At 40.2% G+C, this 72089-nt stretch overlaps 2 protein-coding genes across 11 annotated transcripts; both read right to left on the bottom strand.

Moving 5' to 3' along the window:
• Window positions 1-42679: 42679 nt before the first annotated feature.
• Window positions 42680-51146, bottom strand: LOC114305378 (uncharacterized). Its single transcript, XM_082914503.1, is given in 12 exon segments — window positions 42680-43189; window positions 43848-43904; window positions 44032-44099; window positions 44461-44697; window positions 45036-45120; window positions 45307-45418; window positions 45525-45640; window positions 45772-45942; window positions 46624-46748; window positions 46925-46975; window positions 50789-50854; window positions 50939-51146. Coding segments are annotated over 9 exon segments (1143 nt in total). The 3' UTR covers window positions 42680-43189; window positions 43848-43904; window positions 44032-44099; window positions 44461-44488.
• LOC145789210 (uncharacterized) lies at window positions 50925-70077 on the bottom strand. 10 transcript variants are annotated; one of them, XM_082885234.1, is made up of 8 exons: window positions 69685-70077; window positions 66138-66182; window positions 64094-64300; window positions 54552-54748; window positions 54134-54360; window positions 52596-52799; window positions 52411-52500; window positions 50925-52335 (listed from the first exon to the last, which is right to left on the bottom strand). In XM_082885234.1, the coding sequence occupies exons 4-8, from the start codon at window positions 54745-54747 to the stop codon at window positions 51949-51951; spliced, it is 1104 nt and encodes a 367-aa protein (XP_082741360.1). In that variant the 5' UTR covers window position 54748; window positions 64094-64300; window positions 66138-66182; window positions 69685-70077; the 3' UTR covers window positions 50925-51948. The 10 variants fall into 10 exon arrangements, 8 of the variants coding, with proteins under 8 accessions (XP_082741360.1, XP_082741364.1, XP_082741366.1 ...); XM_082885238.1 differs by lacking the exon at window positions 66138-66182; XM_082885240.1 differs by lacking the exon at window positions 69685-70077 and having other exon boundaries at window positions 66138-69670.
• Between the last annotated feature and the right edge of the window lie 2012 nt (window positions 70078-72089).

Below are 72089 nucleotides of genomic sequence, written 5' to 3'. Positions count from 1 at the left end.
GGGACTTGAACTTTTGTTTGAAAATTAAGCACTCGCATCGTAATAATTAGGTAGTGAACCGAGTAACGACAAAAACAACTCGATAATCAAAACAAAGAACTAGATAAGCTAACCAAGTGTAAATACAACTCGATAAGCAAAACAAAGACTTAAAGAATGTGAAATACAACTCAATAAGAAAATGTACAACAACTTGTCAAACAAATTGCAGTAATAGGCGCGACTTCGCAAAATCATCACCGAAAGGCATTGGAAATGGAATCAGTTACAAGTTCTCAGCATGTTCTATACATAATCAGCTCGGGGAACAAGAAGAAAGCCCATCGGCCAAAGGGAAAGCCCACCGGCCATAAGAAATGGCCATTGGCCACAATTTTTAGCCGATCGGCCAAAAGGGATAGTCGGTCGGCACTAATTTTGGCCGATCGGCCAAAAATGGCAAGCACCTCCAGAATGTTGACACCTGTCTTCCACTCACCACCTTATCCTCTACAAAAGCCTCAGCTTCGTAGTTTTCCCCATTTCAACACTGTTTTACATCAAAGTGGAGGCATTTCTCATCCAAAATCTCATAACTTGGATTGCCAACTTGGATGGCTCGGAAAAGTTAAATTTTTGGGGCTTCGGCATAAATGCACTAGTCACGTTGAGTCGCACTCCGCTACGTTTTTCGTTCCTCCGTGTCGCGGCAAGGTTTTGGAATCTGGTGACACACGTCTTTAGCTTTAACGGCCAGGAGATGTGTCCCATTTTAGAGGATTTCCAAGCTTTAATGGAATTCGAGCACGATGAAGAAATCTTGCTCCAGCTTTGCTTCGGCCATGCCCAAGCCTTAGGACGAATGTGTGGGCTCATTATGCACGACTCTCGGTCATTGATTTGTGACGGAATGCTGGACATTCCGAGTTTGATTTGTCGATTTTTCGATGCCGGTGACAGTGGTGACCATCATTGGCAGGGCTTTCGGCGACATGCGCTTTGCTTGTGCATGTTGTCCCATTTCTTACTTGCCCCAGGCTCGGGAGGGTTTAGCACTCGTTTGATCGAAGTTACCCAAGGCTTAAAAGAGGGCAAGAGTTGCATTGACATGACACTGGCCGAGACATTGATGGGCTTGGACGCTTTCCATCACCGGGAGACGACCAGATTCGCAGGGAGTCCACTACTACTGCAGGTAATGTTTCGCACCTTGTCTCACATATATATTGCTCACATCACACGGCTCTCGAGCTCGATTTTTCTCTCAACACCCTTTTCTCACTTTTCTCTCATCGTACATCTCTCTATTCTTTAATCTCTCATTTTTCATACATCCCTAGGTGTGGTTGATGGATAAGTTGCAGGTTGTGGACTCATGCCCAGCGTATTCAGCTCGCGGCTATTTCTTCCGACGACGTCTAGTCGATGCCCTTGATGAAGGATGGTGGTTCTACTGAATGTGTAGTTTGTCCGTAGACCGTACTGCTTGGCGTTGTCCTTGGCTCAATCTACCGGTAATGAGCTACAGCGTGTCCCGGCAGACCGGGATTCAGCTGATTGGCCTAACACACTACGTGTTCTACTTTTGTTTCCGGTTCCAGCGCCAGTTCGGCCATGATTAGATTTTCCCGGCAGAGGGGATAGAGTACCCAACTGCATTTCTGGTCCGAGGTGCACAGCTAGCTCGGTATGCCACGGCATGGAGGACGAGAGAGCTTCTGGCCCCCGCTCTCACTTTCAGTTACACCCTTTTTGATGAGTGCATAGATTAGCTCAATGAAGAGGCACAGATTGGGCCCAGCTTGGCATCAGAGGCTTTGACCAGCTCTGGGAGGGGACGCGGCGACACCTGACTAGGCCCCTGATTTATTTGCTTTAATCAAAACTTTCAAGTTTTATTTACAAGTGTAATAAAAAAAGCAACTTCAATTTGTATGCAAGAGCAGGAGAACTCTGTATTGAAATCAACGTAATTGAAGGTTGTGGGCACTGAAAATTTTCCGTTCGGTCCAAAAATTGTCTAAGTTGTAAAAAAATTAATTTGAACAAAATCCACTTTTATTAAAACTTTTCAAAACCATTTTCGATATGGATCAGAACTGGACACGCTTGAGATCTGTCACAGAGATGCACAACCCCGGATCCCAGCAACTGGAAAGTTGCCCCTAGTCTGAGTAGCATTGCACCGTAGATTACAACCGAGCTTTTGAATGCTGAATAGACGAAGATGACCAAGGCGATCACATGGACAAAGTTGATCGAGGAAGTGTTTATGGCTGGACTTCAGGATGAAGTTGCCTACGTATCCCTAAGATGGGAATCAAGCCTTACATAGTTCGGCTCAGGTTCACTCGTGTATTAACCCTCACCTTTTATGCTCTAACTTTTACTAAGGCCGCCCTTTGCGGGTTTTCAACCTTGCGAGCTCAGTTTTTATAATTTCAAATTTTATGTGCTCTAACTTTTGCCTAGGTCTCCCTTTCGGGTTTTCGGCCTAGCGAGCCACTCAGGGAAAATATTTCTTCAACTTGTCCATGTTGATCAGTTGGGAGAACTCTAGGCCATCTAGGTCCATTAGAACGACAGCTCCACCTAACCAGGTAGACTTAATGATGTAAGGACCAGTCCACTTAGGTCTGAACTTGCCCCTAGGGTCATGGATAGAAGCTCGGTTGTCTTTGAGCACCAAATCTCCTTCCTTCAAATTCCTGGACTTAACTTTCTTGTTGAAAGCCTTGGCAATTCGTCGTTGATAACCTTGAACATGGTACAGTGCTTTCAGCCTTCTCTCATCAAAGAGCATAACTTCCTCGAATCTGCTCTGCTGCCAATCTGCCTTAGCTATCTGACACTCAGCCAGTACTCGTAATGACGGAACTTCAATTTTGATAGGTAGAACGGCCTCCATCCGATAAACCAATGAATATAGAGTCACTCCGGTAGATGTTCTAATTGAAGTCCGATAGCCCCACAGAGCAAATGGCAGCTTATCTGGCCAGTCTCGATAGGTTTCCACCATTTTCTGTAGAATACGCCTGATGTTCTTGTTGGTGGCCTCAACTGCTCCGTTGGTTTGCGGCCGATATGTAGATGACTTGTGAAAAGCGACGTTGTATTTCTCCAACAAGTCAATCACTTCCTTCGTGAAGTGGGAACCATTATCTGAGATAATCTCATTCGGGACCCCATAGCGACAGATGATGTTGTTCCTGATAAACTTTGCAACGTGCGATGCCTTCAACACCACATAAGATTGGGCCTTAACCCACTTTGTAAAGTAATCTATCGCGACTAGAATGAACTCATGCCCATTGGAACCTTTTGGCGTAACAGCCCCGATCACATCAATCCCCCAGATTGAAAATGGCCACGGCGAAGTTATGTTGTACAACTTTGACGGCGGAATGTTCATGCGGTTTGCATGGATCTAACATTTGTGGCATTGCCGAACAAAGCCAATACAATCCTCCTCTATGGTGGACCAGTAGTAACCCTGTCTGAGGATTTTCCGAGCTAGCATCACCCCGTTCATGTGTGCTCCACACTCTCCTCCATGGATGGCCCCCATTAGGCGCTTGGACTCTTTGGCATCAGCATACAACTTATGCATCCCGAGATGACCTCTCTTGTATAGCTTCCCTCCGCAGATGATGAACTGAGCAGCCAATCTTCTGATTGCCCTTTTATCCTTGGCATTTGCCCTTGGTGGTTATGCTTCTTTCTCTTGGAAGTTCCATACATCGTGTAACCAGGGATTCTCATCTTGAACCTCATCCATGGCAGCAATCAGCTCGGAAGCTGGCACAAATTTCTGGTCAATGATGATCAGACGCATCCGGACTCCAAAAGGGATGTCTATCATAGAGGATAGAGTTTCTAGTGAATCTGCGAACCTGTTGTTCTCTCTTAGTAGATGAGCGAAGTTCAGCTTCTTAAACCGAGGAATCAGCAAGTCCAAGGTCTGGTGGTAGATTCTCATATTTTCTTCTTTGAATTTCCAATCTCCTTTTGCTTGAGATACAACAAGGTTCGAGTCCCCGATGACGTCCAACCGTTTTGCCCCTAGTTCTAGAGTTGCTTCTAGTCCAGCAATACACGCTTCATACTCTGCCTCATTGTTCGAGACTTTGAACCGGAGTTTGAATGCTAGAGGAATACGAGAATTATCGGGTGCTATCAGCAACACCACTATCCCATACCCGTATTGGTTTGACGCTCCATCAAAGTACATCGTCCAAAATTCTTCTTCGACATGCAGAATGGCCTCGTCTGGGAATAGGTACTCAACTGCTTCATCCCCTTCCACTAAGTGGTCGACTAGGAACTCCGCTACCGCTCTCCCCTTCACTGACTTGCACATCACATACTTCAGATCGAATTCGGAAAGCAGAAGCAATCAACGAGCTAGCCTACCCGTAAGTTCCGGTTTCTTAAAGAGATATTTGATGGGATCTAATCTTGAAACCAGCATTACAGAGTGAGCTAACAGGTAGTGCTGCAGCTTCCTGGTAGCCCGTACCAAGGCTAAGCAAGCCCTTTCCAGCGAAGTGTAACGAGTCTCGTAATCCAGCATCTTCTTGCTCAGGTAGTAGATAGCTCTCTCCACTTTGTTCTCAGACTCCTATGCAAGCATGCCGCCCATTTTAGTTTCAGTTACTGAAAGGTACAAAATCAATGGTTTCCCCGGCTCAGGCAGTGACAACACGGGTGGGTTCTGTAAGTATTGCTTGATCTGTTCAAAAGGAGCTTGGCATCGGCCGTCCCATTGGAACTTTGTTCCTTTCTTCAAGAGGCCAAAGAGTGGTTCACAAGTCAAGGTTAATTTAGAAATAAACCGTCTTATGAATTGCACTTTACCCAGAAAGCCTTGCAACTCCTTTTCAGTCCTTGGTGGTGGCATTTCTACGATGGCCTTGATTTTGGAAGGGTCGACTTCGATACCTCTCTGTGTAATCAAGAACCCCAGCATTTTCCCTGCTGTAACACCAAAATTACATTTATGAGGATTCAGCCGCAACCGAAATTCCCTGATCCTTTGAAATAACTTTTGCAAGGCGGTGTAGTGGCCCTCTCTTTCTTTGGACTTGACAATCATGTCGTCCACGTACACCTCAACCTCCTTGTGGATCATGTCGTGCAATATTGTGGTCGCAACCCATTGATATGTAGCTCCAGCATTCTTCAGCCCAAACGACATCACTCTATAACAGTAGGTCCCCCACGGGGTGGTAAAAGCAGTCTTCTCCTGGTCTTTGGGTGCCATTACAATCTGGTTGTAGCCTGAAAAGCCATCCATGAATGAGAGCAATGCATGCCCCACTGTGAAGTCCACTAACTCATCGATATGCGGCAGAGGAAAGTTGTCATTCGGACTGTCTTTGTTCAAATCTCTGAAATCTGCACATACCCGAATTTTGCCATCCTTCTTCGGTACTGGAACGATGTTGGCCAACCAAGTTGCGTATTCAGATACTAGCAGGAACCCTGCGTCAATTTGCTTGGTGACCTCTTCTTTGATCTTGATAGCCTAGTCTGGGTGAATCCTTCTGAGCTTTTGCTTAATAGGTCGGGCCTTTGGATCAAGAGGGATTCGGTGCTGTACAATCTCAGGATTGATTCCAGGCATGTCTTCGTAGGACCACGCGAAAACATCTTTGAAATCTTTTAATAAAGCGACAAATCCTCCGAAGACAACGTGGACCCGATCTGGACCAGCCGCGGGTCCTTCTCGGTACCAACATTAATTTGGATGATTTCATCAACCAGCGGTTTTACAAACCTCTCCCGCCCCTGATCTAGCAAATATTTCAAAATCGGAGGAATTTCTTCATTGTCGTCTTCATTGAAGTTTTGAAAGTCTGAATTAATGCAATAAATCAAAGGCACAAAAAAGTACTCAGAAACCACAGTCATTCCATTCTCATTAATCACTTCCAAGTTGCCTGATTCCTCTGTTACAACAGACTCAAAGGAAAAAGAAAAAGACGACCTAGATAAGACTGTGGCATTCGGGTTGTCACCCCCAAGAATACCGGACTCAGACTCAGATGAGCTGGAACCTAATTCCGACCCTACAGACTCGGTAGAATCAGATTCCGGCTCACTACCTGACCCGGTGCTGCTCGATAAAAAGCCTTCCTCGTACTGCCAGACGAGGGAAGGTGCAGTGGATGCATCCAAAATGTTTGAAGGTAGGCTCGCAACCGTTTTATTCCCAATCATGGACACTGAAAGATCATCCCCCAAGCACTTATGTACGATCGGAGGATCTAAAAGTAGACTAGCCAGTGCTACCCCCATTTCAATCTCGGTGCTCTCGGAATCTACTTCCTTACACTGCTCAACCTCAGCTGATGGGCCTGTCTGTCCTTGGCAACATCATCCCCGGACAATTGTAAGTCAAAGAAGATCTTAAATCCCGGCAGGCGCCTTTTCTCGGCATTCAACCACGGCTCTGGGAAGCCACAGAACGGAAAGTCTTCCCCCTCCCGGACAAAGCGTCCGTTTAGAGTACCCTGAATAGGTCGGTGCATCAACTCAAAATGCTTCCCTGCCTGCTTAGCTCTGGCTCTCCCAGCCATCTCCTTGCCTTTCCTCACCCAATCCTCTTTGGTGGGCAGATAACCCAGACCAAAGGTATACGGGTTATGCGGCACTTCGGCTAATACTGCAATGCCTTTCCGGCCGCTTTTTCCTTGTCCCATCCCAGGGATATGCTGAAGCTTATTCATGAGGTACAAAGACTGTGCACTGACATATAACCCCTCATTAAGAGCTAAGATGTTCTGAACGACCCGGGCCTTGGCTTGGGTAAAACTTGATAGGAACACATCCTTCGTGCCATGCTTGATTTCCAAAACCGGTATAGACACTTCTGGCGGCGGATGGATAGATGAATTCCCAAAAACTATAGCCACCCCCTTCCTGTGGGGGTATTTCAACATCTAATGCAGGGTAGAAGAAACCGCATTTGCCTAGTGCAGCCATGGCCGCCCCGAGAGTAGATTGAAGGTTACGGGAACGTCCAAGACATGAAAATCAATCTCGTGTTGTCCCAGACCAACCTTAGTGTGAATCCTCACAGTCCCCATCACCTCTTTGCTTGTATTGTCATATGCCCGTATCACCTAGGTAGTTGGCTCAAAGTTCGCAGGCTTCAAGCCGATTGGATATGCTGTCCTTGACGGGCACACGTTAATGGTGGATCCGGTGTCGACAAGAACTACCGGTACCCACTTGTCTCTACACTCCATAGAGATGTAGAGCAGTTTGTTATGGTTTGGGCCCTTAGGCGGCAGTTCCTTGTCAGAAAAGGTCAACGTAGGGGAAGCTCCTCCCAGAAAAACCAATCTTACCAGCTGCTCAGGCGTGGTGTCTTAGTGCAAAAATGTGAACAAAACACCCTTTTGGTCACAAATACCCACACAAATATATAGCGAAAGAGATATAGAGAGAGAGATATATATGAACTCTAACCCTAAATTCCAGAACCTCTGAGAAGGGAGGAGGGCCTCCCCTCTTATAGAAATCCAATTTCTAAGGCTTCCAAGAGAAGCTAAACAAGAGGCCATTCCCTCCATACACATGTATGGAGGGGGGGAAAGTGGATGCCAGCTATCACAGCTGGCATAAAATATCTGCCAAAAGCAGATGAACAGTGGTCGGCTGGAAAATATAGCCGATTGACCAACAAAAATTGCCGGCCGACCAAAAGAAATGCCAACCGACCATCACCAATGGCCTGTAGCAACAAAACAGGGCCTGTGGCCTCAAGCCATGGCCGGTGAGGTGTGGGGATGACCAACAAGCCATTCCCTGCCCTCAGAAGCAAAACAACAAGTGTTTGGTGCAAAACCAAACACAAAACAAGCAAGTCGAGAGATCCTAAGGCAAGGCGCGTAGCCGAGACCTCCGAGAACTCAAAACGAACACGAATATGGATGATCACCGAGTATTCAAACGGTGACGTCTAAGTCTTGAGGAATGAACACCTCCGGCTTGGGTAGGTGAGAAAGGGTAATATATATACTAGGGTCGTGTAGACGTCCCCGAACGTCCTGGGAGGGAATCCCGTTCTGTTCATTTGGGCTCACTACAGTTCAGGACTCAAATTGTAACGGTTCTTAATCTGATCTCACAATGTGCGATGTGAGATTGATAAATCACCAAAGAGTCCAAATCCGGCAAATCATTTTGAAAAACAGATTTTTTTTTTAAAAGAAGTGCCAAACATAGACTGCTTTGCCAGATACAGAGTCGCCACCTAAATATTTTATTTTGAGAGATTTAGGAAACCCTGACTCGTTGCCTAAGGCCACGTGTCCGTCACCAGTAAAGTTACTTCGGCTCGAGAACTTAGGTACGATTGGGAAAGGTCAGCTATGAGCACCCTCGCTCGCCCGATCAAAGATCGACCACTACTAAACATGATATCTTGTTTTTGAAAACACATGCGTTCATATTCCGTTTAATTAGCTAGAATTACTATGTGATGCGCGCGACAAAACAAGTACAGACTAGATCACCTAATTTGGAACAAAGCATTGCATATCCGTTTGTTTGGGAAAATGCTTTGAAGTTTGCTACTCGTAAGTAGGATAAAACACAGATTTCAATGAATTATCCCAATTCAATCAATCCAACCGTCACCCGCAGGCATTCAGGCAGTTATATCACCTAAGCAATTAGCCTCATGGAAAGCATGCTGTCATGTTAACATTCACATTCATGCGAGATGCTAAAGCATAAACACTTACAGTGTACTCCGAGCCAAAACAAGAAACTAGTTAGTAATCATGCATGATTCTAGTTCATGTTAAGATAGCTAATGCAACGCATGCAAAATGAAGCTAGAATAGGCTCGGCTAATCTATGGATGGCATGTGAAATACAACAGATAACATGTATTCAAGTTAGATTTGAAATACTATGCAGTTAGTATGATGCGTCGAGCCCGATGCATGGAATACAAATGAATGGATGCAAACATGCTATCATAAGTATGCTAACCAAAACATGTCTAAATACTAACCATTAAAAGCATGTAAGTAAAGGGAGAAAGAATTGGGGGTTGGAAGACATGCATCACACACACGTATGCTTATTACACAATTCGCCCTCTTTGGAGGGACCAAAAGAATAATACAAATTTAACTAACTAACAAGCTAATTAAATAGTTACAGACCACTTAACTAGTTAAGCAAATTAACTAAGCTAATAAAACAGTAAAATAGCCTCGGGAAGAGGGTCCAATGCATGTGTGCTCGGCTCCGCTCGAAAATCCACCACCATGCACAAGCTGCCTCTGTTTACACTGCTCTACATCTCTGAAGACTGCACAAGTCCCAAGGATGCTTCGGCATCACTCCCTGATCACTGTGGAAGGTCACCGACCAAGAGGAATGGTCACCGGCTATGGTAAAGTGGTCATCAACCATCTATGATGCTCTCGGCCATCCGTTATTGGTCGATCAGCCCCGAAAATGGCCGGTCGACCATATCTTCCTGCAGAACCCTGTTTTGACAGCAGCAGAGGACAGACAAGACATGGCAATGCATTTCACATCAAATGTTTGCACAACCAACCTCCCTATCATGTCATGGACTCAAGGGAGTTTGGTCCTCGACCCTCGGGCCACCAATCACGCATTTCAATGCATGATGGTCCAAGAGGCCAAAGTGTGCAATTACAATGTCAAATAGAATGCACACAAAACACATAAAGGACCCAACCTCTATCATGCTTGATCAAGAGGCAAGGCATGCATGACATGCACAATGTTGTGCATCCTAAGCACGGAAGCTAAGTATGCAACATGAACATGAAAACAAGCAATGTGTACTAGGCACACAACCTAAGCAAACAAGCATGCGAGGCATGCAACAACATGTGAAGGGGACTTAGCATGGAAACATGTAAAGCAACTTAACAAAGACAATGCATGCCAAATGCAAAGTGATTCAAGCATGCAACAACATGCGATAGGCCGAGCATGCAACAACATGCAAAGGATGGACTTACACCAAGATGGACAGCTCTCTACTAGGTCCAAAACAGTGGCCAATATGCCAAGGAAATGGAGGCAAATGTACATAGAAACATGCAAGCATACATGGTCCAATACTTAAGCATAAGGAGGCAACTTTTAAGCACACTTAAAAGGAACAAACATGGACAAATGGCATACATTGTAAGCTCTGAAATCATGTTAGGAAAGGTGCCAAACCAACTAAATAAATCAAGGAAAGCATGCAACAAGGTCCAAGGGTCAAGGCTAGCCAAAGGGCTCAAGTTGTAACCATGCCAACCAGGCCTCAAAGGGCCAAAGGGACTCAAAACAGTCCCAAGGCAGACCAAAACAAGGCCAAAGACACACTTTGATGGCATCCCAAATGCCTACACATGATGGCATACACAATGGCACAAACATGGAGCATGAAACACAAACTCTTTAAGACATTAAAGAAGCATCAATTGTGAGTAAACAAGCATGCCATATGGACTGAAATGACATGGTAAGTGACTCCAAGTCACTGAAATAATGCAAGTAAAGCATGCTAGAGGATCCAATACTCAAAGCCTACAAGCTAGGTTGCATGGTAGCTATACAAAGCAAGTCATGGATGACCCAAACAACCAAAATCAGACCTTAAGCATACCAAAACATGCATAAAAGCTTCACAAAGCTAAGCCAAAATCATGCTAGAAAGTCATGGTACATCATGATGCATGTTAAGGCAATTTTATGGCATTACAAGACGAGTATGCAAAGCATGCGTGGTATGTCTAAACCAACGTAAAATAGTGCAATATCATGGCAAAACAGAGCCTAATATGCATTGAAATGGAGCTGAAGGAAGCTAGGCATACAAGCCACAACACAAGCCATTGGTGTGAGCATCAAAGACAACATGGAGAGGGGATGACCCTCTCCCATTTAGAACACCAAAACTACCTCTCCACCATTGAAAATCTTCTGAATTTTAGTGGTAGAGAGGTCTTGCAAAGACTAAAGCAAGGGCCAAAATAGATGGTTTAAAACAAGGCCTAACAAGGCCTTAGAGGGGGGAAACAACCCCAAACCTCAAAGAGGCCTCAAACAAAGATCAAAAGCAGGTAAAAATAGAACTTTTATTAGTAATACACTAAGTTTAAAAACAGATGCATGATAGGTCAAAAGCTTGTGCAAAAATGGGGAATAAGGGGTAAGGTTCTTACCCTTGAAGACCTTCTTCAAGAACACCCCTCCAGCAGCTTCCTTAGGTCAAAACCAGCCCAAGAACTTCAAAAACAACCTCTTGAAACCTCTGTACCTCAAGGATGGTGTACCACTAGGTGTCTTAGTGCAAAAATGTGAACAAAACACCCTTTTGGTCACAAATACCCACACAAATATATAGCGAAAGAGATATAGAGAGAGAGATATATATGAACTCTAACCCTAAATTCCAGAACCTCTGAGAAGGGAGGAGGGCCTCCCCTCTTATAGAAATCCAATTTCTAAGGCTTCCAAGAGAAGCTAAACAAGAGGCCATTCCCTCCATACACATGTATGGAGGGGGGGAAAGTGGATGCCAGCTATCACAGCTGGCATAAAATATCTGCCAAAAGCAGATGAACAGTGGTCGGCTGGAAAATATAGCCGATTGACCAACAAAAATTGCCGGCCGACCAAAAGAAATGCCAACCGACCATCACCAATGGCCTGTAGCAACAAAACAGGGCCTGTGGCCTCAAGCCATGGCCGGTGAGGTGTGGGGATGACCAACAAGCCATTCCCTGCCCTCAGAAGCAAAACAACAAGTGTTTGGTGCAAAACCAAACACAAAACAAGCAAGTCGAGAGATCCTAAGGCAAGGCGCGTAGCCGAGACCTCCGAGAACTCAAAACGAACACGAACATGGATGATCACCGAGTATTCAAACGGTGACGTCCAAGTCTTGAGGAATGAACACCTCCGGCTTGGGTAGGTGAGAAGGGGTAATATATATACTAGGTTCGTGTAGACGTCCCCGAACGTCCTGGGAGGGAATCCCGTTCTGTTCATTTGGGCTCACTACAGTTCAGGACTCAAATTGTAACGGTTCTTAATCTGATCTCACAATGTGCGATGTGAGATTGATAAATCACCAAAGAGTCCAAATCCGGCAAATCATTTTAAAAAACAGATTTTTTTTTTTTAAAAGAAGTGCCAAACATAGACTGCTTTGCCAGATACAGAGTCGCCACCTAAATATTTTATTTTGAGAGATTTAGGAAACCCTGACTCGTTGCCTAAGGCCACGTGTCCGTCACCACTAAAGTTACTTCGGCTCGAGAACTTAGGTACGATTGGGAAAGGTCAGCTATGAGCACCCTCGCTCGCCCGATCAAAGATCGACCACTACTAAACATGATATCTTGTTTTTGAAAACACATGCGTTCATATTCCGTTTAATTAGCTAGAATTACTATGTGATGCGCGCGACAAAACAAGTACAGACTAGATCACCTAATTTGGAACAAAGCATTGCATATCCGTTTGTTTGGGAAAATGCTTTGAAGTTTGCTACTCGTAAGTAGGATAAAACACAGATTTCAATGAATTATCCCAATTCAATCAATCCAACCTTCACCCGCAGGCATTCAGGCAGTTATATCACCTAAGCAATTAGCCTCATGGAAAGCATGCTGTCATGTTAACATTCACATTCATGCGAGATGCTAAAGCATAAACACTTACAGTGTACTCCGAGCCAAAACAAGAAACTAGTTAGTAATCATGCATGATTCTAGTTCATGTTAAGATAGCTAATGCAACGCATGCAAAATGCAGCTAGAATAGGCTCGGCTAATCTATGGATGGCATGTGAAATACAACAGATAACATGTATTCAAGTTAGATTTGAAATACTATGCAGTTAGTATGATGCGTCGAGCCCGATGCATGGAATACAAATGAATGGATGCAAACATGCTATCATAAGTATGCTAACCAAAACATGTCTAAATACTAACCATTAAAAGCAGGTAAGTAAAGGGAGAAAGAAGTGGGGGTTGGAAGACATGCATCACACACACGTACGCTTATTACACAATTCGCCCTCTTTGGAGGGACCAAAAGAATAATACAAATTTAACTAACTAACAAGTTAATTAAATAGTTACAGACCACTTAACTAGTTAAGCAAATTAACTAAGCTAATAAAACAGTAAAATAGCCTCGGGAAGAGGGTCCAATGCATGTGTGCTCGGCTCCGCTCGAAAATCCACCACCATGCACAAGTTGCCTCTGTTTACACTGCTCTACATCTCTGAAGACTGCACAAGTCCCAAGGATGCTTCGGCATCACTCCCTGATCACTGTGGAAGGTCACCGACCAAGAGGAATGGTCACCGGCTATGGTAAAGTGGTCATCAACCATCTATGATGCTCTCGGCCATCCGTTATTGGTCGATCAGCCCCGAAAATGGCCGGTCGACCATATCTTCCTGCAGAACCCTGTTTTGACAGCAGCAGAGGACAGACAAGACATGGCAATGCATTTCACATCAAATGTTTGCACAACCAACCTCCCTATCATGTCATGGACTCAAGGGAGTTTGGTCCTCGACCCTCGGGCCACCAATCACGCATTTCAATGCATGATGGTCCAAGAGGCCAAAGTGTGCAATTACAATGTCAAATAGAATGCACACAAAACACATAAAGGACCCAACCTCTATCATGCTTGATCAAGAGGCAAGGCATGCATGACATGCACAATGTTGTGCATCCTAAGCACGGAAGCTAAGTATGCAACATGAACATGAAAACAAGCAATGTGTACTAGGCACACAACCTAAGCAAACAAGCATGCGAGGCATGCAACAACATGTGAAGGGGACTTAGCATGGAAACATGTAAAGCAACTTAACAAAGACAATGCATGCCAAATGCAAAGTGATTCAAGCATGCAACAACATGCGATAGGCCGAGCATGCAACAACATGCAAAGGATGGACTTACACCAAGATGGACAGCTCTCTACTAGGTCCAAAACAGTGGCCAATATGCCAAGGAAATGGAGGCAAATGTACATAGAAACATGCAAGCATACATGGTCCAATACTTAAGCATAAGGAGGCAACTTTTAAGCACACTTAAAAGGAACAAACATGGACAAATGGCATACATTGTAAGCTCTGAAATCATGTTAGGAAAGGTGCCAAACCAACTAAATAAATCAAGGAAAGCATGCAACAAGGTCCAAGGGTCAAGGCTAGCCAAAGGGCTCAAGTTGTAACCATGCCAACCAGGCCTCAAAGGGCCAAAGGGACTCAAAACAGTCCCAAGGCAGACCAAAACAAGGCCAAAGACACACTTTGATGGCATCCCAAATGCCTACACATGATGGCATACACAATGGCACAAACATGGAGCATGAAACACAAACTCTTTAAGACATGAAAGAAGCATCAATTGTGAGTAAACAAGCATGCCATATGGACTGAAATGACATGGTAAGTGACTCCAAGTCACTGAAATAATGCAAGTAAAGCATGCTAGAGGATCCAATACTCAAAGCCTACAAGCTAGGTTGCATGGTAGCTATACAAAGCAAGTCATGGATGACCCAAACAACCAAAATCAGACCTTAAGCATACCAAAACATGCATAAAAGCTTCACAAAGCTAAGCCAAAATCATGCTAGAAAGTCATGGTACATCATGATGCATGTTAAGACAATTTTATGGCATTACAAGACGAGTATGCAGAGCATGCGTGGTATGTCTAAACCAACGTAAAATAGTGCAATATCATGGCAAAACAGAGCCTAATATGCATTGAAATGGAGCTAAAGGAAGCTAGGCATACAAGCCACAACACAAGCCATTGGTGTGAGCATCAAAGACAACATGGAGAGGGGATGACCCTCTCCCATTTAGAACACCAAAACTACCTCGCCACCACTGAAAATCCTCTGAATTTTAGTGGTAGAGAGGTCTTGCAAAGACTAAAGCAAGGGCCAAAATAGATGGCCTAAACCAAGGCCTAACAAGGCCTTAGAGGGGGGAAACAACCCCAAACCTCAAAGAGGCCTCAAACAAAGATCAAAAGCAGGTAAAAATAGAACTTTTATTAGTAATACACTAAGTTTAAAAACAGATGCATGATAGGTCAAAAGCTTGTGCAAAAATGGGGAATAAAGGGGTAAGGTTCTTACCCTTGAAGACCTTCTTCAAGAACACCCCTCCAGCAGCTTCCTTAGGTCAAAACCAGCCCAAGAACTTCAAAAACAACCTCTTGAAACCTCTGTACCTCAAGGATGGTGTACCACTAGGTGTCTTAGTGCAAAAATGTGAACAAAACACCCTTTTGGTCACAAATACCCACACAAATATATAGCGAAAGAGATATAGAGAGAGAGATATATATGAACTCTAACCCTAAATTCCAGAACCTCTGAGAAGGGAGGAGGGCCTCCCCTCTTATAGAAATCCAATTTCTAAGGCTTCCAAGAGAAGCTAAACAAGAGGCCATTCCCTCCATACATGTGTATGGAGGGGGGGAAAGTGGATGCCAGCTATCACAGCTGGCATAAAATATCTGCCAAAAGCAGATGAACAGTGGTCGGCTGGAAAATATAGCCGATTGACCAACAAAAATTGCCGGCCGACCAAAAGAAATGCCAACCGACCATCACCAATGGCCTGTAGCAACAAAACAGGGCCTGTGGCCTCAAGCCATGGCCGGTGAGGTGTGGGGATGACCAACAAGCCATTCCCTGCCCTCAGAAGCAAAACAACAAGTGTTTGGTGCAAAACCAAACACAAAACAAGCAAGTCGAGAGATCCTAAGGCAAGGCGCGTAGCCGAGACCTCCGAGAACTCAAAACGAACACGAACATGGATGATCACCGAGTATTCAAACGGTGACGTCCAAGTCTTGAGGATGGTAAAAAATGGGGTGTCTACAGTTGCCCCTCTTTGACAGAACTCGAAGGTCATAACAATGACAGGAGTGAGTGTCAAAGCCCAAAGATGACCCATTTTTGACGAGGCCGAAGACTTAGACAAAGCATACAAGCTACAGACAAAGGTATGCACCTGAAGGCAAGGGCAAAATTCAAGAACAATGCACAAAGCCGAGCATAACTTAGGATCATGCAAAGAGAGCTGTAACGAAGCAAATACATACAATAAATGCAACAGTTTTAAGCAAGCCGAAAACCAAACTACATTACAATGCAGAAAGGATGTAAGAGAATTATGTAATTCTTGCTACGTTTCATGCAGAGAATATAATACCTGTGCGGTTCGTCTGGTCGTGCCAGCCTCAAATGAACCGTACATACAATATCGTGCCTGAAAAAGAAAGAGAACTTAACAGGTACAATATCATTAGAAACATGCATAGCAATGCAAGTGAAAAGTGCGTGACAACGCAAGTGAGAGGGCGCATGACAATGCAGGTGGAAGGGGTGTATAACAACACGACCCAGGTCTGTGCATAACAATGCGATTTGAAACAAGCATAACAATGCTACGAAGGCACAAACACATATAAGTAAAGTACACGTGACAACGTGTACAATGTGTGGAGGTGAGGAAGAGCATATACATGTAAGTATACATATGTAAGTAAAGCATGCGCGACAGCGCATGCAATGTGTATAGGAACTTGAACACATATAAGTAAAGCATAACGCGACAACGCATGCAATGTGTATAGGAACTTGAACACATATAAGTAAAGTATAACGCGACAACGAATGCAATGTGTATAAGAACTTGAACACATATAAGTAAAGCATGTGTGACAACATGTACAATGTGTGAAAATAAAGGAACTTGAACACATATAAGTAAAGCATAACGCGACAACGCATGCAATGTGTATAGGAACTTGAACACATATAAGTAAAGCATAACGCGACAATGCATGAAATGTGTATAGAAACTTGAACACATATAAGTAAAGCATAACGCGACAATGCATGCAATGTGTGTAGGAACTTGAACACATATAAGTAAAGCATAACGCGACAACACATGCAATGTGGGTGCGGAAAGACGGGAGGATGCAAGACAATGCAACCTAAAAATGTAAAACAACGCGGGTAGATGGGAGGATGCAAGACAATGCAACCTAAGAATGCGAAACAACGTGGGTGGAATGCGCATAACAATGCAAGATAAGAGAAATGCATGACAATGCAAATCAGACATGCATGACAATGCAAGTTAGAGAAATGCATGACAATGCAGAGTGAGACACGCATGACAATGCATGAACGAGAATGCATGACAATGCAAAATGAGACATGCATGACAATGCATGTAATTGAAATGCATGACAACGTGGTAGGAAACATGCTTGACAATGCGTGTAAGTTGAGATGCATGATAATGCAAAATGAGACACACATGACAATGCATGAATTGAAATGCATGACAATGCATGTGCTGAAACGCATGACAATGCGCGATATAGAGATGCACGACAATGCGAAATGAGACACGCATGACAATGCATGAATGAGAATGCATGACAAGGCATGTAATTGAAATGTACGACAAAGATGCACGACAATGCGTGTAATTGAAGTGTATGTCAATGCATGACTTATTGAAATCCATGACAATGCATACTATTGGGATGCACGACAATGCAAATGAATTCAAAATGCGTGACAACGCATAACATATGAGATGCATGACAATGCAAATGAACTTGAATGCGTGACAATGCACGTCTTTTGAGATGCATGACAATGCAAATGAACCTGAATGCATGACAATGCAAATGAACTTGAATGCGCGACAACGCGCGTCTTTTGAAATGCATGATAATGCAAATGAGCAGTGCATATCAATGCAAGTTGTGCGCGTTACAATGTGTGTAGACATGCATAACAATGCAAGGGATGATGTGTGCTACAACGTATGCAAACATGCATAACAATGCAAGAGATGGTGTGCACTACAACGCATGCAAACATGCATAACAATGCAACGTATTTGAAGTAGTTTCAGAACATTTGCAAGATACAAAAAGGATACGAAAAGGATACACCTTGCACGTATTCGAGTGCTATGCACAGAACACACGGCACAGAAACTGGTTAAGCTTCAAAATGCAGCTCCTTGCACTGTCTTGAGCAAAGAAGGTCCCAAACCACATCAATGACCCAAACAAGGGTGTAGGAGATTCACCGGCCACCAGGGGAGGTGACCGGCCATTCACCGGCTGCAAAACAAGGCCATCCGCCAATAATGTGGCCGACCGGCCAAAAATGCCTGTATCGGGGCAGTTTTGTCAATTCACTACGGGTCTTTAAATATAGGGCTTCAAGCCCTTATTTCTCACTTGCCTCTTCGTCGAAAATCCCTCCCCTCCCTCTCTAGGTTATTTTCCAAGCTTCGATCCACCATTTTCCTCAGTTTTTGAGCCCGTTTCATCGTTCGATTTGCGAACACCTTCTCGTTTTGCACATTTTGAACCGAACAAAACTTGTTTTCGGTGTCTCTTTCTCAATTTCCACCGCTCGGGATTTGTTTCCCTCGAGTTTACCTTGATTCTCGTGCCTTTCCGCACTCTGAGCTTTCCGTCCATTTTTCACCCTCTCGGGGTTGACCTTTCAGTTGACTTTTCACATTCTTGCTTGGTTTTCGCACTTTCGGCCATTTTTGTACTCTCTTCGAGATGGAAGACGACATAGCAGTGGGTGAGGCTCCCCCGGAGATGGATGTTGACCTCGAGGTCGAGCTCCTACCTCTCCACATCTGGCTGTTCGACTCGGCGGCTTACAGGCCGGCTATACACGTGTTGCCTCCCGACGGACTTCGCCAGTTCAGGAGTTTTGCCAGGGGCGTGCCACCAGAGCTTCTACTGCATGAGCCAGAGTCACATCTGTCTTATGGTGCTTCCGAGGTATACTCTTCCCCGTTTCATTTTCCGCAATGTAGAACACAGCTGCAATAGTCGATCTTGTTCTTTAATTGCTTAGCCCGGATACACCGATATACCACATGTTATAGTTTACTGCGAGCACACCTATACTTGGTATTTGTTTGATTCTGAACACATGCACACACATTGCACTGATACATCATATGCTGTAGCTTACTGTGAGCACACCGCCACCCGATATCTGTCTGAATTTGAACACATGCACACACGCTGTATTTTCACTGAACCACTCAAACACACTGATACATCACATGTTGTAGTTCACTGCGAGCACACCCGCACCCGATATCTGTTTGAATCGGAACACGTGTACACACGCTGTATTTTCATCAATTCTGAGTGCATTCAACACTGTATTTGTAACACTATTTCGCAAATGTTTGTTTTGACCACAAGGGGATTCCCATGCCTTCCGGGGGTATGGGAATGTTGTCGCCAGAGCCTGGTACATGGAGCTGCCCGATGCGATTCGTCGCATTGTTGACCGAGCTGGCTTTGGGACTTTTTGCATGGGACTCTCGCGTCTCACTATGAGTAGGCCTCTCCTTGCTGCTCTGGTAGAGAGGTGGTGGGACACCACCGACTCTTTTCACCTTTCCGCCACCAGGGAGATGACGATGACTCCCTTCGACTTCTCCATGCTCACAGGCATCGGAGTGGGGGGTGATCCGATTCCCTTCGATACTGACATGGATCAGTGGGACGCCGTTCAGCTGTACCTGCTCGGCGCTCAGCCACCTCTCGCTCGGGCAGGGTTCGTGCGATACTCATGGTTCAAGGACCATTTTCGGATCCAAGCACCTACTACCCAGGAGGAGGAGGAGCGATACGCCCGGGGCTTCATCATATTCTTGCTGGGGACCACTCTGTTTACCGACCAGGCGAACACCGTCGCCCTCTACTTACTAAGTGCACTGGTGGATGTGACACAGATCTGCCACTATGACTGGGGTGGCGCAGGCTTAGCTACTCTCCATGGCTAGATGAGTTCGTCCTCCCACCTCAGCGGATAGTTGCTCGGAGGCTACTGGCGAGCTTGGGAGGTACATATTCCCTTTTCTGCTTTCTCAGTTCTATTTCACATTATCTGTATACTGCACACACTGTACAATACACTGTACATACCGATTTCTGCTTTATCTACATACTGCTTTATCTGTACACTGCTTTATCTGATAAGCATGCTCATACCTGTTCTGTCACACTTGTACAGTTATGGGTGTATGCCTATTTCCCGAGGCTTGCTCCAGTGCCAGACGAGGAGGTGCCCCTTGGCGTTCCATTCTCTCACGACTTCGACGTGAGGTGCGAGCGGAGACCACGGGAGTCCCTCATTTTCTTCCACCGCTACTTCGATACCATCATCGCAGCCGAGGTGTGTCAAACATTACAGTTCATTTAACCTTCGCTTTGCATTGTCCTTTCAATATCAAGAGGTAATAAATTGCGTTTTATTTGTAGATTACCTGGCAGCCTTGGGCTCCATTACTTGATACAGTTCGAGACCGGTATGCCGGTGCCCGAGAGACGACCTGATTCAGAGTTCTATTAGAGGGCCTTGTCTGCCGCCCTTGGTACCTGGGCGAGCGCTTCTTGCGGCAGACCTTAGGCGTGCCAGAGCAGACAATTCCGAAGCTGCCTCCTACGACCATGAGGCAGACAAAAAGGTACACTCTGGAGGAGATGATAGACTACACGATCGGCTGGGACTCTGCGGGATTCAGAGGCGAGGGCGACTATACTGCGTATATCCAGGCCTATCTGATGCCACCTCTGAGTAATGCTCGTCGAGCTGAGAGGGAGAGGCCTGCAGCGCTAGTGGCTGGAGCAGGGGCACCGAGGGCAGCGAGGGTACCTCCGGCTCGAGGTAGGAGTGGATCTCGGAGAGGGCAGGGAGCCGAGTGGCCTAAGCTGCCTACTGTGATGACATGCCGAGGGTAGGGTGGGGAGACTTACCAGATCCCCATCGCTCCCCCTCCACCTGATCACGAGCTAGTCGGATTCTATGGCTTGCCTCAGGTATGTACTACTGCATTTTGTATCTTGTACAATCATTTCATTTCATTTTTCTTGATATTCCATAGAATACTGATGTCTCTAATACCCTTGCAGACTTCTGCCGAGTACACTTGTCAGTCTTTGGAGTTGACTGCTTCCGTGATAGGGATGCTACAGCGGAGCCTCGACCTGCTGGCTATCTACAGTATCCCGGTAAGCTTCTTCAACCACAATCTCAAACTGTGCATAATCTGTTTTACACATAATCTGATGCATCGCACTGTCAACATTGCACTTGATACACAGCCCTCACGGCATTTGATTCACTGTAACCCACAGACTACTCATAGCATTGCTTACGGCATTCATACACTGCACTCAGTCACTGTAATCTGTACTGACACACTGTTCATAGCATTCATATACGTCATTCTGCACTAATATACTGCTCATAGCATTCATACATGACATTCTGCACTGATATACTGCTCATAGCATTCATACACTATACTCATACGTTGCATTCTGTATTCATACTCTACTTTGCGTAGCATAACTGATATATTTACCATTTGTCCTTTTCAGCCCCCATTCCAGATACCGGCTGCAGGGGGTGCTCCAGCCGAACCATTTGTATCTACCTGAGAAGGAGGGAGAGCAGGGCGAGGGACCGCAGTACACCCCCGCACCAAAGCGGGGCGCACTCATGTTGGGAGCAGCTCATGAGCACCGATTCTAGACGACGATGAGTCCGAGACAGAGGCAGAGGTAGAGTCATCGGAGGATAAGACTGGAGATGATTCGGGCTCGAGCTCAGATGGTGGGGACGGCGACGACGCTCCTGGACCTTCGTCCAGGAACAGGACGATGACAGACTCTCGTGCCTGAGACCAGTTGACATTGATCCAGACTTTTGCGGCTTTTCTTTCTTTTTGCTTTATTTTCCTTTTAGCTAGTAGTTTGAGCACTTTGTACTGCCGCAGGCAGGTTTTGTTTTCTTCAAAACTATGTACTTGAAAAGATGATGGAATGAAACAAACTTTTTCCTAAAAAAGTGTTGCATCGCATATTTCATACATCGCACCGCATCATATTACAAAACAATGCAGTTGAATTGGAAATTGAATAAGCATGTATCACCAGGTTAGGTAGACCAACATAGCAACTTAACTCAATAAAACCTTGACAAGTTTACAACTCGATAAACAAAGAGCAACAACTCGATAAATAAAATTGTGACAACTTGGTAATCAAGTGAGCAACAACTCGATAAGCAAATGAGTAACAACTTGATAAGCAAATGAGCGACAACTCGATAAGCAAAATGGGTAACAACTCGATAAGCGAATGAACGACAACTCGATAAGCTAAATGAGTAACAACTCGATAAGCAAATGAGCAACAACTCGAAAAGCAAATTGGAGTAATACAGGTGTGACTTTGCAAAACCAACATCGGAAGGCACTGGAAATGGAACTAATCACAAGTTCTCAATATGTTCAACATATAGAGTGTTCGTGTTGAACACACTGCTCGCATCACAGTACTCTGTTCATTTTGATCATACGGCTCATGCAGGACACTGCCGAGTTTGAATACACAGCCCATTCTAAACATTGCTCATTCTGAACTTACAGCCCATAACACAGTATTTAGTTTATTCGGTGTACAGCTAATTCTGAACAAACAATTCGATCCGAACAGATGGGTTGCAAAGATGGGGTTAGCAGAAGTTGAAACATACTCAGATGCTCCAAATGTGGAAGAACAAACGTGAAGAATGGCACAGCACTCTGAGCACAAAGCGATTTATTTTGAAAATCGAGAAATGAGTTCTCAATCGGGTATTGAGCCTACGACAGAACACATTGAAAAGCGACTCAACAATAGAAGACAAAAGGGATACAACCTAAAGAAAACACAAACACTTAAAACGACTCAAGACAGGAATCGAGACAAACAAAACAAAAGACACGACACTCGAACGTGTTACAAAAGCGAGAAGCCAGTTTCTCCGGGTATTATTTCCTACCCTTTCTCATTTCTGATTCTCACATCACTCTGGCACTCAATCTCTGTTTTTTTCTGAAAAAGCCCTTTTCTTCACTTTTTCTCTCAGCGCACATCTCTCTATTCTTCAATCTCTAATTTTTTTATCCCTTCCCGAGGTGGTTTGATGGATAAACAAAAGGTTGTGAGGTTCATACCCAGCACTATTAGCTCGCGACTATCCCCCCCCCCGGTGTCATTTAGTCAAGGCCCCGGAAGAGGGAATGGAGTAACTTGATCCACTCAAGTTCGTGCTTCGCACTTGGCATGATATCTCATTGCTCAGAGGATACTGAGAGCTTTCGGCCCTTTGTTGTTAGCTTCAACTGTGCGCTTTTCTGGCAGGTAGAGTGCCCTTTTTGGCAAACGCATGGATAACGGGGAAAAGACAGGAAGCCTGACTCAACTGTGCCCCTAGTTCATCATTTTGACCCTTTTTTGTTTTTGTTTTCTACTAAAACAATTTTGATCAATATAAAAGTTTGATTAACATGCTCGTTCAACCTTCTGATTTAAAATCATGCAAGTCAGGCTATGAGCACTGAAAATTTTCCTTTTTGGGTCCAAGAAAATGGTCCAGTTTTCGAAAAATGGAATAATTTTCGAGAAAACTAGTAAACCTTAGTAAAAATTCTCAAAAATTATTTTTGCAAATGGTCACTGCTCAACGAGCATGGAACCTACTCTCAAAATGCGCAACCTCGGATCCATAACAATGGAAAAATTGCCCCTTCTCCGAACGACACTGCATGGCAACGGAAAGTTGCCCCTTGTTTGAATGGCGTCGCGACGTATTGGCAACAAAAAGTTGCCCCTTGTTTGGACGGGCACCACAGTGCGTTGTAATCAGTCCTCATAGCGTTGGTCACAACTGAACTCTCGGATACAGGAATGACGAAGATGATCGAAACCATTACATGGACACAGTCAATTTGGAAGTGTTTGTGGCTGGACTTTAGGACGAAGTTGCCTACATATCTCAAACATGGGAATCAAGCCTTACGTAGTTCCGGTAAGGTACACACGGGTATTTAACCTCTCATTTTGCGCTCTAACTTTTGCCAAGGCCGCCCTTCCTGGCTTTTAACCTTGCGAGCTATGTTTTTCTTTTCTTTTTTTCATTTCTTTTTATTTCATTTCTTCTTCTTTTTTTTTCTTTTTCTTTTTCTTCTTCTTTTTTGCATTTTTCTTCTTTTTTTCTTGTTCTCTTTTTTTCTTGCTCTAACTTTTGCCTGGGTCGCCCTTCCGGGTTTTCGGCCCAGTGAGCCTCTCAAGGGTAAAAGTGTAGCTTTGTCCATGTCAAATGGTTTTTGAGATCTCGAAGTCATCTGAATCCATTTTCTTCCGTTCCGGGATTTGGCATTCTTGCCACTCTTTGTTGATTTGCAAAATGATCCATCTTCGGCCCTTCAAGCACTTTTGACATTTTTGCCCCTAGTTCGAGGGGCGCTTTTGATCTGGCTTTGCAAGCTTCATTTGACGACATCTGATCTTCTTGATCTAACTTTGGTGCCTCTTGTTCGAGGGCTGTTTCGAATCTGGCCACATAGGCCTCCTTTGACGGTCGACCATTGAGCATTCTGAATTTAAGTCCAAGGTTTGAAAATGAGGGGACGAGTCTCGAAGCTAAAAGCGGTCCTAGGCTGCACAATCTCAAGAGCGATTCCACACAGGTCTTCGCAAGACCACGCAAAATATTTTTTTTGAAAACTTTAAAGAAAGCGACGAATCGCTCGCGCTGAAGACAGTGTAGAACCAATCTAGATCAGGCTAGGACCCTTCTCAGTACTCACATTAACAAGCATGATCTCATTCATTAAGGGCTTAGCATGCCTCTCTTTCTCTCAATTGATCAAATTTTTGCAAATCTCGAGGAATTCCTTCCTCTTTGTTTTCATCACAATGTTTGAAAAGGTTTTGAAAAACTTCGGTCAATACAATGAGTTCAAAGCACAAAAAAGTAAGTGAAAAGCACTGCCACTTCGTTCTGAACATTGTTAGCACAACAGGCTCAAAGTAGCAACAAGCACAAAAGCAAGATAGCCACAGCTGTTTCAATCAGATTTTTTGGTTGCAACTGGCTCCACAGCAGAGACAGACTCAAAAGAAAGGAAAAGACAAGCACAAAAACGACAATGGTGTCCGAGGTAACAACTTCGAGATCAGCCGACTCCTATACAACAGGACTGACTCGATACAACGAGACAGACCTTTAAACAAAAAGATTGACTCGAAACAAAGAGACAGACTCAAAACAAAACCACAGAACTGACTCAATACCCAAGTCAAAGTGTACAAAAGTTATCATTCACAAAATGCTCAAAACAATGCGTGCCAAAAGCCATATCTGAAATAAGCCGAGCGCCGCCCGTAGGTGGTCCAACCCCTGATTACATACTTGTACTACCTTCGAAGTCTATAAACTTAGTGGTGACAAACTTTGCTGAGCTGGGTGGGAGGATGACCTCATTATCGATCAATTCTAGCACTTCGTGGTGAAGACGAAAGCAATTGTCGATGGTGTGACCAGTCTGTTGGTGGTACGCACAGTACTGGGTAGCATCATGACCCGATGGAAGATGAGCAGGGATAGGCTGAGGCTCAAGGGGTTTAAGATGTCCCTTTTCAGCAAGGATTTGAAGCGCCTTAGACAAAGACATGTAAAGGGCATGAAAGACCCTACGCCCTCGGGGCAGGTACTTCGAAGTCTGTGGATTTTTGCTGGGCGCACTAGCAAAAGGATTAGCGGGTGCTGCCTTGGCTCTTTGATCTTTTCCAGGTGTAGGGTTAGGATTGGCAGGAATAGTTCTAGTGCAACAGTTCTTATCCCAATTTTTCCTCTAGCTTGAACTACTCCCGGTTTGAGTGGGGAAGATGTCATCCACAGTCTTAGCCAAAACTGCGAGTACTTGTTACTTATTCAACCCCCCAGCTTTCAGTGCCTCAACAGCTTGTTGGAGTTACGCATAAGGATCTACATCTGCCTTCATCTTGTTCTTTCCACTAGCCTCAGCTTGGTGGGAGGTTTGGGTTGTTGCTTCAGTGCGAAGCCCCGTTGTCATTGATACGTCATTGTCGGAGTTCGAGATAGCTTCAGGCTGGTTGAGCTCAATTACAATTCGCCCCAGTAGCGGGTGCTCCTGCGGCATGAAGTTCCCGGCGTATGATGTGGCTGGTGGTGGAGCCGATATCCCATAGGCTAGATCAGCCACAGATCTTTGGAGGTCGCCGATCATTCCCATTAACTCAAACGTGGTAGGTTCACGAGCTTGAAACATCTGGGGTTCCCAGATCGGGCGCACAATGGGCGACCTGGGCGGGTGTGACATCTCAACATTGGTCTCACCCTGTAAGATGATCCCTTGATTTAGTGCGGCTGCCATAACCACAACTTCCTCTGAATTCTGTGACATCATAAATCCGTTAAACTGAACGGAGGTGATGTGACTGGTGACTTGACTGATCAGATATCTGCCTTGCTGCAGCGAAGGAGAACACTGGCTATTCTGAACTCAGATCTCTGAAACCCCCCCTCCTCCTGAAAGAGAAAACAGGCAGCGTCTCAGCCCAATTTTACCCAAACAATCGTAAGCACAACTGAACAACTGTATTTGATCACTGATCACTGTTCCCCAAAACTACTGCCCCAAAACTGAATATGATACCCGCAGATACTACTGATTCTCAAAACACTGACACTGATGCCCGCAGGCCTAATGCCTAGACTTGCAAACGGATATGTGCGTTCCCTGTAGAGGTCAGCTCTAAAAGCATATATAACAAGCAAATGAAATCCAATACACCCCTATATTGGGCTAGGGTTTCCCTGTCCTAGTTTCATCAAGAACTAGGGTTTCACTACACATACAGCGGTTTCAAACAACCTACAATCGGGTAAGCAACCTGTCCTAGTTTGGGATGGTCACTATGGATTCTGATATGCAATAGGTCGAATGGTCAAAAGGGGTGCCCCGGTAAAAATCCTGGTTTGTGTTCCCATCGTGGCAGAGCCCGTAACCGGTCAGCCTTATGGCACGCTTCTCAGAGCGAGCCTCTGGCAAACCGTTCAGGAGTAGCAGACGACAAACATTGTGACTTAGGCGCACCAATGCAAATGCAATGCAAAGAAACACATAAGTGTTGTCGAAACAAGATATCATGAGTTCGAGTCAAGTTCTCTAACTCCCCAGTAGAGTCGCCAGAAACTGTAGACATCCCCGAACGTCCCGGGAGGGAATCCCGTTCTGTTCATTTGGGCTCACAACAGTTCAGGACTCAAATTATCATAGTTCTTAATCTGATCTCACAATGTGCGGTGTGAGATTGATAAATCACCAAAGAGTCCAAATCTGGCAAATCGTTTTGAAAAATAGATTTTTTTTGAATGAAGTGTCAAACATTGACTGCTTTGCCAGATACAAAATCGCCACCTAAATATTTTATTTAGGGAGATTTAGGAAACCCTGACTCGTTGCCTAAGGCCACGTGTCTGTCATCACCAAAGTTGCCTTGTCTCGAGAACTTGGGTACGATTAGGTAAGGTCAGCTATGAGCACCCCCGCTCGCCCAATCAAAGATCGGCCACTACTAAACATGATATCTCGTTTTTGAAACAAATGCATTCTTATTCCGATTAATTAGCTAGAATTACTATGTGATGCGCATGGCAAAACAAGTACAGACTAGATCGCCTAATTTGGAACAAAGCATAACATATCTGTTTGTTTGGGAAAATACTTTGAAGTTTGCTACTCGGAAGTAGGATAAAACACGGATTTCAATGAATCATCCCAATTCAAGCAATCCAACCTTCACCCACAGGCATTCAGGCAATTATATCACCTAAGCAATTAGCCTCATGGAAAGCATGCTGTCATGTTAACATTCACACTCATGCGAGATGCTAAAGCATAAACACTTGAAGTGTACTCCGAGCCAAAACAAGAGACTAGTTAGTAATCATGCATGATCCTAGTTCATGTTAAGAGGGCTAATGCAACGCATGCAAAATGCAGCTAGAATAGGCTCGGCTAATCTATGGATGGCATGTGAAATGCAACAGATAACATGTATTCAAGTTAGATTTGAAATACTATGCAATTAGTATGATGCGCCAAGCCCAGTGCATACAATACAAATGAATGGATGTAAACATGTTATGGGGAGAATGCCAATCAAAACATGTCTTAATACTAACCATCAAAAGCAGGTAAGTAAAGGGAGAAAGAAGTGGGGGTTGGAAGACATGCATCACACACACGCACGCTTATTACACAATTCGCCCTCTCTCGGAAGGACCAAAAGAATAATACAAATTTAACTAACTAACAAGCTAATTAAATAGTTACAGACCACTTAACTAGTTAAGCAAATTAACTAAGCTAATAAAGCAGTAAAACAGCCTCGGGAAGAGAGTCCAATGCATGCGTGCTCGGCGCCGCTCGGAAATCCACCACCATGCATAAGCTGCCTCTGTTTACACTGCTCTACATCTCTGAAGACTGCACAACTCCCAAGGATGCTTCAGCATCACTCCCTGATCACTGTGGAAGGTCACCGACCAAGAGGAATGGTCACCGGCCATGGTAAAGTGGTCATCGACCATCTATGATGCTCTCGGCCATCCATTATTGGTCGATCGGCACCGAAAATGGTCGGTCGACCATATTTTCCTGCAGAACCCTATTTTGACAGCAGCAGAGGACAGACAAGGCATGGCAATGCATTTCACATCAAATGTTTGCACAACCAACCTCCCTATCATGTCATGGACTCAAGGGAGTTTGGTCCTCGACCCTCGGGCCACCAATCACGTATTTCAATGCATGATAGTCCAAGAGGCCAAAGTGTGCAATTTCAATGTCAAATGGAATGCACACAAAACACATAAAGGACCCAACCTTTATCATGCTTGATCAAGAGGCAAGGCATGCATGACATGCACAATGTTATGTATCCTAAGCATGCAAGCTAAGTATACAACATGAACATGCAAACAAGCAATGTGTACTAGGCACACAACCTAAGCAAGCAAGCATGCGAGGCATGTAACAACAATGCTAATGACAAACACGCAACAACATGTGAAGGGGACTTAGCATGGAAACATGTAAAGCAACTTAACAAAGAAAATGCATGCCAAATGCAAAGTGATTCAAGCATGCAACAACTGCGATAGGCCGAGCATTCAATAACATGTAAGGCAAGCATGCAACAACATGCAAAGGATGGACTTACACCAAGATGGACAACTCTCTACTAGGTCCAAAACAGTGGCCAATATGCCAAGGAAATGGAGGCAAATGTACATACAAACATGCATGCATACATGGTCCAATACTTGAGCATAAAGAGGCAACTTTTAAGCACACTTAAAAGGAACAAACATGGACAAATGGCATACATTGTAAGCTCTGAAATCATGTTTGAAAAGGTACCAAACCAACTAAACAAATCAAGCAAAGCATACAACAAGGTCCAAGGCTCAAGGCTAGCCAAAGGGCTCAAGCCATGACCATGCCAACCAAGCCTCAAAGGGCCAAAGGGACTCAAAACAGTCCCAAGGTAGACCAAAACAAGGCCAAAGACACACTTAGATGGCATCCCAAATGCCTACACATGATGACATACACAATGGCACAAACATGGAGCATAAAACACAAACTCTTTAAGACATGAAAGAAGCATCAATTGTGAGTAAACAAGCATGCCATATGGACTGAAATGACATGGTAAGTGACTCCAAGTCACTGAAATAATGCAAGTAAAGCATGCTAGAGGATCCAATACTCAAAGCCTACAAGCAAGGTTGCATGGTAGCTCTACAAAGCAAGTCATGGATGACCCAAACAACCAAAATCAGACCTTAAGCATACCAAAACATGAATAAAAGCTTCACAAAGCTAAGCCAAAATCATGCTAGAAAGTCATGGTACATCATGATGCATGTTAAGGCAATTTCATGGCATTACAAGACAAGTATGCAAAGCATGCGTGGTATGTCTAAACCAACTTAAAACAGTGCTATATTATGGCAAAACAAAGCCTAATATGCATTGAAATGGAGCTAAAGCAAGCTAGGCATACAAGCTACAACACAAGCCATTTGTGTGAGCATCAAAGACAACATGGAGAGGGGATGACCCTCTCTCATTTAGGACACCAAAACTACCTCTCCACCACTGAAAATCCTCTGGATTTCAGTGGTAGAGAGGTCTTGCAAAGACTAAAGCAAGCGCCAAAATAGATGGCCTAAAACAAGACCTAACAAGGCCTTAGAGGGGGGAAACAACCCCAAACGTCAAAGAGGCCTTAAACAAAGATCAAAAGCAGGTAAAAGCAAAAAATTTATTAGTTATATTCTAAGCTCAAAAACAGATGCAAGATAGGTCAAAAGCTTGTGTAAAAATGGGGAATAAAGGGGTAAGGTTCTTACCCTTGAAGACCTTCTTCAAGAACACCCCTCCAGCAGCTTCCTTATGTCAAAACCAGCCCAAGAACTTCAAAACCAACCTCTTGAGACCTCTGTACCTCAAGGATGGTGTACCATTAGGTTTTTTAGTGCAAAAATGTGAACAAAACACCTTTTTGGTCACAAATACACACACAAATATATAGAGGAAGAGATATACGGAGAGAGAGAGATATGAACTCTAACCCTAAATTCCAAAACCTCTAAGAAGGGAGGAGGGCCTCCCCTCTTATAGAAATCCAATTTCTAAGGCTTCCAAGAGAAGCTAAACAAGACGCCAATCCCTCCATACACGTATGTGGAGGGGGGGAAAGTGGATGCCAGCTATCGCAGCTGGCATAAAATATCTGCCAAAAGTAGATGAACAGTGGTCGGCTGGAAAATATGACTGATTGACCAACAAAAATGGCCGGCCAACCGAAAGAAATACCGACCGACCATCACCAATGGTCAGTAGCAACAAAACAGGGTCGGTCGCCTCAAGCCATAGCCGGTGAGGTGTGGGAATGACCAACAAGCCATTCCCTGCCCTCAGAAGCAAAACAACAAGTGTTTGGTGCAAAACTAAGCACAAAACAAGCAAGTCGAGAGATCCTAAGGCAAGACGCGTTGCCGAGACCTCCGAGAACTCAAAATGAACACGAACCTGGATGATCACCGAGTGTTCAAACGGTGACGTCCAAGGCTTAAGGAAGGTCAAAAATGGGGTGTCTACAGGTCGTATGGCACGACCCCAGTTTGGATCGTATTGATGCATTTGGGAGGTGGAGCTTGGTTATGTGGTGGGAGAGGGTTGGTTGTGACATTTGGTTTCTCCGGAGGCACAATCACCCTGTTGTCGACGAGATCCTGAATCTCGTGACGCAATCTATAGCACTGGTCGGTGTCATGAACATGCTATTGGTGAAACGCACAGTACTTCATCGGGTTATGGAAGGGAGGAAGTTCTTTTGGCAATGGCCGCGGCTCTAGGGGCTTCAAGTGCCCTTTTCTTATTAAAACCCCCAGAGCTTTGGATAGGGTATATATAGTGGAGTGAAGGTTCTTTGGCCTTTAGGTGCGTATCCGGCTGTTTGCGAGCTACTACCGGACGTACCGGTAAATGGCGTAGTAGCAAGGGCTCTTGGGGTATTAGTGGTGGTAACCATACTCACATCTGAAGATGTGGCAGCTGCAACACTGCTCGTGCATGCATTCATACTGCGGTTGCATGTTCTCTTGGGCTATTCTCTCTCATTATCAATGAGGCCCTGCTTCATAGCCTCTTTGATCTGCACCCCTATCTCATGTAAATCTGCAAAGGTGGGGAGGGGGAGAACGATCATCTTCTGCATAAGCTTGGGCTGGAGGTTGCGCACAACCATCCGAATCTGATCTTTGTCAACAGGCCTGATGGTCATCATCGAGGCCTTGGCCCTCCACCAGGTCACAAAATCGGAGAAGCTCTCCTTCGATTCTTACCTGGTGGTCTCGAGATCACGAGTTGTGATCTCGATCTGTGTATTGTAGGAGTATTAAGCTATGAAGGCCTCGGCCATCTCCTCCCAGTTTCTCTTGACGGAATCTTCCAGTTTTGCATACCAGATGGCCACTACACCTGACAAGGTCTGGCCAAACAAAGAAAGCTTCTGCAATCTGGAGAGGCCCATTGGCCTCAGTATATCTGAAAACAACCATAAATGCACCATAGGATCTCCAGACCCGTCAAAACAGTCGATGTGTGGCATTTTAAACCGATCTGCTAGCGTCACGGCCGAGTCGGTATACCCATCCTCTATATCTGGAACGGATTTCACACCCTGGGATTTCTTGAACAGCTTTTCAAGCTTGCTTACTTTTAACGCTGTAGGGTCCACCTCAAACTCAAAGGGAGAATCTAGTAGGTTGGTAGGTGTTTTGGACAGCTGGGGTAAGATTGGGGGCGGAGCCGCCGCCGTTGGAATGTCTGTATCTCCCTGGACATTTGGTGCCTCCCCGGGTATTGGAACTCCTGGTGGGGGAGGAACTTGGTGTGAAGCAGATGATCCGGTTTGCTACTGTAACCTGGTGATCAACTCTGCCTGTTGGGCCATGACCTTGGCCTGTTGTTTGGCAAATTCTACTTGGCGGGTAGCGTCCTGCTGCATAGTTTTCATGCTTTCCTGGAGCTGACGCATCATCTCCTTCATTCCTGCCATGTTATGCTGATCTAGCTAAATAACTGGTATATCTATCCCTGCAGTAGAAACTAAGACCTTAGCCTGACTGTCCACTGATGGGGTAAACCACTGATCTGGCAATCGCTACACCGATACACTGCGTCCTCTTGACCACCGTCTGGTAACCGGGGGTAAGGAAAGGAACACTACTTGTCCGTCTATCAGATCCCTAGATCAATTAAGTCTACGACCTCGGACCTAGAGTTCTCGGGGGATATCTACCTGGTCGGAATTAATAATGCTAAACTACCTTGCAAAAAGATAAATAAAGCATAATAAGGAAATAATGAACAGAAAACGGGCATCATAACAGCTTAAATAAAGACAACACACAGTTGGCAAATATAAACTAAATGGACTATTCTGAACCACTGATCACTGTTCCCAAATCACTGCCCCCAAATCTGAATCTGATACCTGTAGATATAACCGATTCTCAAAGTACTGATACTGATGCCCGCAGGCCTGATACCCAAACTTGCAGACTGATACGTGCATTCCTGTAGAGGCCAACTCTAAAAGCACATAGCAAGTGTGAGCCAAAACACCCCTATGTTGGGGTAGGGTTTCCCTGTCCTATTTTGTCAGGAACTAAGGTTTCACTACGCATACAGCAGTGTCAAACAACCTGTAATCGGGTAAGCAACCTGTCCTAGATTGGAATAATCACTATGGATTCCGAATATGCACTAGGTCAAATGGTCAAAGAGGGTGCCCCGGTTAAAACCGAGGTTTGTGTTCCCATCGTGGTAGAGCCCGTAACCGGTCAGCCTTGTGGCATGCTTCTCAAAGCGAGCCTCCGGCAAGCCATTCAGGAATAGCAGATGGCAAACACGGTGTCCTAGGCCCACCAATGCAAATGCAATGCCAAGAAACACATAAGTGTAGTGAAAACAAGATATCATAAGTTTGAGTCAAGTTTTCTAACTCCCCAGCAGAGTCGCTAGAAACTATAGACGCTCCCCGAGGGCCTTGCTTCTACAGTTCGGACTCAAATGTCACGGTTCTGAATCTAATCCCGCAAAGTGCAATATGAGACCGATAAATCACCGAAGAGTCTAAATCCGGCAAATCATTTTGGAAAACTGATTTTTAAGAAAGAAGTGCCAAACATGGACTGCTTTGTCAGATACAGAGTCGCCACCTAAATATTTTATTTTAGGGGAATTTAGGAAACCCTGACTCGTTGCTTAAGGCCACGTGTCTGTCATCACCAAAGTTGCCTCGGCTCGGGAACTTGGGTACAATTGGAGCAGGTCATTTATGAGCACCCCCACTCGCCCGATCAAAGATTGGCCACTACTAAACATGATATCTTGTTTTTGAAAACACATGCGTCCTTATTCCGGTTATTCGCCTATAATTACTATGTGATACGCACAACACACAAGTATAGACTAGATCGCCTAAGTCAGAACAAAACATCTCATGTTTGTTTGTGAAACTGGTTTGAAGGTGCTACTCGCAAGTAGGCTAAGACGTGGATTTGCCACCCTCGAGTGGACTTGGAAAAATATGATTTTGCCACTCTCAAGTGGGCTTAAAACACACATTTTGATGAATTGTCCCAATTCAAGTAATCTAACTTTCACCCACAGGCAGTTATATCACGTAAGCAGTTGGCCTCATGGTAAGCATGCTACCATGGTAACACTCACACTCATGCAAGATGCTAAAGCATAAGCACTTACCTAGTACTCCGAGCCAAAACAAGAAACTAGTTAGAAATCATGCATGATCCTAGTTCATGTTAAGATGGCTAATGCAACACATGCAAAATGCAACTAGAATAGGCTCGGCTAATCTAAGAATGGCATGTGAGATGCGATAACTCGATACACATATTCAAGTTGGAATTGAAATACTATGCAATTAGTATGATGCACCGAGCCTGGTGCGTGCAATACGAATGAATGTATGCAAACATGCTAACATAAGTATGCTAATTGAAACATGACCTAAAACTAAGCATCAAAAGCAGATAAGTAAAAGGGAGAAAGACGTGGGGTTGGAAGACATTCACACACGCACGCACACTTATTACAAATTCACCCTCTCGACGGAGGGTCCGAATAAATAATACAAACCAAATGATTAATCAACTATCTTAGCTAATTAATTATTACAAACCCTCAATTAGTTAACAAATCAATTACAAACGGAGGCCGCCGCAGCTTCACCTCGAAATGATTGAATGATGCATGCTCGATCACCTCGCTCGGAAACCCATTGCCATGCCACATGTTGCCTATGTTTGCACTGTTTTGCTCCTCTGAAAAGTGCACAAGTCCCAAGGATGTTTCTGAACCACTCCCCAAGCACTGTGGGATGTCATCGGCCAAGAGATAGGACCACCGGCCATTGGAAAATGGTTATCGACCATTTGTAAGGCTCTCGGCCAGATTTTGGTAGCCGGCCGACCTTGAAGATGGCCGACCGGCCATATATTCCTGCAGAATTCTGTTTTTGCTACAGCAGAGGACAGACAGTGCATGGCAAGGCATTTACAAGATGATGTGTACACAACCACCCTCCCTATCATGCTATAAACTCGAGGGAGTATGGCTCTCGACCCTTGGACCACCAATCACGCATTTCAATGTGTGATGGCCAAAGGAGCCAAGTGTGAGAATTAATGTGGAATGAATGTAACAAAACACATGAATGCCTAGAACTCTATCATGTTGGATCAAGAGCGTCGGCGACCGAGGATTGAGGCACGTTTCGTCACTTCGAGTACGAAATGTCCCTTGATCCTCGTGCTTGGTTTGACACCCCAAACCAAACACAATGCTATGCAAGTGTACCAAATACAATGCAAAGCATGCAACCAATGTAATGTGACGTGTGCAATGCAATCCAATGTAATCAACCTAAGCATGGAAGCTAAGTCAATGTAACATGAGCACGACAAATGCAATGCAATGTTTCCTAACATGCATCCAAACATGCAAGAATATGTGACAACATATCAAGCACATGACAAAATGCAAGCTAACAAGCATGCAAAATGCGACTTAAGCATGGAAATATGCAAGGCATGTAACAACATCCAAGCATATAACAACATGTGAGGCAAACATGTAACAACATGTTAAGCAACTTAAAAAAAGAGAATGCATGCCAAATGCATTACAACTTAAGCATGCAACAACATGTCATGGACCAAGTACACAACAGGGCACAATTGAACTAGCATGCTACAACATGCAATTTACCAAATATGCAAGCATGTGACAACATACAAGGCAAGCATGCAACAACATGTGGGGATGGTCTTAAACCGAAATGGACAGCTCTCAAATAGGTCCAAATCAGTGGCCAAGATGCAATGGAAATGAGGATAAATGCACGTACAAACATGCATGCCAATTGGCCTAAAGACTAAGGCATAAAAGGAAACTTTCAAGAACACTTAAAAGAAGACAAACACAGGCATCAGATCAACATGTTAAGCTCTGAAAACATATAAGGGATGATGCCAAAACAAATAAACCATGCAAGTAAGGCATGCAATAAAGCCCAAAACTTGAGACTAGCCAAGGGGTTCAAACCATGGCCACATGAGGCAAGCCTCAAAGGGCCAAGGGGACCTAAAACAGTCCCAAGGCAAGTCTAAACAAGTCCAAAAGCAAGCTCGAAGCTAGCCAACACAAACTAGAACACAATGCCAAAAACAAGAGGCATGCAAGGCTACAAAGGGAGCATTACATTGCGCCTATCATAACCAAACATGGCATGAATTATGCAATGAAAAACATAGTTATAATATGTCAAAATAAGCTCCAAAACCAATGAGATGGCATCCCAAAGATCTAATCATGAAAACATACACAATGACCCAATCTTAAGGCACAAAACAATAACTCTTCAAAGCATTGAAAAGATGGCAAACATAAGTGTGTAGCTACACTACATGGACTGAAATGTGATTTCAAATGATGCCAAATCAAGAGAATAGTCAAAACAATGCATGCTAGCAACTCGGTGCACAAAGCTTAACAAGCTAGGATGAACTAAGGCTATACGAAACAATGCATATATGATCGAATCGACACCAAACAGAGCTTGAACATGGTGAAACATGACTAAACATTCCTTGGAGTTGAGCCAAAATATGCAAGCATGATGGTCCAAATGCAAGATACATGTTAAGGCAATAGAAGGGATAACAAGGCAAGTACATGGTGCATGCAAGAGACAAACAAACCAGCTTAAAACAGAGGTATATCATGCCAAGATAACACCAAATACTTGCTAAAATGGGGCCAAAACATGCTAAGCAAACATGCTACTATGGTGAGCCAACAATGCAAGCAAATGAGACATAAAGGGAGCGGGGTGTCCCTCCCCTATTCAAGACCTCAAAACCACTTCTCCACCACTGACAAAAAGGTTTCAAAGCTCAAAAAGAAGGTCACAAAATAAGGCCAAACAAGGCCTAAGAGGGGGTAGACAACCCCAACCCAAAAGTAACCTTAAACAAACATATTTAGCATATAAAAATAGAACTTTTTTCAGTTGGACACTAAGCTTAAAACAGTATGCAAGTATTACTAAAAGCTTAAGCAAAAATGAGGAATAAAAGAGTAGTTTCTCACCCTTGAAAAACACTTCAAGAACACCAACTCCAGCACCTCCTTCTGATCAAAACCAACTCAAAAACTCTGAAATCAACTCCTTAGCACCTCAGTAACTAAGAGATAGTGTACTACTAGGTGCTTTAGTACAAAAATATGAACAAGAACACCTTTTAGAACATTATTACACACACAACTATAGAAAGAGAGGAGATATAGAGAGAGAGTGAGATATATCTTCTATATCAGTTGGCTGAACCCCTGGAAAGGGAGGGAAGGCTCTCCTTTTATAGGAAGTCCAATTCAAAGCTTCCAAGAGAAGCGAAGTGTTGGTTCAAATCCCTCCATACACGTGTATGGAGGGCAGAGTCTATGCTCACCAGTTGGCACAGCTGGCATGCACAATGCCTAAAAAAGGCAAAGAAAAGGCCTCGGCCAGAAAAGTGGCCGATCGACCAAAACAATGGCCGGCCGACCAACTAAAGTACCGATCAGCCAACACTCTTAGCCAATAGCAAGTAAACAAGGCCGGTGGGTTAAGGGGATGGCCAACAAGCCACTTCCTACCCTCAGGTGCAAAAACCACAAGTCCTTGGTCCACAACCAAGCACAAAACAGTCAAGTTGAGAGATCCTATGGCAAGGCGCGCAGCCGAGACCTTCGGGAGCTCAAAATGAACACGAGCATGGATGATCATCGAGTGTTCAAACGATGACATCCAAGTCTTAAGGACGGTCAGAAATGGGGTGTCTACACCATCGAATTTATGATACAAGCTGGATTTTTTTTTATACAAAAACAAAGAATATTATATATGATTATAAACAGTACATGTACTTTGTGTATCAAGACAATGTAATTAACCCTTCCTTTTAAAAAAAAAAACACAGGACAAGATAGACCAATTTCATGAGGAAGCTTCACAACCTTGAGCAAACCCGATGACATAGGAGCAAGATTCTGTTCAAGTCCTTGGGAAGAGGTCAGGGTAATTAAAAGGTTTCGGGGTTGGTCCAAAGCCATCTTCCACTTTCATGTCTACAGCTAGGTCACAAGCATATGATGAAGAGGTTAAGGGCCTTAAACAAGAGGTAGCATCGCTAAAAGGGATAATTCAATCATATAAAGGACGCTTTGAGTTGTTCGAACACTTTATGAGACAAATGCAGGGCGATCATACTGGATACGACTCTTTTGATGAGTAAGTACTTTAAATGTTATTACATATGTTAGTGCTTTTAAAATAGTAATATTTTATAACTAACCAATTTCATTTGTTCCCTTTATGCATGTTGTTCAAGTGACTGTTAATATTTGTTCCACTAAAGATATCTTTAATTTTCTAATCAGGATCCAAATCTTTAAATTTGGAATGAGTTTGTATCATGGGCAGGAAACTTAATATATGTTAAGTGAAATCGAATATGTTAAAATCATCATCCTAATACAATATGTTAAGATGTGATCACGACATTCAAAAGGTTCTGTGTGATTGCTAATAAGGCTCTGTGTGATTGCTAGTTTGATAGTGGAATTAGATCCACAAAATTTTACTAAATGAGATAGAAGTATAAACAAAAATATTATTATTAACAACGTTTTCTTCATTTTTCCCCCCTTGCAGGTAGCTAGAGGTATAGTGATGCGTGTTTATGGACACGATCAGTTTGCTGGTGCATGAATTTTAAGTTATGCTTAAACGTGGACTTTTTGATATATTTCACATCAAACAAATATGACATGCACTTGGATATATGAATGGTTTTTGAAATCTTTGATAATTTTCTCATATGTGTCTTTGATTTGGTGCATATTCATTGTAAAGTAAATGGATGGAAGGATGGTAATTTTGTAAAGTAATTGGATGGAAGGATGGTTATTTTGTCAAATATTAATGTGTTCATGTTGACAGGTGGTAGTACTTAGATGGATTAATTATTATTTTGAAATTCTTTTGATGGTTTTTTGTTTGTAGATTGGATTGTTGATGGATTGGTATGTTGAAATTAATTGGATGGACATGAATTATGCATTAATAGTAAATGTATTACAGGTATTACAAACAAAAGTAGCATTACATAGACAAAAATGCTGTTTAAAATTGAAAGTTTTTTTTGCGACCAATAAAATTTTAGTCACAATAGGTCCTTGACAAACTTGTTCCTGTGCTACACTTTTCGCGACTACGATAGTTTTGGTAAAAATCGCATTTTAGCGATTAAAATTGGTGGTCACAATTGTTACCTTTCAGCGACTAGATTTTTTGTCACAAAATGAACTACTTTCAAGAAATTGAATTACATTCCGCGACCAATATATAAGGTCGCAAATAACTACTTTCCGCGACCAACTTTAATTTTGATCGCCAAAAACCACCTTTCAGTGACTAACATCGGTGGTCACAATTGTTACCTTTCAGCGACTAAATTTTGCGTCGCAAAATGAGCTACTTTCTGTGACCAAGAATGTGGTCGCCAAAAATCTATTTTCCGTGACCAACTTTAGGTTTGGTCGCTAAAAATAGTTAGCGACTAGATGTGAGCTTTCTGTGACTAGTTTTTTGGTCGCTAAAAGTGTTATTTCTTATAGTGTGAGCTTATTGCTTTAGTTACAGCTAATGAAGAAGCAAATTGGTTGAAAGATTTGTTAAATGAAATCTCTTGTTGAGAAAAATCGATTCCACCTATACCGATTCATTGTGATAGCACCGCAGCAATTGGTCGAGTAAATAACCGTTATTATAATGGTGAATCCAGACCTATCAGAAGAAAACACAGTACTATGAGATCATATGTGGATAATGGCATCATAATTGTGGATTATATTAAATATGGTGATAATCTTGCAGATCCATTAACTAAGACCTTAGCAAGAGATAAAGTCTGGAATACATCGAGAGGGATGGGATTGAAGCCCATTGAATATAGCAGGAGCCATGTATAAGGATACTCAACCCAAGGACTAGAGATCCAGTAACTGGGTTCAATGAGAAGAACGATCATATGATAGCCGTGAGAAATGCACTAAATTAATTTTTACCCATCCCTATGATGTAAGTGCATTTATCTTCTAACGTTGTAGAGGTTGAGTTATTAAAAAAAAAAAAAGCTCTTAATGAATTTCTGTAGCTCTTATTGAGTGGGGTGTCATAGTTACAAGAGCACCCTTGACAGAATTCACCTATGTGAGTGTGGTAATGGGGCCACTACCTATGAGATTTGAGCTAATTCTCAAACACACTAATGAATCCTGGGATCGCACAAGGCCGTAATGTACTGGCTATTAAAACCTATGTGAACACCTGGAATATTATGTGTGTGCAATAATTATTTATTTACCTTAAGTACTCATAGTTCAACGCTAAGTATACTATTGACTCTGGAGTAGATATTATTGTTTCACTAACGGAGGTTCAATGCAGAATACACTTACCATGATGCATAATATCCTTATTTGCCTAATAATCTCATATTTTGTTACCTATAATATTAAAATAGGTAGGGGAATGTTAGCATATATTTTAAAATTATAATGTGTTATAGATTATATTGTTTGCTTGGGCTCCAAGCAACTTGTTCTCCAAGCTACGTTTCTTTGCCTCTAAGTAAAGTTTATTTCCCTCCAAGATCTCTTTTCTTTTCCTCCAAGTAACTTTTATTTTATTTTGTATCCTTTTCTTTTGGCCCAAGTTTCATTTCCTATAAATTGAGCTAACCTCTTATCTTGAAGGAAAAAAAAAAAGTGTTTGTTATTTTATTATTTTTGTGTGAGATTATCAGACAAAGAAATAAATGGTGTATGTGATGAAGTTTTAGGTTTAACCAATTGTGCAGTATTGGTAAACCATACAACTTAATCAGGCTATTATATCCTAGGGGGGACAAGTCATGGTTTTTTCTACTGCATCGGTGTGAGGCATTGCCTAACCGTAAAGGGTTTGAATCACCTTAAAGAGAGCGAATTTCCTACGCTCCATCCCTTTCAATAGTTATTGTAATTTTTATTATTTGTATTTTCTGATATTTTATTTGGAATTATCACCAACACTTACTAATTAAAATACTTGTTCTGATTAAATTTAGGTTCACCTTTCCAAAAAAGAGAACAAGGCGAAGAAGAAGAAGAATTTACAAGGTAAAAGTACTAACATCACAAGCTTTTAATTTCTCAACTTTCTAAAATTATTAAGACTTTTTTTTTTCTTTGTCTGTTCTGTTTCTGCCTATGCCTTCAATTGATTATTTTTGTATTTTCTCTTCATTGATAAGTTTTGATTGGAGAGAGGAGTTTCTTTTTCTTCTCAGTTCTTTTTCCGGTTTTGTTAATACCATTGTTTGTGTTTAATTCGTTCTCTGCTTCTTATTTTAACTGAATTGATTCTCAAGTCACTACTAGAATTTGGTCAACATAGGTTAGAACATGTCTCAAAGGTACTGATGTGAAGTAGATTTTAAAGTTCATTGATGAGGAGTTCGTCACGAAACCTTTTTATTTTTTGCACTGTCAATCAAATCAGAGCAAAAACCAATTGCTCAAAGAAATTGAATGGATGTAGCATGGCAATTTCTTGGACAAACCTTGACGATGACCTGATATGGAGAAAGTGTGGAAATTAATAGCATTATAATTATTCATCTTTTTCGGTTACTTTCAAGAACTCCCATATTATTGGAATGCAAGTTTGTAATGGAAAATTGTCTTTCTTTTTATCAGGGTTGGATTTGTTTGAATAATTTTCAACTTCACTACAAACCTCAACGTGATTCTGTTTCACCCAAGCGGTGTGTAAGAAGGCTTATTGGCTTCTTAATAATTACTACAATGCAAATTGAGGGCATGACATTCTTCATTAACATTCGTCGTAACAAGCTATGTTACATGGACTCTTCCAAATATATTAAGTACTTGTGTCAAACTCTAAACACTTAGGTAAAAGTATGGGTTGAGTCTAACATATGTAACGGGCCGTCATGTAGCCACTGTTGGAAAAATGACTTTTAGCAAAACGCCGCTAATTCCTTTAGTGAGGCTTACCACCAAACGCCGAGGACGCGGCCGTCGCTATAACTTTATGATGTTTTAAAAACGTCGTAAAATTATAAACGCCGCTAAATGTGGCAACCAATGGTAACATGACGTCACACAGGCATGCAGTGACGCTTCAAAAACGTCGTAATAGTTTTTTGTTTTTTTTAAAAATATAACTATAGTGGCATTTTGAAAAACGCCGCAATAGAATTTTTATTTTATTTTATTTATTTAAACTACTAATTTTGTACCCAATAAAACTTGAATAGACATGTTTCTGTGAGATTACTATTCACTCACATCTATAATAGTACCCAATACAACATCCTTCAAGAAAAAAATCCAATAAGTTCAATCCCAAAAAACCAAGCAGCCATCTCATGCACAGTTTAACATCATCCAACAACAATCTAATATAGAAGGCAATTAAAATTGTCTTAAAACACAAATTGACTCTCTCCTGTAGAATATAAGTTCCAGAATAGAGCAACAGATAAATACAAAAATCCCTGGAAAGAACCCCACTAATTCAAAAAAATAGAAAGTCAAAGCATCTGTTCTAGAATTAGAATAAACTCAGTCAAGTTCTAGATATCCATTGCATAAGTCTTCCAAGGTTAATTCTAATTTCCCAATTGTCTAGACATTGGCTTTCTAAAAAAATTGTGCAAAACATAAACACTAATGTTTTGACATCTATGAACTATACCCAATATAAATTTTTAAAAGACCAATTCCAACAATAACTGATGTATCAAGGATATTAGCCAACACAAATATTGCAAAGAATAAAAATTAGAGGAGCATCCAGATTCACCGGTGCATGAATAGGTCTGAGCTTCGGTTTCTCTGTTTTCGCAGAAATTCCTGAGGTGATGTATTCATGTTTGGCTAGCAGTCCCTGCAAGTCATCATTCAGTGCAAGTCCTTGACATAGCAGTGATTCATCCCTACAATAGGTATATGAATAATGAATATACATAGTCACAACAACATTGGTTGCATATAAAGAGTAAGCTGTAGCATCTACTACATCCAGTCCCAAGTCATTTTCTTATTGTACATAACTCTTGTTCATTCATAAATCAAAAACCACAAAAAAGTAAATACATACGTGCACACCCACCCACACACACACAGAAAAGATATGCTAAAAGGGTATCACTTGGAGAACTACCTGACAAAAAAAAAAAAAAAAAAAAAAAAAAAAAAAAGGATAAAAGGGCATTCCATTTTTTAAAAAAAGTTCCCAAGAATATTTGATTCCAAATTAACCCAACCAATTTGGCAAGCCTCATTCATTGTCTACTCTCTTCTTGCTGGTCATCCTTCATTCTTAAGTAACTACAAAATTTAGTATAAAGTATAATTTTTTTTCCCTTTATATTATTATTATTATTATTTTATTTAGAACAAATTTTCTACCTAACAAATGAATCCATGATACTAATGGGTATTAATAAATCTGGAATTGACCTTATGGGTATTAATAAATTCGAATAATCCCAGCACACACAATGTTTGAGCTACATAATGAGGAATGAAGATATTAACTGACCAATACAGAGAGAAACAGCTACCTCAAGCCTTTAGAAATAGTGTACTTACTTGACTGATAATATTGCACAATACATCCCTCCAAACTCTTGATCCCTCACGTTCCTCCTGCAGAAACATTTAAAGTAATTGTGACATACAAATTCCATGTAACTCGTACCAATACCCACAATGAAGGTTAAGAACAAAGTCAAAGATAAAACATAAAAGATTAGAAAAGAATTTTAATACTCACCCATAAACCATGTGAGGAATAAGATCATTACGGATTGTGTTTGAATCTGCTATCGGGTCAAACCGATCCTAAAGTCCAACCATGAAATAAAAGAACTTATTAGTGCTCCTGTGACAATATTTCTTTCATGTTCAAGATAGTGAAACATCAACTAAAATCATGGAAGGCCTAGAAAAAGGGCAGCTACCAATTGTCCCCAACATTAACTCAGTTGATAAGTGAAAATCTCAATTGCTGAAATCCATAAATTGATGACAAAGGTTTCTCAGAAGCAAGAAATGCTATATAAAATGCTACAATCTCTGCAGAATGCTAGCAATCACTCTATACAAAAACAATATCTAGCTAACTCTTCTCTTCTGTGAGGGCCTATCTTCTATTTTTTCATAGTAAGAGTAAATATATGATACAAGAAGTAACAGTAACTACCTGACGCAGTAGTAATTCTGGACCAAGTTCATCCTCGAGCTGAAATAGGTACCGCCTGCATCCAAACATTGACTTCCATGTCTGTAATGGCAAAGGTAAAAACCCGAGTTTTCTCTCTGGAAGGGTGGTCTTGTCTAGGGTTGGAAAGGACCGGGAACAATCTTACATCTGATCCAGTACTTCCCTTCTTACCTTCAAGTTCCACCATTGCTTTCTTAATCACTGGTTTAAATTTTCCTGCCAAATTTTACAGTCCATAATGAGATTATAGAAATAATTGGATCTATAATAAAGAAAGTTAATGATAAACAGACGATTGGGTCAACTAAGATTTTAGTAGTATACAGAAATCCTACAAGTCTTGGCGTTTATTGTTATGAAAGCACAACAAAACATGTTGTAATTTATAACTATGTCTTTTTTTAATTTAGTTTTTTTTTTAAATTTATAATGTACTTAATTGAAATACCCATTTCACTTTACAATAAAGAGAATGACTAAAAATTTGAAAAATAGGAGAATATTTTTACTCATCCTTTGTAATGGTGACAAAGGAGAATGGGGTATATATATACCGTGTCTTCTCTCCACATCCATCAAGGAAGTTAATGCTGTGCCACCCACTGTCCATTCTTCAACTAGAGCATTCAAATCTCCCACCTACAACCAAAATCAAGGTATTCAGATGAAGTATCAAAGCATTTCAAAGATATGATCCTCATTGCAGGTGGACAAGTTAGAAAAAAGTTTTAATGCAAATGGGATGATATTGCAACAAAAAGAACCAAAGAAAGCATTTGCAAGAAAAAAACATGATATAAGAAAATAAAAGATAGAAACACAAACTGAGGAAATCAGTCCGGTTTTTCCAGAATAGAGGAGAGCCCCGACAGCATAACCCAATGAATAGCAGTAATTGGAGTCAAAATTTGAAGGCAAACCACATCTACCCTCATAACTGAAAAATGAAAATTGTGTTACAAAAGAACTAAACATACAGTCCACTGTCTCTCATTTGTGAGAATCAAATCCAAGAGAGTCAAACAAAAGAAGGAAGTTTTTACCCAAAAAAGTGGGACTGCCCTTGGAACTGATGCTTATATGCACCAGCTATCTTTCTGCTCTCCAATTCAGTTTCCACCATTTGAATAAGCATTTTTTCTGTTTCTATCCTGGCAACCTAAACATATAATTGAAATAATAAAAGATGTCAACTTAAATATACAACACAAAATACCAATAATAAAAGACGGAAACTATCCGTTTTGAATAGCTAGAGGTAGAAAATACATTGATAAGCAGATTAAATACCTGTACATTCCCATGCGGATCTCTTTCGAGGAGTAGTTGTTCCTGAATTGCTTGGGGTAAAAAATCAAAAAGTTGCTAAGATTGGCTTCTAAGTTTTTTCTTCCAAGTACCAGCCTCATCCACAGTATCATGGGCGAGGATTTCATTAAGCTCTGCAATAAGTTGTTGCACCTGCAGATCATAAACCATGATGAAAAAGTGATTCAGTATATTTAAAGCACAACCAAAGCAGGGCTTACTCACACCATCAAAATAACAGTGGACATCATATGTAACAGTTGACAATACGATGGCCAGGGCAAAATCAAATCCAGTGCTAGATGTTCATTTATGAGCAATGATCACCGTATCACCTGATGATTGTGTGTATGACTAGTTTAGTCCCCATTGGATATGGGTCTGGAAGGGATAAATTGAGTCCTAACCTAACCTTTCTCATAATTTGCGCAAATTAGTTGCCCTCAAGTTCGAACCCACAACCTCGTGGTTAATAATTATTGAATATCTATTTGATCTGGATACAATCCGCTAAGCCAAACTGCCACTAAACCCATTGACTAATGACACTATTGAAACAAGGGTAATGGCTGGCATCCTTCAGTAACAGTAGCAAGAATTTTAAATAAAGTAGTCAGCCTCATATTGCGAACTAGAGGAACAACTCATCAAATGAAGTAGGTCGGTAACACGACATGTAATTTCATCAACGAATTAGAAAGAATATAAGAAAATACTATCTCCACATGTAACCCAATATTTTTTAAATTTATTTATTTATTTTTATAAATAAGCAACTTTATTGAGAACGCATCAAGATGATGCAAAAGAATACAAAAAGGCGGGAGATAGCACTGATAGTAATGATGTCTTATACTCAACACTATCTGTATACACATATCTCAATTCACAACAAATGAAGCAGAATGGCATAGCATCCATGCTCGAAACGACTGAACAAAGGTTTTCCTTGTACAAGACTGAACAAAGAATATAGTATCAATGATAAACTTCAGCAAAAATTTAAAGAAATGATTTAGGAAGATTTTCCTCTATTTATAAGTTAAAAAAATTCAAAGAACAATCCTGAATACATGTTTACAAGTAATGACATTGAATATATAGAAAAAATACAATTGCAAAAGCTAAAATATACCTATCTTCTTTGACAAATGTGTAAGTATCTTCAATCTACCAGAAAATACCACTACAAAAAATAAACAAATAAACAAAATAAAAAACCACAGCAAATCACCATCTAACCAGCAATCGAATGCAAATATGGGAGTTAAAGCTCCACAATCTTGTGCTAATAGACGATGAAAGCCACAAACCCCCAATTTTTGTCACAAAGTTTGTCAACAGAACCAAAATCATTCTGAGAGAGAGATTGAGAGATCGAGAGAGAGGGAGATAGAGATAAAGACATAGACAGAGATCGAGAGAGAGAGAGAGAGAGAAGAATTGACAAAACTGAGATTGGATTGAAATCGAAATCGTGCAGATGGTTAGTAGACAATGCAGATGCAGAGGCAGATGGCGGTGGCAATGGCGATAGCGGTGGAGCTTCGAAATCAAAATCATTCTGAGATTGGATCGACCGAATGATAAATCACCGAGCTGAAGAAGGTTGAATCGAGTTGAAGGTTTTAGAGAGAGAGTGAGAGAGATTTGAGGGATCGATTTCTCTGAGACTCTAGGATTTCTCATATACAAATAAGAGAGTGAGAGATTTTAGGGTTTAAACAGAGAAAGAGAGAAACATTGTTAACACATTTGAAGGCGGTTTTCAAACAACTTCATTACTTAAACGGCACCGTTTTAATTAAAATAAATGTCACGTTTATAAAACGCCGTTAAATATTAAAAATAATAGCATTTTAAAGAGCGCTATTAAATAAACGTCGTTAAATCATATATTTCTTGTAGTGAACAAGCATATGAAATGTTTCATGCTACATGAACTCTTCCAAATACAATAAATATATTAGCACCATTGACTGAGACATACCTACACCCGAAATCCGTACTCTAGTATGTTTAAAAAAGGTAGCAGATAATAAAATTTAGAAACTCATACCAATTATTAGTGGTGAATATCTGACGTGGTGGTGACAAGGATAAGCCACATGGATGGTGGACCCATGTACGTAAAAGGTTAAAGGGCATTCAGTATTACATAAATTGTTTAGTATAGGATCCTGCAGGTGTTTCTCATCTTTTTCTTATTTGGCAAACTGGGGTGACGATTAGACCTTGGAAGTGAATGGCATCCCACCACCAAATAATGTATTGTCATTCCATTGTCTTGTAATATGGTGTAATTTGGTTGGGACGCATTATTTGCTCAAAATAAATTTTCTTCTTTTAACAGACTCCATATAATGAATTACAAATATACAAGATTAATAGCCAGAAAGTTGATAATAATCTTACAAATAAAAGTTTTTTCAATGGAAGTGTCATTCATTCCACTCAAAGATTGAAAACTTGGACAGCTTTTACTCTAGGGACCATCTTTTTCTATTCCTAGTACCTTCATATCCTCTATTGCCTTCTTCCACTCTTGGGTATTTTAGCTGCAGGTAAGAATAGACTCATTCTTGGGAAGAATTTGACTGGTCAAAATAGCCAGTTAGATTTGACTTTATATGTATCATGTTAGTGTTCTGGGAATGTTTACTTGCCAAACGACCTGGAAATTTCAATGTGTATCTATTGGAATTTGGAGCTTGGGAATGTAATTTATTCTGGATATTTGTTGCTCTGTTGATCTGTGAAATCTGGGATCATATTCAAAGTTAGTCTTAGCTGGGGCTTATTATACATTTGAGAAATCAGAAGAACAGAAAATATGAGTCCCAGATTATATAATTTCTACATGGCATCCATTTCTAGGGCAACCAAGCAGGGAAAAGAGGAATTCACTAAAATTGATGAATTTTGGTTTTATGACTTGATGTTTTGACTGTTAGTTCTGTTTTGTGCTATATTTCGGAAAATTAAGGTTTTATTGTCATTCTTTGTTTTATCCTTATTATCTCATTGTAGTTTTATATTTCGAGTTAATTTTTTTATTTTTTATGCAGCAGGGTTCTTTGAAGCTTGACAAAGGTACAGGGGTTGGTGGAGCTTGGGGTTCAAGCACACTACAAGAAATTCATTTTTTAGCGGCGTTTTAAAAACGCCGCGATAATCCTGAAAAATGCTGTAATATCTTATAGCGACGTGTAATATTTTCGCCGTTGATACGGCTGCCGTAATAGCTACACAACGTTTGAAAAATGTCGCTAAAAATATTATATGGCGTTTCTTAAAACGCCATACAATCTTTGAAGACCGTCTCGCCTTCCATCCCCAATTAACGTGTGATGTCAGAATGACGTCATTTAGTGGCGTTTTTTTTGAAAAACGTCACTTTTTTTTTTTTAATTTCCTGCACGAATTTAATGTGTGACGTCACAATGACGTCATTTAGTGGCGTTTTTTCGAAAAACGTCACTTTTTTTTTTAATTTCCTGCACGAATTTAATGTGTGACGTCACAATGACATCATTTTGTGGCGTTTTTTCAGAAAACGTCACTTTTTTTTTCCTTCTTTTTTTTTTTGGGGGGGGGTGGGTGGGTGGGTTCCCTGCTAGTGGTGGTGGAAACTGAATTCACAATTTGGGGATCTTATGTTTTATGTTTGCTCTATGCAACCAAACTGCTAGATTTAAAACCAATGCTCAATACATGCCATATACATGCATAATATAATCTTATCAGAATCATCATTTCAAGTGAAACTTTACATCTAGTGTCATATACATGCGTATTGTCAACTAAGACATCTAAGCAACCGTGAGTCTGTAACACATTGTTTCCATAGGATGCAATTCAAACAAAGGATTCCATGTCCACGTTCAGTTTTAGAAACTCAAGATAACCAAAAAAAAATTTGCTTGTACTTTGACGGGTCTAAGGCTTTCCCTCTCAACCGTGATTCGAAAGCTAAAAATTTCCACCTGGCAGGAAGATTACAGTACGGTAAAAATCCTATCAAAGAGCCGAAAGATGCCTGTAAAATGATTAATTGAAATTCAGAATCAAAAATAGAAATAATAATATAATAAAATGGAAAATTAAATTGCAAGGATAAGACAATACGCAACAGTGTGAGAGAAGGTAATCTGATTAAATGTCTTCAAAGGAAAAGAGATGTAACCACTGTTGCTAAAGGAAATGACCCACACTACACAATCCAAGACCTATTTTCCCTTGCCAATGTAATTTTTATTCCTTGTCTCTTTGTTTTATTTTCCAGTCATAGGCAAGAGTTGAATGTGAGCTCCATCTGCCCCCATCCCTTTGTACAAAACATATGCAGTTTAGATGCTTAGCTCTACAGAAGTTTTTTCGGGGTGAATAAGCTCTAAAGAAGTTAAAACAGCCAAGAATGCATCAATAATCATTGATTATTTATTATGTTGGTTGAAATAGCATAAACTTGCCAATGGGAAATGAAACATAGTCCCAGGTAAAATTAATATCTCCAAAAATGCAGTTGGCTTGATCCATGAATCTAGGAGTCAATAGCAGCACATCTAATAGAGAGTTAAAAAAAAATAAAAAAAATAAAAAAAAACATGGCAAGAGAATGCAGTTTTGAATTATTTGGTTCACTAACCCTGCAATTTCTGCAACCTTAGGATATGAATGCAATGGATTATAATCACCGGATAGCCTATACAGCAATGCCTACATAACAGCAATGAAGGTTGAGAATCACTAAGAAAAAACAAAATCCATTTAATGTCCACAGACTTCCCACATTCTAAATCTCTCCTTTTAATTTCCTGACCCTCACAAATTAGCATTTTCTAATGCATTTCTTAATAACATTAAGTACACAACAAAGACTCAAAATGTTTATGACCATGCACATCATAGAACTCAACTAACTAGACTGAATCTGAAGCCAATCAACAAATAAGTGAGAAGGAGGAAGCAAATCCAACTATAATGGTTTAGAATGAACCTGAGTTTGTCATATCTGCTTCTTCTTCTTCTTCTTCTCCTTCTTTTCTTTCTTTGATATGTGAACCTGCATTTGATAAGAACAAATAAAATGAATAAAATGTCATATGAAAATTTCATAATTAACTATTACTCACTTCCTCGGACGAACTATGACAACTAAACGATGAGGTGTATGCATGGGATTGTTGTTGTGAATACACATGTGTAGCAGCTGGTGCAACAAGCCCACCCATGGCCTGTTGAGACTCCAATTGCTCTATTCGTGCTTGTTGAGCTTGGATTGTGCTTTGCATCTCCATTTGTACTTTCTGTTGATTAAGCATAGCATCCATCATCTCCTTCATTTGCATCTCCATTTGCGCTATATATTGGTTAAGTTGCTCTTGGACTTGCGTTTGGATGATACGAGTTTGTTCTTGCGATTGCCTATATCCGCCTCCAAAGACATCTGTCGGGGAAGGACCCAATCCATATATTCGAACACGACCAGGTCACTCAGGCCCTAGAACCTGTGTGATAATTTCTTCATCTGTAGCATTGGATTGCGCCCCAAGGTCCTTCATTTGTGTCTACAATTGTTAATTAGTAATTAACCACCAATAAAATTGTTCATAACTAGTGCCGTTAAATGTAACCTGCTTCCATTGGGCTATATGAATTCAATAACATCATCAATCCAGATTCAAAATTGTTTCAATGACACTTCCACTTCATATGCTCAAATTCAGAATTCATAAAAAAACAGTCCTTGACTTGTAGATTTGGTAGCAAAAAAAGGTAAATGGAATCAAACAAGAAGCTTTCACTAAATTCGATCATGTGAAAAAATTGAATGAAAGATCCTGTGTTAAAGTTACACAATGGCCTTAGAATAGCAAAGGGAACAAGACTAAATTGGAGTTGGAGTCAAATTGGAAGGGAAAAGAAATATCTTAAGTCAATTGAGTAATTTGATGTAACATATTATGTGGTAAAAATTGTAAAAATTAAATTAATCTCTGAAGAAACACTAGAATGATGACACTTTCATTAGGTGCAAAGGCTCCTGAGTACCTTATATATATGTTAGTAGCAGATTTATGTCTTATTGACAATAAGAGTTCAAAATTACTTGGGTTGATATCATAAACATCTTGAAGCCAGTGCTCCACTTAGTCTCTAGAGTGAGCACTTGAAATGATTTCTCAAACTAATCATAGCTGTCAATGTTCTGCAAAATGCATTATTATAAATTATAATCTGTGAGCTGCATGTCAGTTGCATGTAAGCTTGTTTGGTGTTTGTAGGCAAATGGTGGTAGAAGGTTATCTCAGTTATTGTTTCTCCTTTTTCCCCAGTAATTTCATAACCTTTCTTTAAAAAATATATAAAGAAACAAATATGAGACAAGTATCTAATACGTTCCATACATGCAAAGTATATAATTATGGTGCTACATACCATGACCTCAACAACTTTATCATTACTTGGTTTGTTATCCTTCGTGTACCCAGCCATCCACACCTCTATGCGAGTTGTAGGAACTCCATTCTTCTTATTAGTTTCCTACAATTACACTTAAAATTAAGTAACAAAATCAAAATATACAATTTCAATTTGAAATATAAAGAAACTATATACCTCTACTCGAACAACTGAGAATGGTTTTCTGCCAGTTATGTGATTTAATGTCTTCTTCTTCCGAATTTCTTTGTTTTTTGTACTTTTTTTCTGTTACATATGAACACAAACACAAGATAATTTATTAATTAACAAACTCATCTTATGAGATTACGATAGAGTTCAATAAACAATTTAAATTATACCTGTGCCTTCCGAGTGCCCCAATAATTGACTAAGCTTCGCCATTGATGCTCATTTACTCTTTCAGGCCGATGAGTTAACCTATCAGCATCGTTGTCGAATGGCGTATATCCCAATTGTTTAACTTTAGCCTTCCACTCTCTCCATTTTTTTCCAACAGATGCCAAAACGAATTTCTTCATTGACTCATCGGCATCTGTATTAACCTGCAAATAATTGGCAACTTTGTGACTATTGCATACACACAGCAACAACAACATACACGCAGCAGCATACACACAGCAGCAAGACTTTTCTCTCTTCTTTATGTATCGATAAATACATACATACATATATATAGCTCTACGCATACATATCATCGAGGTTACAGTTTTTGTGCTCAGTGTGAACTTCGAATTCTCTATGTCAAAAAATACAAGTTACATTTGACTAAACAGAGATGTCAAATCAAGCAAAGCATTTGCATATCAATGAAAACATGTTTATATCAGATATAGTAACAAAACAAGATTATGCATATTAGTGTTTTATAATGTTTGACTCGTGATCATAGACCCTAAAGACAAAAGATGCAGAGTAAACTAGAGAATGAAAGCAGATGATTGAAATTATGTTGCCTTTGGAAATGGAGTCAAATGAGATTCATAAGTTAAAGAAATACACAAAAATGTTTCAGTTTTAGATTCTGGTTTCAGGGTTCTGTTGTGTGCTGTTTAATATTAGTAGTATTATTTGTGGTGTTGCAGCAGCATACACACAGCAGCAAGCCCTAAACATTCGAGTTTACAGCTCGCATCACAATTGACTAGCATTAGAAGTTAAAGAAGAGTCCTGCCAAGGACTACCCACTTCAACATTAGAAGGAAAAAATTCAATACACATTTCAACAGTCTCAAAATTCAATACACATTTCAACAGTCTCATACACTTTTATATATTTCTATACATTTTTCACACATTATACACATATTCATGTTAACCACTCCCAATACGCAGTGGTTATTCATAAAATTAAAGAGGCTTATAAATCAAGAATCTTAAAGATAGATAGATAGAGAGAGAGAGAGAGAGAGAGAGAAAATGCCGTGGATGTGGATGTTGACATTGTACATCATGGTAATCTGACAGTGCATATTAATGTGCTATGGAACCTAAGCTGGAAGATCACAAGAAGAAAATCCATGTCACCAAAACTACATATCAGTGACAATTCTTTGAATCAAGCAAATTTTGATTACATTTCTTTGAATCACCAAGGCCCAACTTTCACTAGGATTCACCAAATTAAATTAATCTTCCTTTCTCTGCAAGAGATTTACCACAAGTGACAATTCTTTTATTTTGGTGCGATGTACAATCAATAATTTCAATATGCAAAGGATTTATGCTAATGCTTGATGACCAAAAGATTCCAATTATTCAAGGAAACAACAAAATGAAGAAACAAAACAAAGTGGCAACTATAAAATATGAAACAAATAAAATAAATAATAACAAATTAAGATTAAAATTGATATGTAAAATGAAATAATTCTTTTACCTTTACTTCTCTCCAAATTCTCTCTTTGCTTTCCTTATGTACATGGTTCCAAGTTCTATAAGTGAGGGGCATAAGGTTCCCATCTTGAGCTAAAACACCCAAATGAGAAGCCAAGGGTGTATACCCGTCAACCACTTGGTTCAACTCATTAGGCACAATATGTAAAATGCCACCACTTGGGTTCCAATCACTACCATGCATAAGTGTTGGGCCTCTCGAACTATGACCTACTCATCCAAATATCAATATCAAGTTAGAAGCTACTAGAAAGAATGATAATACAAGAATTGAGCAGTTAATGGAGCAAATGGAGTAGTGTCACTTAGTTTTAAAAAAAGAAATGTAAAACATCAAAAGAAAAAAGAACATCAACAGAGAAATCTAATGGAGTAATTCAATTGAATAAAATAATTCATACTAGTAGTAGTGTCATGTGTCGAACCAGTACTCGATGATGTACTAGGCAAGCTACTTGGAGGATACCATGACATGGGTGGATCAGGTATGATACGTGTACTTTCCTCTGAACTCTCATCTACACTCCCACTATAAGAACTCTCATAATTTGCAGAGGCTGAATGTTGCTTCTGCCTAGAGCATCGTCGATCTGTCATGCTAGTTTACAGAAGACCACAAGCATACGTGTAGAATTTTATGGGTTAGCAATGAATATAAAGTCCAAAATATTAAAAAATTTCTCTACAAATTTAAATTTTAAACACAATCTTTATATAACAGATATGATCCTTCTCAAGGACATAAAAGGTTGTCTCAAGGACAATCATGTTGAAAAGCAAACAAAGGATGCATTTTAAAAGCAAAGGTTTCATTAACATGAATATCTATGCTAAAAGCACAAATGTAACAATGAGTATGAAACAAAATTACAATATCATATCATTTCTTCATCATCTTTAGATTGTGTTTGTGTCGATATCCCAAGAGGTCCAATAGTTTCATCAATAGTTGTTCCAACTTCACCTTGCCTAACACAATTTATGTCCTCTTCACAAGCAAATGAAGTTGCATCTAACTATTGGTCGCCAAATCCTTCCACTTCATTGTGATGTTCTCCATCATTAATTGGTTGTTCTCCACACACCTCACAAAGTCCCTAGGTTTCATCTTGACTACAACATCCCAATCAGCTTCAACGGGATCATTAACATAGAAAACTTGTTGTGCCTAAGATGCTAGGATGAATGGCTCATCACTATTTTGTTTCTTTGTGTATAACAAATGATTGAAATTAACAAGTGTGAAACCAAACCCATCCTGCCTCAGTCCTTTGTTGTTGTCAATCCAGTCGCACATGAATAGCACATATCTACGGTCGTATGAGTAATACAATTCAATAATATCTGTCACGTATCCATAGTATACTGCTTCACCTTCCACAGGATTCATGTCTTTGGTACTTGCATAGCTACAAGTCTTTGCTTTCACCATAACCCTACTATTTTGAGTTTTTCTTCTCCACTCACGACTCCTCGTATGATACTTAGTACCATTAATTATATACCCATTGAATCTCATGGCCTTTTTACCAGATCCTAATGCCAAAGTTTTAATCTCATCTGACAACACAGCATTTTTCAATAGCTAGAAGCTATTCAACCTATTTTTACAAAGTCAACAAAATTAAACATCAACTAACAGAGAATTAAAAATTGAAAACATGAGAATTGAAAATTGAAAACATGTAAGTTATTAGTACTTACATGAGAATTAAACCATCTAGGAAACTCATCATTGTGACGGCGATCCACATCAAAATCTTTGAGACGACAATGTGACCGCTTAATAAAATCACGATGCTCCCTATACATTTAAAGTACTTACAAAATGCAAGATACTTATTAATGGTATCAATAAAATTTTGAAACAAAGATTGTATCTTACTCTCGATATGGGACAACCGCAGTAGTGTTAAATAACACATACCGATGAGCTTGTACCCATGATGTGTTATCAAGCGCAAACCCTTTTCCTTTTCCTAAAGCATGACCCAGTAATATCCCAGGATTGTTGCTAACATCGTAATTCCTTATTGGTCGATTCAATTTTGACTCAACATCATCCAAGTACTTTGAGCAAAAGGTCAAACACTCTTCAACTAAGTATCCCTCTGCAATTGAACCTTCTGGATGACTTCGATTATGCATATGTGACTTAAGTGTCATAAGATACCTATAAACAAACAAATGCACACATGACTTTCAATTATAAACAAACAAATGACTACAACCTTAAATTGGAGTAGAATTGCACACCTTCCTATGAAGTATATCCAGCGATATTGCACTGGACCAGCAATCTTGGCATCCTTGTAGACGCACCCGCGTGAGGCCTTCGTGCTACAATTCGGACTCAATTTGTCATGGTCCTTAATTTGAACCAAAGAGTCCAAATCCGGCAAATCATTTTGAGAAAACAGATTTTGAAAAAGAAGTGCCAAACATGGACTGCTTTGCCAGATACAGAGTCGCCACCTAAATATTTTGTATGGGGGAATTTAGGAAACCCTGACTCTGTGCCACAGGCCACGTGTCCGTCATCACCAAAGTTGCCTCGGCTCGGGAGCTTGGGTACGATTAGGGAAGGTTAGCTATGAGTACCCCCTCTCACCCGATCCGAAGATCGGCCTCTATTAACCGTGATATCTGTTTTTTGAAAACGTTATGTGTTCTTATTCCGATTATTAGCCTAGAATTACTATGTCATGCGCACAACAAACAAGTATAGACCAAATCGCCTAGGTTGGAACGAAACATTGCATATCCGTTTGTTCGGAAAACAATTTGAAATTTGCTACTCATAAGTAGGCTAAAAAACATGGATTTCAATGAGTTGTTCCAACTCAAACAATCCAACCTTCACCCACAGGCATTCAAGCAGTCATATCATGTAAACATATAGCCGCATGGCAAGCATACTGTCATGTTAACATTCACACTCATGCGAGATGCTAAAGCATAAATACTTACATCATACTACGTGCCAAAACAAAGAACTCATTAGCAATCAATGCATGATCCAAGTCCATGTTTAAATGCCTAATGCAACGCATACAGAATGTCACTAGAGCAGGCTCGGGTAGTCTATGAATGACATGTGAAAATGCACAGGTAGCATGTATTCAAGTTAGATTTGAAATACTAATGCTGTTAGCATGATGCGCCGAGCCCGGTGTATGCAATACTGATGAATGATGCACGCATGCATAGCATAAGGTATGCTAAATTAAACATAACCTATTACTAACCATCAAAGCAGGTAAGTAAAAGGGAGAAAGAAGTGGGGGTTGGAAGACATGCGCACACTCACCCACACTTATTATAAATTCTCCCTCGCTCGGAGGGATCGAAAGAATAATACAAATTAACTAACTCGCAAGCTAATTAATTATTACAAATTACCTAATTAATTAACAAATTAACTAAGCTAAGAAAAGCAATAAAAAGGGGCCTCGGGAAGAGGGTCCAATGCACGCATGCTCGGATCTTGCTCGGAAGTCTAGTGCTATGCACAAGCCGCCTCTCTTTTCCCTACTCTGCTTCTCTGAAGACTGCCAAAGTCTCAGGGTGTGCTCACTGGATGTTGGGGAATGCCACCGGCTGGAGGGAATCATCATCGGCTGTGATTTGGTGTCGATCGGCCAAAAATGAATCCATCGGCCACAGACGGATTGCCGGTCGGCACTCTGTGCAGTCGATCGGCAAAAAGTTCCTGCAGAATCTGTTTGACAGCAGCAGAGGACAGAGCTTTGCATGGCAATGCAATTCAAGCAATGTATGCACCAACCATATCCCTTATCATGTTTATGACTCAAAGGGACATGGTCCTTGGTTCTCAGACCATCAATCGCGCATTTCAATACGTGATGGCCCAAGAGACCAAGTTATGCATGTTGATTTCAAATGCAATGCAAACCAACAAACAAAGGCCCAACTCCCATCACTAAATCAAGGAACAAGGCATGCATGCTAGATGGAGTGCAACCTGGGCATGTGAACTAGCATGCAACATGGGCATACAATGCATTTATGCAAGTATGCAAGAAAACATGCAAGGTAAGCATGCAAACAAGCAAAAGATGGACTTAAGCTCGTTCGGGCAACCCTTAAGGAAGCCCAAAACAGTGGCCATCAACCAAGGAAATGAGGCCAAATGCACATGCAAGCATACATGACAACATGGATCAACATTTAAGCACATAAAGGCAACTTTTAAGCGCACTTTAAAAGAGGCATAACATGGACAATTAACATGCAAATGAAGCTCTAAAAATCATGCTATAGGAGGTGCCAAACCAACTAAACAAAGCAAGCATATCATGCAACCATGCCCAACGCCTAAGGCTCACCAAAGAGGCATTGGACTACACTTATCAAGACCAAACATGGCATGATTTAAGCAACTAAAATCAGGGTTTTAGCATGTCAAAATGAACCCCAAAAACCACTTAGATGACATCTAAATGACTTACACATGGAAGCATGCACATATGCACTTTCAAGGAGCATGAAACACAAACTCTTGAAACATCAAAGAGCCATGAAATGCAAGTATACAAGCATGCTAAGTGGACTGAAATGATATGGAAAATAGTCCCAACTCACTAAATCAAAGCAAGTAATGCATGCTATACACTCACATACTTGAAGCCTACAAGCTAAAATGCAAAGGGACTACGCAATGCATGCTAAAGTTGACCCAAACAACTAAGGATAGACATTAAACATGGCAAAATAAATATGAAAGCTTCACAAAGATAAGCCTAAAGCGTGCTAGAACAATGGTTTACAACCTAAGGCATGTTAAGGCAACAAAATGACATTACAAGGCATGTATGCTAAGCAAGCATGGTGTACCAAAACCAACTTAAAACAATGCTACATCATGGCATAATAAGCATAAAAAAATAGCCAAGGCATGGCCAACAAGAGCCTAAGCTAGGTGCTCCCTCAAGAGGCAAAAAATGATCCTTTTCAAGGACAACAAGGAGAGGGGGTGGCCCTCTCCTTCTTGGGACCTTAAGGCACTGTCCTCACCTCTGAAATCCCTCAAGATTTCAGTGGTGAGGAGGCCCAAACACCAAGGTCTCGGAGCTCACCCAAAATGGCACAAAATGGAGCCTTACAAGGCTTAAGAGGGGTCAAACGACCCCAAAGCTTGAAGCAACCTTAAACAACCATTTAGAGGGCCTAAAAATAGAACTTTTTATGTTATATACTAAGCTCAAAAACAGATGCAAGATAGGCTAAAAAGCTATGCAGAAATGGGGTAAAAAGGGACAAAAGTCTTACCCTTGTAGACCCTCTTCACAAATGGTGGACCAGCAGTCCCCTTAGGTCCAAACCAGCTTCAAAACTCTGAAAGCAATCCCTTAGAACCTCAATAACCAAGGGAAGGTGTAATGGTAGGTGTTTGTGTGCAAAACTAAGGCTTAAACACACACAATACAAGAGAAGGAGAGATATAGATATAGGATAGATATAAAACCCTAAACCTAGAACCAGAGCTTCTCTAACAATGTTTTCTCTAACCCTAATGCCAAGAGAGGAAGTCTCTTCTTATAGGAAACTCCCTCTTGTAAGGCTTCCAAAACAAGCCATCCAAGAGGGAAATCCCTCCATACACGTGTATGGAGGGGAACAGAGTGGGTGCCAGCTATCACAGCTGGCACAAAATATCTACCAAAAGTAGATGAACAGTGATCGGCCATCCAAAATTGCCACTTTGACAAAATAAATGGCCGATCAGCAACAAAGAATGCCGACCGGCAATATATATTGTCGATGGCATAAAATCACTGGCCGGTGGCCTCGAGCCATGGCCGGTGATGTGTGGGGATGCCTCACAAGGAATTTCCTACCCCTTCAAGGCAAAACACAAGTGTTTGGTGCAAAACCAGACACAAAACAGTCGAGTCGAGAGGTCCTGAGGCAAGGCGCTTAGCCGAGACCTCCGGGAACTCAAGACGAACACGAACACGGATGATCACCGAGTGTTCCAACGGTGACGTCCAAGTCTTGAGGACGGTCAAAAATGGGGTGTCTACACTCCTCTGCTAGGTGAATAGGCAAGTGCTCCATTATATCGAAAAAGGATGGGCGAAAAATTCTCTCAAGATGACAAAGTGTAAGAGAAATTTGGGATTGAAGATGATCTAACCCATCTGGCTCTAGAGTTTTGGAGCACAACTGCCTGAAGAGATTGCTTAACTCAATCAATGGTTCAACAACTTTTTTCGGTAACAAATTTCTCACTGCTATTGGAAGTATTTGTTGCATCAATATATGGTTGCCATGACTTTTCAGTCTAGATATGCTATTTTGTTTGAGGTTAACACGACGAGAAATATTGGATGCATACCCATCTGGAACTTTGATATTCTTCAGGAGTGTACAAAACAAACCTCTCTCTCTATTGTTCATAGAAAAACATGCAGGCGGCAAATAATATCTGCTCCCAACCCCTTTTTTAGGATTTAATGCCTTTCGAATTCCCATATCTTCCAAGTCTCGATGAGCATTTAAATTATCCTTTCCTTTCCCATCAACATTTAATATCGTCCACAATACATTATCACACACGTTCTTCTCAATGTGCATTACATCAAGATTGTGGCGAATCAAATTATGCTCCCAATATGGAAGCTCAAAGAAAATACTTCTCTTCCTCCAATTATGATCCTCATCGTTGTCCTCTTTTTCCTTTCCTTTCCTAGTTCTTTTTTATCTGTTAGTTGGTTAATGCTTAGGCCCTAGCTGTCGTAACACATTAGCCCCCGATAACCGAGTTGGACATGGTTCAAATTCAGAAGTTCCATCGAAAGACGCACCATCTTTTCAAAGTTTGTGACTCGCATTCAACCAGCGTCGATGCCTCATGTAACAAATTTTCCTTCCATTCTTCAAATACCGATGTCGAGTACGTATGTTACAACAAGGACAAGCTAAAGCACCTTTCGTGCTCCATCCAGACAAATTTGCATATGCAGGAAAATCATTTATTGTCCACAGTAAGACCGCGTGCAATTGGAACATTTGATTAGTTTCTGTATCGTACGTCTGAACACCATTTTCCCACAATTCAATCAGTTCATCTACTAACAAGCGCAAGTAGACATCAATGTTATTGCCAGGTGAAGAAGGACCATCAATGAGCAATATCATCATCATATGAGATTGTTTCATGCACAACCACGGTGGCAAATTATAAGGCATTACAATAACTAGCCAACTGCTGTGAGCAACATTCATTGCCTTGAATGGATTAAATCCATCCGCTGCTAAACCTAGTCTGACATTACGAGGCTTACTCGCAAACTTGGGATACAAAATATCAAAATTTTTCCAGACAGGAGAGTCAGCAGGATGTCTCATTTTGCCATCATCAATTCGGCCCTCTGCATGCCATCTCATTAATGAAGCAGTTTTGGATGACATGAACAATCTTTGAAGCCTTGGAATCAAAGGAAAGTATCTCACAATCTTCTGGGGAATTCTTTGTTGCTTCTTTTTATAATCATTCTTCTCACCCTCAAACTGTTTGTATCTAGGCGTCTGACACACTATGCAATCATCCCTACTAGCTGTCTCCTTCCAATACAGTGAGCAATCTCTTGGGCATGCATGTACCTTGTGATAATCGAGGCCCAATTCCCTAAGGAGTGCCCTCGTTGCATAGAACGACTTTGGCAAAGTTTCACCTTTTGGGAATGCATCCTTCAAAAGTTTAAGCAACATCATGAAAGACTTGTCGCTCCATCCACTGAGGCACTTGATATGCAATAATCGAACAACAAATGACAGCGTTGAAAACTTGTGACACTCTGGATACAACTCTCTTTCGGCCTCCTTCAATAAATTGAAAAATCTTTCAGTTTTCTTATCCGGGCCTAGTTCGATATTAGAACTTCCTGCCTCATTACTAGCAAGATGAACCAAGCTTGGTGGAGGAAGTCCGAACCCCTCATATATTATTTCATTGACTTCATCGCCATCATTCGAATCACTAACATTCTCATTCAATGGCACAGACGCCGGTAAATCTTCCCTGTGAAAAATCCATATGGTGTAGCTTGGAAGAAACCCATTGACCATTAAATGTTCCCCCAAAAGGTCTTTCTTTACTAGTTTGACATTCCGACACCGTTTACATGGACATGTGACTTCATTTGATAGAGGATTATTTTGGCATGCAAGTTTAACAAATTCCTTAACCCCATCTATATATTCTGGATGCAACCTATGCTGATTTATCCAACTTTTATCCATCTGACTTCGTCTTACACTACAAATGTCACTGCCAAATCAACAAGGTTCAAAATTATCATTTCATTTTAATTATTCTTAACCTCAATTAAGTACATTACAATGCATGCGACATGACACCATTCACCACTAACTCTTCTCTAATAGGTTGGTTCATCCTACTTTTCCATTCAGGAATGCACAGTCTATATTGTAAAAAGTAGCTCATACCACTCTATCCATCTCTAACGAAATTTCGACAACATCTCCCCATGATTCTCCAAGCACACGACATAGACTAGGTGTACTGCTACACCTTGTCTAGTAGGCACTCAGAGAACATGAGAAGCTACTACACGAAATCTCTACGAGATGGATTACATTTAAGCGGTAGAACTACTAATTAGAACATAGACTTGTGCTCTTGAATTGTCCCAATTGGACAATCCAAGAAGAGCTTCATCAAAGATGACTAGGTATCTCTAATGAAGATTCTTGGACGGGTCTAAGGCTATTTATGTATGCATGGATAATTACTTGCTAAATTAACAACTGTCATGATTATTGCATCCCGGTGGTGCAACCTGAATCAAAACTATCAAGCATACTAGAAGCATTTCTAGCATGAAGCATATTAATGAAGAAACTAAAAGTTTCTACAATGCTCTTGATAGATTATGATATAGGGAATCATAAAAAATGACTAGGTATCTCTATTTATCAAAAAAAAAAAAAAGACTAGGTATCTCTAATGAAGATTCTACAAGAACAACCAGATCCATCAACGGATCTAAAATATGTACACATACCTTAGTTATTAATAGAGACGTGTTAACGTCATTGTTGCTACATTCATATTACCAAGTCAGATCATGTTAGTCAACATTTCAAAATGCGACCAAGAAAGAGAATGGCCATATTATAAACAGTTGTTTCTGATCGTAAAGTAACAGTAACGAAAACCAAAAAAAGAACTAGTTCACTACTGCTGCCACTGTCACTTCACTACCACCACTGCCACCACTAGTTCATTTATGATAAAAGGACTAGTTCGAAGATGTGAACCCCGAAATTCATAGCCAAGCCACTTAATCTAACTATCATTTGTATCAAAATTGTTACAAAATTTTTCTTTTTTTTTTAAAAAAAAAAGTAGTTTTAGGTTAAATTTGCATCATTAGAATTTTCATTTCCTTTTGGTCTGAGCTTAGGAAATTAAGCTCAAGCTTGATTTCAGGATTGGGCCACTACATTTTATGTTTATATAGTTTCAGACCGGCCTGAACACGACTCCAGAAACCAAAAGATTAATTGATATGTCCAGCAGATTAATTTAGAAAATATATACAAACAAAGACCAGTGGTGCAGTGCAAAAACACCAGAGCCCTTGGAGTCAGCCAAACTCATCAATTTGAAATTGAGTGGGATCCCCTATCCCCTTCCCCCCTCCCCCTTACCCCCCCCCCCAAAAAAAAAAGCCAAAAAATAATTACCTGAGATCCCAAGTATGCCCTAACCTAAAAAAAATTGAAAATTTTGTAGTTTTCCTTTGGGTTTTCTTTGACTGCTTGGCTTCTACTATTCTATCACATGGATAAATCAACTCAAAAGTGTTAATAATTACAAGATTGGTGGTTCGTTGTAAAAATGTGTTGACATCCTAAATTTACAGTGTCAATAAAGTAATACAATACATACCTGTGGGTCACTCACTGAAAAATGAACAGGAGATGTTGTGTGAAAAACACCTTCACATCCATCTATTATTGGATCAAATGATCCTTCTTCCAGTAAGTCTGCTCGAAACAAATGAAGTCTCTCCTTAGCTCCATCAAGTGCAAGCAAGTGTTCGGTCTTTTTTGGGTCATCTCTTCCACCAGTACCAACGTGACAAATGTGTCATGACTGCCATAGAGAGAGATTTTATTGAATGGCATATCATCCTAAGTTCATACATATGACAGCATTGTGAAAGTTTATTAAAATAGAGACCCCACAAAGTCAGCGTTGTTATGCTTCAAGCCTTCTCATCGCATATTGCATACTACTTCGTCTGCCATAGAAGCACATCAGAAAATAGTATGCATGTACTGACATGATGTACATGTCACTGTTTCTGTGAAAAGTAACCACCTCATATGGGGTTGAATTTCATATTACCAAATGAAGGAATATGATTGGGTATTTGGGAAAATATGCAAAGATGACATGTTGCATGAAAGCAAATCATTTGAAATTGTAGCAGAGAAAAATAGATTACATGCCCCCTTAATACATACTCTAGAATAATAAAAACTATAAGGAGTTATCTCAGCCATACATTTGGTTACTTTATATATATGAGAAATGTAGCAACAATATGACTTTAGGTTTATTTGTTGAACTACAAAATTGGATTTCCAAAGTTAGTGATATATCAAAGTGATATTTAAGCTGGGTAAGATAATAACAATTGTGGTTCTGTGGTGAAAGAAAGTGATACTTGGAACTACTTTATTACAGAAATGTATCGTTTGAAGGTGCAAAATGAAAATTATTACATTCCCACTCTGTAAGAAAAACAGAAAACTACAGCATTCACTTAAAATTAATACAAAGTCCTGCTCCATTAGGTTCCCAAGAAATGCATAAGTTATACAGGAAAACAAAGCAACAGTTGTAGAATTTCAATGGGTAACAACTAACATCATCATGGTCATTGCAATCAAGCACACATAACTCAGACAAAGAAGATAAAAGGAACTGCATAATTTAGCATGCCAGATAACAAATGCTCATAAGGTTGTAACATGATGGATGCAGACTTGCAACCATATCTACAAAATGTACAATACATATATATATATTTATGTTGCCAAGAGTTTGAATTATAAGATTATCAACAAGCAGATGATACAGAGGAGCATTGGGAAGTGGCTCATCAAAGCCAAGACAAAGTTTTAGTGAAGCTTGAGGATCAAAGTTGTTATTGATGCATTCAGCTAACATTCATTTAAATCCTGCTAATATTGATTGGGATCTTATCTAGTGAGACAAGTAGAGACAAGTTGTATCTGAATTGAGGTAAACACACACGAAATATAAGATGAGTCACACAGCAACAGAAAACTTTTCAATAATCCAATTACTGTTCTCAGAAATGTTTTTCATGCACAAATTTAACTGAGTTTATACTATGACTCTGAGTTGTTGTCACTATATCTTGCAAGCTATCAAATTAAGAACTGGATGCTAATCACACACACACACACACACACACACACACGAAAAGTACTTGTTTTACATTTTCTCTTACATTGCAGATAATTCTCCTTTCATCATCATTAAATGTGGAAAAAATAATAGAAGGGATAAAAACAAATAACCACATCTTTTTTGAAATATTTCAAAAATATTTCTACTCAAGAGCATCATTTTTTTGAATAACAAAATTGGTTTTTATTCTGGATGTAACCTATGCAAGGTTAACATATGTAGTCTTCCTTTATCTTAATGTAGGTCTTTTCTCCGTCTAATAATAAAAATTAAAAATCAAACTGTTATTATTTCCGTTGTGAGAAATGTAAACGAAAATAAATTTAAAGAGGATTGAGTAGATTAGAAAAAAACATTAATAGCTTGATGTGTGTGTGAGAGAGAAAGATGAGATACATCCACCAAATCCAAAACAATGAGCTTAAAACAATGAAAAATCATATATCTGAGTTCATACAAAACAAATGCATATATAATAAAAACTTACAGATCTGAGTTCTGCAACAACAAAAAGAGACCGATTGAGTGAGATCTGCAACAAAACAGAGCAGCAACAAACTTACAGATCTTCAAAAAAAGAAGAATGAGGGGGCCTAAACAAGAGGAGAACCAAAGGACCAAAATCGAAACTCACAAAATCCAAAGAGAGGAGAACCAAAATCGGAAGATAAGCGCAAATCTGGAGACCTTCAAATCTGCGACAGGTTCTGAAATCGACAGATCTGAAATCGATCCAGAGTGTTTGAAATTGAGCGAGAGAAAGTGTTTGAAATCGAGCGAGAAAGATTGTTTGAAATCAATCGAGAGTGAGCACTTCAAATCAGTGAGAGTGGGGGTTTTTGAGCTTCAAATCGAATGGGTTTCTGAGCTTTGAAAGTGAGACTGAGAGGGAGATTGAGGGAGAGACGTTTTGAAAGGGACGAAGTATTGAACGGTGTTAACAAGTTGACCCAAACGGTGCCGTTTTGCTGAGATCAGATACAACGTTTTTAAAAACGTTGTATTTAAATAATCTATAATGGCGTTTTTCATAAACGCCATAAAAGAAGCGTTGCAATAGCCATCTTTTCCTGTAGTGGCAGCAATGTTCTTTTTGTTTTCTTCTTGATGATTTTGTATTCATGAATTTTTACAATCACAACTAGTTGATGAATGTTTAGTTGATGCAACAAACCACCAATTCATAACTAGTTTTTGATCTTATTACTATTTGAGTTGATACGGGACAAGCCATGATATGGCTCTAAAACTAGTTCTTGTTTTTATATGTTAGACATGTCTTGATCTTCCTTCTCATTTTATCTTTACTGTTATTCAAGTTGAATGAGAATTAGTAGTGTTCTTGTTTTTGTTGTTTTATATGGGATAGATTTGATATATTTTTGTTGTAATTGTCACAATCTAAATTTAAATAAACAAAGAAACAAATTGCCACAATTTAAAATTTTAAAAAAAAATCTACAATGGCGTTTTTCAAATGCCATAAAAAATGTGAGTGTCATAATATTGTTGAAGGTATTTGAATTAGAATACAACATGGATATAATGGCATTTATGAAAATGCCATGTAAGGGTTAAAAATAGCATTTTTTTAATGTCATAAAGATAAGTTGATGGCCATGTCTTCGGCATTTGCTAGTAAGTATTGCTGCAACCTTTAGCGGCATTTCTTATCCCCATAGCGGCATTTTTAAACACCGCTAAATGTTCAATTTCTTGCAGTGTACCTTTGTTCAAATCAAACAGATGGGTAGTGTGAATAGGACTTTTTTTAATTTATTTTTGTACTTATTATGAAAAGACGTGTAAAAAAATAAAAAAAATAATAATATAACTGAAATAAGTTAATAAATAATTTATTTTTGTGCTCCTCAAACACAACAATTTAGATAGTGTTTTTTATGCAAATTGTTCAATTTCAGTTCATGCAAAGGTAAATTTAAAATTGACTAATTTGGTTCGGTGGTCAAGTTTTATTAATAATTTTTAACTGATTACACCCACTGCTAACAAAAATTATATCCTCCTAGACTAACAAAACTTATGTCCTCCTAGACTTGCAAAAATTGTACATCCCATAAATGTAAATGGCATATTTGTGAACGCGAAAAAAAAATTATACTTTTTGGATAAGAGAGAAATTTGTAACCATAGAAAATAGAAAGATCAAAAATAGCCAAAATCCCGACACCAATACTTGTGTTTTGAAATAATTTATGTTTTTCGATGTAAATAAGTCCTGAAATAATATTTGTACCTAGTGTCTCTGGTATTTTTCCATCTCTAGTTATGCTGTTTACTAAAGTGATTTCAAAGAATCGAAAATATCTTCATTGCCATAAATGGAATATCAGTACGCCTTTTATACATGTAAGTGTAGCTACCTAACTCAACTATAGTTCTAACTAACTCTCTTAACTAACTAACAACAGATTTTATTATAACTATGGTTTAAGTAAATGCTGACTGGACTGCTTTCCCTCTAAGTATGACTGTGCCTTTGACTGGGACTTACATATCTCATTATCCCCCTACAAGCTGATGAGAGGAGGTCGAACCAGAAGCTGATGTCGTAAGAACTGAAACCGACTAACAGACAAGGGCTTGGTAAGAATGTCAGCAACTTGGTCGCAAGTAGAAACATAACGAATGAACAATTTCTGAGCAGCAACTCTTTCACGGACATAATGATAGTCCACTTCAATGTGCTTTGAGCGAGCATGGAAGACAGGGTTGCTGGACAAAGAGATAGTCGAAAGATTGTCCCACCATACAGTAGGAGGAGAAAGAAAAACATGTAGATCAGAGAGAAGGATAGTCAACCAACTTAGTTCAGCAGCAGTTTGAGCCAATTTGAAGATGCTTCTGCTTCTGAAGAGAGAGGTGACCCAATCTGCGATGCCAATCAGGTGAAGAGGATAGTGTAAAAGGAGTATGGAAACAATGAGAAGAAGATGAAGACGGCACGGAAAAATGATATAGGCAATTAGTATGATGGCCTTGAAACAACAGGTGCTTGGTGACTTTATCCTGGATAACAAAGGACTGGTCATCAAAGGTAATAGTGCAATTGTTATCGGCAACTAATTTTTGGACAGAAATTAGATTAGAAGAGATAGAAGGAACATGAAAAATATTATGATGTTTAAGAGTAGCAGAAGGAGTGGGAAGCAAACCAGTGCCAGTATGGTGAATAGGCAATTGATTGCCATCAGCAATAGTAACATGATCCTCACCCTCATAAGGTTGACAGAGAGAGACAGATTGTTGAGATTATTAGTGAGATAGTTAGTAGCCCCAGAATCAAGATACCAATTTGCATTGATGGTGTCAGATGAAGAAGAGGCAACATAAGCTTTAGAAGAACTACTTCTTGCAGCAGATGAAGAGGATTGAAAACTGTGATCCATTCTGTACCAGCAGTCAAGAGCTGTGTGATTAGCTTTGCTACAAATCTAACAAAGGATTAAACCAGCAGGAGGTGTGTAAGGAAAAATAAGCGTAGAAGAATTAGAAGCAGAGGTAGAATTAAAACTTGGAGTGAAAGATCTGTTTCCACCACTACTTCGGCTTCGATTTCCCTTAAAAAACCAACCTCTGTTGTAACCTCTATAAAAGCCACCACGATAACTACCTCTATCAAACCTAGAGGTTGAAGATGGATTTTGCCTATTAGCAACATATGCAAAAGGCACATCAGCAGAACTAGAGTGTTTGGTAGACGATTCAACATGAACATCTTCGGAGCCGAGCAATGGGCAAAGACAATCAACAAAAATGGACTCAGCTTGTGCTCAAATAGTAGTCTTGAAGGCGTTGTATTTGTCAAGCAGACCATTCAGGATGATAAGCACTAGATCTTCATCATCAATTGGAGAAGAGGCCAGATTTAACTAATCTGAGAGTTCTTTCACTTGACCTAGATAATCCTCCATAGAATGCCCTTTCTTGGATAGATGGTTCAATTGATTCTCGAGCTTATGAATATGAGACCAAGAAAGAGAGGTAAAATGTTTTTCTAGTGAGAACCATACCTCAAAACTTGATTTGCAAGAGCAAATTGATGTGTAGATTGTTGGAGACAAAGTTGCAGTCATGCAACTTAACAACTATGCATCAATAGTTAACCATTGTTGATATTCTGGATTCACAACCTCCTTATTTGAAGAATCAAAGATGATCGACGGAGGACATGTCAAAAAGCCATCAACATAGCAGAGAAGCTTTGTTGCTTGTGGAATATTGAGTAGTTGATTTTTCCATACGATATAATTGGTAGAATCAAGCTTGACATTCACAAAGCAGTTGAGATTTGAGATGAGTAATGTGAGATTTGGTGGGAGATCTGATGAATTGAGAGGGAGATTTGATGAATCTTCCATTGAAGAAAACCTAGGCTTGTTGGAGCTCAAAATGGCTCTGATACCATAAAGTGATTTCAAAGAATCAAAAATATCTTCATTGTCATAAACAGAATATTAGTTCACCTTTTATACATGTAAGTGTAACTACCTAACTCAACTATAGCTCTAACTAACTCTGTTAACTAACTAAGGCCAAGTTTGGGATGTTCCCAAAAAGTCAATAAGTCAAAAAATTACTCAAAAAGTTAAAAAGTTAACACTATTCATCAAAAGTCAACAATTACGGCTGCACAACTCCCAATTCAAAATTTTCCCTACAAATCAATTTTTACAATTTTTTATTAAACATTTTTCAATAAAAAGTCAAAAAATTAACCCAAACATCCATATTTTCAACCTCAATTTTTAATCTAAAAAGACAAAAAGTACACTTATTTAGTCTTCCCAAACTTGACCTAACAACAGATTCTATTATAACTATGGTTTAAGTAAATGCTGACTAGACTGCTTTCCCTCTAGGTCTGACTGTGCCTTTGACTGGGACTTACATATCTCATTATTTACTTGTGGGTTATATCTACTAATGATTAATGTTTCATTATTGATTGAACCAAATTGCATATAATCATCTTTAATCACCTTTGGTAAAACACGGTAACCCATAATTAATCTTGATTTCTTTATCCAATCTTGTCAAATTGTTCATAATCTAAAAATTATGAACAAACAGTTGAATTTGTAATACTTAAAATCCTTAAAAGAACATATACACCTTGAATCTTTCTATTACATGTACATTGATTTAGCATAAAAAATAATAATAAAATAAAAGTAAATTTATTTTTAAAAATACTTAGAATTTGATTTCCGTAACAAAATAAATTATAAATTTTTAATTTTGTCAATTTAAACTTTAAATTTTTGATTTTTTTTTTTAAATTTAAACCATCTACCTACTTCTGTTACGTAACTGACAAAAAAATAATATTTTAGTCATTAAACTCAACAAAAATGGTATTTTAGATTTTTAATATACACTTATATTGAGTTTAATGATTAAAATATATTTTTTTCCATTGGTTTTACTTAACAGAAATAGACTGATGGTTAAGATTGAAAATAAAAAAAAATAAAATTATGATTTAAATTAACAAAATTAAAACTTTATTTTGTTATAAAGGTTAAACTCTAATTTGTTTTAGTAACTTTCCGTAAAATAAATTGTTGATCTTTGGATGCATGCAACTCGCCTTTTTCGCGCCCCTTTTCGGAGGTTTGAAAGAAAGCCCTACAGTTCGGACTTCCGTGATTCTGAATCTAATCTCACAAGTACAATTTGAAATTGATGAACACCAAAGAGTCCAAATCCGATAAATCTTTTGGAAAATTGATTTTAGGATAAAAAATGTCAAAATTGGACTACTTTGCCAGATATAAAGTCGCCACCTGAATATTTTGTTTTTGGGGAAATGTAGGAAACCCATGGCTCGTGCCAAAAGCCGCGTGTCCGTGATCACCAAAGTTGCCTTGGTTCGGGAACTTAGGTATGAGAGGGGAAGGTCATGAATTGAGCACCCCCGCTCCTACTAATCATGATATGATTTTTTATAAACATTATGTGCTCTTGTTGATTATTAGACTAGCTTCACTATGTGATGCACACAAGCAAGTGTAGACTAGTTTGCTCAATTTGGAACAATTTAACTCATGTTTGTTTGCAAAAATTATTTGAATTTGCCACCTCAAGTAGGCTTAAAGTTTGCGGATTTGCCACCAAACATAGTGGGCTTAAAATATGATTTGCTACTCAACAAAATAGGCTTAAAACGCGCATTTGTTGAATCGTTCCAATTCAAACAACAAGCCTTCTTCCACAGGCATTCAAACAATTTAGTATTTAAGCACATAGCCTCATGGCAAGCCTGCTAATCATGGCAACATTCACAATCATGCAAATATGCTACAACATAAAAACTCACCTAGTACTCCGAGGTAGGAAAATATGAGTTAGAAAACTATGCATGATTCCTAACTATACAAGATGCCTAATGCAACACATGCAATATGCAATTAAT

This window comes from Camellia sinensis, chromosome 1 (genome assembly GCF_055761805.1).
Source record: "Camellia sinensis isolate YWXY chromosome 1, ASM5576180v1, whole genome shotgun sequence".
NCBI lineage: Eukaryota > Viridiplantae > Streptophyta > Magnoliopsida > Ericales > Theaceae > Camellia > Camellia sinensis.
Note: the sequence above shows the minus strand (reverse complement) of the source record. Positions and strands in the feature narration are given on the sequence as shown.

Bases quoted from the DNA above. Each gene is read 5' to 3' on its own strand.
- LOC145789210 (XM_082885216.1), bottom strand. From the start codon at position 56,075: ATGTGTTATTTAACACTACTGCGGTTGTCCCATATCGAGAGTAAGATA. The intron at 52,800-54,133 runs GTAAAAGAATTA...AATTATTTGCAG, and splicing joins GAATTTGGAGAGAAGTAAAG to GTTAATACAGATGCCGATGA. The intron at 52,336-52,410 runs GTATATAGTTTC...GTGTAATTGTAG, and splicing joins TCTCAGTTGTTCGAGTAGAG to GAAACTAATAAGAAGAATGG.